Genomic DNA, 72089 nt, shown 5'->3' with positions numbered 1-72089 from the left:
TCTTGTTTGAAGAGCTTTCGCCTCAAACGTCTAAGAATCCTCGTCACCGTCTCCTTCAACCACCACGCCCTCCCACTCCTCACCCCTCAATCCCCCCCAACCCTCCCCCAATCGGATTCCCCTTGCCAACCTTGCTGTCAGGCCACCACCCCATCCTCCTTCTCCTCCTCCCACATTAAGATGACGTGTCGTAATTTAACTGCACAAGTCCAGTTTCCAATCTTGTCAATTAGGCTGGAATTTCAGTGCCTATTACGAGTTATGTCCCTTCTATGTTACACCTATTGACGAATCCATCTCTCATATCCATGGCATTTGCTTCAAACAAAATGTTGACTTCTAGTCAAGACGATCTAAATGATAATCAAGATCTATATTGTAATAAAACTGGCGTTACTTCATGGAGTGCATCAAAACACGTGAGCACCTTGATAAAGAACATGAACATATTTGTTACAAAATATCTGTGGTATACGCCGGTGGTATACATGCTTTAATCGACAGAAATCTGAACGGCAGTTGACGAATCGGATGTCGATTTGGTTACGCGATTTGAATTAAACTATGCATAGACTCTTTAGTCCAGCCAAAATATAACTCCATAATTCCAGCGTAGTTCGGCAAGGGTGGATACTGGACTTTTACAGTCAGTTAACTCCCTTGGGTGGGGAAGATGAGTTGCACCTAACACTTCTCAACATGTAATGACATGCATTGACTGAGCTCTATCGCCATTAGAGTGTCTCCACAGTATGGTCAGCTGTCTGACTATGACAAACAAACTACTCTGACGCAAACCTTGCCCTCTTCCATGACATTCGTCAGCATAGCGATGATTGGCACTTTAAGCTCCCACAGCATTCGGAGGAAGTCCGCCATAGTTTTCTTTGTTGGACCTGGAAAAAATAGCTTTCATTATAATGGTGGGATCAGCTCGCTCGCTCGCTCACTCGCTCACTCACTCATTCAATCGCTCGCTCGCTCGCCAGACCGCCCGCCCACCCACACAACATACTCGTTCACATATATAGTCACTCACTCATATTGTTAATTTCTTGTGGTACCTTATGTTCAGGTACGGCTTAATACGGCATGGGGCTATTATAAAAAGTCATACTTACCCTGAGATGCAATAAAGTTTTCATCTTTGGAATAACCCTGTTAATAGAGGATGAAAGAACACGTTTGTTATCTTATATCATACATCAAATAATAATAATAATCATAATAATCATAATCATAATAATACACCAACACCAACACCACCAACAACAACGATAACAACAACAATAACAAGTTGATCTACTATAGTAATGTATTGATTAGCAGATTTCTCATACAAGGTAACAATCAACTGTTTCCCCGTTGAACATGCTAAGAGTCGAACATGCTTAGAGTCGAAATGTCTTCTTTAGGGCGCATCATGAATATCCACAAAAGTTGTATAGATCTAACACCTGCTTCACTTCGGGCTTCTCCCACCTCAAGCTGACAGGTCGTGATATAAATGAAATACCATGATCATGAGAATGGCATGTGGTAACTGTTTCAGGAGACTATGGTCATGGCTGCCGTTGTACAAAGCAACCTGAGCACTACGACTGTCCTAAGTCTATGTCCATGTCCTAAGTCTATGTCCATGTCCTAAGTCTATGTCCATGTCCTAAGTCTATGTCCATGTCCTAAGTCTATGTCCATGTCCTAAGTCTATGTACATGTCCTACGTCTATGTACAACGGCACCCATGGTATTTAGGACAGCGTAAGATTGTGTTTACCTGGACATAGCAAGCATTGATGTAATCGCTGTCAGGGTCTCCGCCAATCAACGGTAGCTCTACCCGACTGTGGTCGTCTGAGAGGGAGAATGTTGCAGTTAGGTATAAATCTCCTACACAGTCTTCACATTAAATTGACACGACGGGATACGACTGAAATACCTTTCAAAGTCGCCAACTTACAAGCAAGAATCTTGGATCTGGATTCGAACCCATGATCATAGGTTTCTCGCCCGCCTAAAAGACGAATTTATACACAGCGACGGATGTACCTTTGACGACTGGGTTATTCGCGTACCCCGCCAAATGTGGTTACCACAAGACTGCGAAGTACGGGAATATTTGTTGCGACGTAACCTTACGTCATTTAAATTGTCATTCCTAAACTGTTTTCAGGTTTTCTTTATATTACCCGTCTTTAAAAAAATATATAATCAAATTTCAGTTTTATAAGTACTTTGACCACGTGCACCGACTCTACGGCTTTGAAACAAAATTGTATTAAAAACAAGTATATTTGTCTTCTACCGTTAATATACACACTAAATATCGCTGAATATTAAATGTAGTGTGATCTGAGTGCTAGTGTCAACTGTTATACAGAAGGGCCTACATCGCAACAGTTTGCTGGACGATAACATGCCATTAAGTGGTGTTTTATGAAACAGGAATATATTGTCGGAAAGCATATCCCTGTTTCATTAGAATATTTGACAGTTACTGACATGCGCAGATGTTCTTGTATCTGTTCTTCTTCCGGTTTTCTTCCTTCATGCCTATAGCGTGGGGAATGTCGGTCCGAAGGTCGCGAGGCAGAGACTGGAACACATTCAGATAGAATTCAGTTACACCACAGATCAACAAATCGTTATTGTGGTAAGTTCTAATGGGTATGTAATATAATATGTTCGTGATATCCCATCAACATTACGTCACGTCCGGTAGAACATGTAGCAATAAGCTAAACCTTCTGATATGGAGGTGAGGTGAGGTGAGGTGAGGTGAGGTGAGGTGAAATTGGGTTTAACGTCGCGTCCAAGATTATTGCACTTATATAGCGACCTGCACGCACGTGTGTGTGTATGGCTGCTTGTACTAGTCCGGACTGATGCCGATTTAAAGTGCTAGCTCACTGAGATAACATGCCGCAGTTTAACATGAATACCCCACTCAGAAACAGTATACCGACTCCGGGCCGACCAGTCCTTGTTTTAGCCCCTTTATCACCTAATGCCGAGCGCGAGACAGGGTAACAATAAGTACCATCTTTTAACGTCATTTGGTATGACGCGGCTAGGGATCGAACCCCGGACCTTTCGCTCTCCGGGTGGACGCTCTACCACTAGACCATGGAGGCGGTCTCTGATATGGAGGCGTATTTAATTTGAGTATACATATCGCCAGTGGGTTCCGGGTAGGAGTGAGTGAGTGAGTTGGGTTTAACGCCGCTTTTAACAGTATTCCAGTCATATCACGGCTCGTCAGCTTAATGTGGGAGGAAAGCCCGAAGTGATGCAGGTCTTAGACGTTTACCACTTCGATGAAACCCACGAGCACGGGTTTGGTGCTGACAAACCTAGAAACATAATCGGGGAGAACCGGGATTCGAACCAACAATCATAGGTTTCTGGCGTGCCCAAGGGACGCAACTCTGCACAGCGAATCGCAGCGCCATAGACTGGGCCACCCGTGCCCCCTGTTCCGGGTAGGAATAAAGGTCCTCAGCAACCAGCGCTGGTCTTACGAGACGACTACTTGGATCGAGTTGTCACTGACTTGGTTGACCGTTTCCCAATTGCGTGGATGCATGCTCATGATATCATTCACTGGATTGTCAATCACTCGATTATTTACAGACCGCCGTCATATAGCTGGAATATTGCTGAGTAAGGCGTTTAACAACAAACAAGCAAAAACCTACATAAAACATTGTTTTCGTTTGGAGAATAAAAACTGATCGTCTGCTTGTAACCCACAATCAGCGTATCCCGGCGCGGATAAGGGATGTTACTCTTCTCATATACCTTGTATTCTTCCAGGAAGAACTTGCTGTCTCCTCGCCAAGCGGTCATGTGATCAGGGAGATCTGTGACGTCAAGCACGTGACTGGCGTCAGTGACGCTCTTATTTGAATACACCAGGCTGTCGTCTGCCTCCACAGTCACGTGATCTTCTGCACGCGGAGTGACGTCAATGATCAGTTTTGCTTTGTCTATGATGACGTGGGTCTCCACATCTAGAAGTTGGATATTTCGCCGAAAGAGTAAATATAACGTATTGCAATTTGAGGATTATCATTATATAAGAAGGGCTGCCCAGTTGAACCCACACAGAACGTTTCGAAGATTGTGAAGACTCCCCATCACTGCAGCCTTCTGCATTGCCCAATTGCAAATTGTTAGAAGGGCTGTATTCCTGAGAACTCTTCCAATATATACATACATACATACATACATACATACATACATACATACATACATACATTATTATTATTATTATTATTATTATTATTATTATTATTATTATTATTATTCCGGCAATAACACTTAATTACCAGTTTCCATGGTGACGTTGTTATCTTCATGAGTTTCTTCCGAGGTGTCCAAATCTTTGTCAACGTTGACCGGTGATATCACAGCATTCTCGTAAACGATCTTCTCTTCTTGAGGAAGAAACAACATCGTATCGTTTGAAGGCACTACATCAGGATGCTTCTGGCGTCGCCTGCAGCGTATAAACAACATCACTTCAATGGCTACCATGACATTGGCAATGGGTATCAGGACTTGGGACAGTGATTAAAAGGTCTGCATATACATATTTTCAAAAATTGGAATTTAATATGTATATAAAAGCAACAACAAATTGGGCTTTTGCAGTGGAAATATGTTGAAAAGGGGGATATAGTCAAGGATTGTGCCCAAATCCAGGTTCAGTCCATATTTTCGAGACGATGTCAGCACTATGACCATCTTCAGGGTTAATGTACGGAAGATACTGTAACAGCAGCCCTAAGATCGTTCCCAAATGTTGACCCTGAATGTTTACTTGATGCCTTGTGTTAACGTGTACACTGTCTCTGTGTACTTAGGTAACTTTCTAAATGCTAGATTGATAATATACTACTCAAAAGAAGTTAAAGAACACCCGATTCTTTCATGTGGCTATGGTTAATCTGTCAGGGCAGATTAACTGTAGTGCATGACAGATGACCTTTTGTAATATGAAATAATCAGGTGTTCTTTAACTTCTTTTGAGTAGTATATATCATAAATATAAGTTGGCAGACAAAAAAGAGGATTAGGAGTGACTTGAACCAAATTTACTTAGACACGGAGTTATTCCGTGCTATTAATTTATATACAGTCAAGTCTCGTTAATCCGATTTTCGATCACGAACGTTGATACTACTTAATTTCGTTAATCCGACATACTCGTTAATCCGACATAATCATATGCAACCATCGATGTCGGATTAACGGGACTTGACTGTACTGTAATTTACTGTTGTAGTAGTCGCCTGATTTTCAGTGTTTGCTGATGTTGTGCTTTCTTGACTTTGAATTGTTATGCATCCCTTACTATGCAATGGCTTAGTTTAATGGAACACCCGTTAACCAAGCAACTGTAATATTCATAACTGTTAAGTTTGTGTTATTCATGTGTGTCTGAGCTGGATCTCCTCTCACCTCATGTATGTCTGAGCCGGATGTCCTCTCACCTCATGTATGTCTGAGCCGGATGTCCTCTCACCTCATGTATGTCTGAGCCGGATCTCCTCTCACCTCATGTATGTCTGAGCCGGATCTCCTCTCACCTCATGTATGTCTGAGCTGGATCTCCTCTCTCCTCATGTATGTCTGAGCCGGATCTCCTCTCTCCTCATGTATGTCTGAGCCGGATCTCCTCTCACCTCATGTATGTCTGAGTCGGATCTCCTCTCACCTCATGTATGTCTGAGCCGGATCTCCTCTCACCTCATGTATCTCTGAGCCGGATCGCCTCTCTCCTCATGTATGTCTGAGCTGGATCTCCTCTCACATCATGTATGTCTGAGCCGGATCTCCTCTCACCTCATGTATGTCTGAGCCGGATCTAATCTCACTTCATGTATGTCTGAGCCGGATCTCCTCTCACTTCAAGTATGTCTGAGCCGGATCTCCTCTCACTTCAAGTATGTCTGAGTCGGATCTCCTCTCACCTCATGTATGTCTGAGCTGTTTTTTCCTCTCACCTCATGTATGTCTGAGCCGGATCTCCTCTCACCTCATGTATCTCTGAGTCGGATCTCCTCTCACCTCATGTATGTCTGAGCCGGATTTCCTCTCACGTCATGTATCTCTGAGCCGGATCGCCTCTCTCCTCATGTATGTCTGAGCTGGATCTCCTCTCACCTAATGTATGTCTGAGCCGGATCTCCTCTCACCTCATGTGTGTCTGAGCCGGATCTCCTCTCACCTCATGTATGTCTGAGCCGGATCTCCTCTCACCTCATGTATCTCTGAGCCAGATCGCCTCTCTCCTCATGTATGTCTGAGCTGGATCTCCTCTCACCTCATGTATGTCTGAACCGGATCTCCTCTCACCTCATGTATGTCTGAGCTGGTTTTCCTCTCACCTCATGTATCTCTGAGCCGGATCTCTTCTCACCTCATGTATCTCTGAGTCGGATCTCCTCTCACCTCATGTATGTCTGAGCCGGATCTCCTCTCACTTCAAGTATGTCTGAGCCGGATCGCCTCTCACCTCATGTATGTCTGAGCTGGATCTCCTCTCACCTCATGTATGTCTGAGCCGGATCTCCTCTCACCTCATGTATGTCTGAGCCGGATCGCCTCTCACCTCATGTGTGTCTGAGCCGGATCTCCTCTCACCTCATGTGTGTCTCAGCCGGATCTCCTCTCACCTCATGTATGTCTGAGCCAGATCTCCTCTCACCTCATGTATGTCTGAGCCGGATCCTCTCTCACCTCATGTATGTCTGAGCTGTATCTGGATCAGGGACCAATGACTGGTCGAGTCCCGGTTCGCCCCGATCATGTTTCTGGGATTGTCAGCACCATACCTGTGCTCGTGGGGTTTCACCAAAGGAAAACGTCTCAGACCTGCTTCACTTCAGGCTTTCCTCCCACATTAAGCTAACACGCCGTTATATAACTGGAATGCTGTTTAAACAGCGTTATACCCAACTCACTCACTCACTCATGATGGTAACAAGATACTCGTTATAAAGGACGCCCATCTACGCTATACTCACTTCCTTCGATACACAACAACGGCGACGACGGCAACAGCAATCAACAGCAGCAGAACGACGACAACAACTACGGCCACTGTCGTCATATTTGTCTCTGAAATAGATAGGGGTTCACGATGGCTACTGTGTTACCTCAACACTCAATGACCAGCACGCTCAGACTTGAACTGTTATGATTATTACATTATAACTACTTGTACTACTACTACTACTACTACTACTACTGCTACGAATGATGACGACGATGATTAAGGCGAAGACGACACTGATAATAACGACGACGACCACGACGACGACGACGACGATGATGATGATGATGATGATGATGATGATGATGATGATGGTGGTGGTGGTGGTGGTGGTGATGTCTCCGTCACTATCGACATGCCATCTACTGCATCAGCACCATTATTGAGATGCTACTACTGCTCTATGACCACTACACTGTAACTACTACCAATATCAACTGCATTAAACATTTACGTTTCGTAGTAGTGCAGACTATTAATAAGTGACTTAGTACAGATAACATTACAAATAACTATATATCAATACAAACTCATATTACGTTTGACTCTGTCGCACATCGTTCCCTCCCATCCGTCAATACAGCTGGCACAATCGCCCGTGTCTCCATGGCAACGTTGTTCGGCACAATTCACTGCGCATGTCTCGTTACAGCCCCAGCCAAAAGTACCGGTGTCACATTCTAGATAACATTCATTGTTGAAATTGTTGACATGCATATTCATGCCTACTTATATTATCGTTTTTGTAAATCACTTAAGGCCCGATAAAGGCTAATGAGATAATAAGATAATGATGTACTTCCCGCTTAGACTTCATATCTTGAAAGAACACCACATAACATTTTGTCCTATATTTACATCATATATAATGTAATTATTATCATAGCTAAAGTATGTGTTTTGCTAATTAATTCAATTTTAGCAGAATATACATTAACTTAGTAAATCCAACCAAAACTGTATCGATAGATTGTCTAAAACAATACAATAAATAATATTAATGTTTCTTGGCCTAACACAGAGGCTCCGGATGACGATGTATCAGCCGATCCTTCGATTATATATGGTATATTAAACTTGTTATATGATAGTGTTTCAATTCTAGGTCTATTAACGACAGATGAAATTTCAACCTTTTGTACACTGAGTTCCAGTCCGTCCCCGCTGACATCCCATAATGCACGTGCCGTTGCCAGGGTGACACATGATGTCTCTGCACGTTGAGCATCTGTTGCTGCATTCATGTCCATATGTCCCAAGCTCACAGCCTGACAGAAGTAGACACAGAAAGAGACATTATTTCGCCATTTAATAGACTATTAAGTTCATTTATGTTACCCCGGAACCAACCCAGTGGAAACATTTAATTTGGGAGGAAAGCCCGTCGGCAAGGGCGGATCAAGCATGTTTTAAAGGGAGGGGTCCAAAATATCAATATACTCTCTCAGATAAATTTGCTTGCTCCTCATCCCGTCTTAGGCCTACCTTTCCAAGACGCACCGTCAATCAGCAGTTCACGTAACTCTGTACGTAAATATGATACTACATCCAAATGTTTTTACATCGGAAGCCTTATCCGGTCGGTCTTAGAAGGGTATACTTCTTGTAAAAAAATATTGGTGTTAAAACTCACCGATTGTGCATCTATCTCCCATCCATCCGGGCACACACTTGCACGTGCCATCCACGTGAAGACAGTCACCATCGACACAGTTGCTGCTACAGTTGTTGCTGCAGTACCTTCCGTACCTTCCTACTGGGCATTCTGCAACACAGAGGACTGAAGGCTTATCATACCGTACAAACCATCAGCAGCATTAGGATGAGGGACTACTTATTTTATCAGCTGTGATATAATTGTGTTAGAAATAATAATATTAATAATAATAATAATGATAATAATAACGTGCATATTGATAATATGCCAAATCCACACCCTAAAGCATGCTCCAAGCGTTACATTTTACCCCTGTCAATTAATCTGCGTGCACGAAATTATCTGTAGAGTATACAACCTAGGGTGTCTTATGGGGCGCTAAAAGGTTAACAGTCACATTACCATCTCACCCTACAGGGTACCATACACTGCTTGCATATTTTGAAGAGTGAGACACATATTGTAACATGTGTTTCAGCGTGGGGCAGGACCGAAGCCCCAGAAACTCTCAGGAGTCAAGTTTGCCAAACACGGTCACCAATCCATTTACTCTCCGCCACTAACTTTGGCCTGTGTTCACACGGACCCGCATATTCTACGATACTATGTTGTATACCTTCGTCAAGTCCGTTATAGTAATTTTCTTATTATTTCATTATTATTTCCTATTATTTTATTTGAATAGTCATACAAGTGTTGTGGTTCCATCGTATGGCGTCATCTGATCGTGTTTAGTCAAACAAAACCCATCTGTAATGAATTGATGTTGGTTGGGTTGGTTTGTTGTTTAACGCCGCACTCAGCAATAGTCAAGCTATATGATGGCGGTCTGTAAATAATCGAGCCTGGACCATGACAATCCAGTGAATAATATCATGAGCATCGACCCACGCAATTTGGATCGATGACAGGACATCAAACAAGTCAACGAGCCTGACCATCCGATCCCGTTAGTCGCCCTTTAAGGCAAGCATGGGTTGCTGAAGACCTATCCTACCCCGCATCCTCACTGGTCAATTTGAGTCGGTACACATAATAATACTGCGCCAAACTCACACCCTAAAACATGGCCACAGCGCAATATCATTACCCCGGTCAACAGATCAGTGTGCAGTGGGATATAATTCTCAGCTCCCTGGAGAATAGACAACTAAAGTTGCATTATGAGGGGCGTCACATCAGCATTAAATCCTACTGGGTACCCATTCACTGCTGAGTGATTCAACAGAATTGAAGTTAGTACAGACCTTGTTTACAGTCAACTCCAGTAAAACCATCTACGCAGCCTGACAAGCAACTTCCGTCGACCTTGTTGCACACTTCCGCCCGATCACGACAACTGCAGGCGAAGTTGCATGCTAAGCCATATATGTAGTCAAGGCAATCTGAAATAGACCATTTCATTAATTGATCGCCGCTGAGATTAGCAGAAATATTCTGGGCCCAATCTATTCTGGCCAAATACTACGTTTTTTTTATATCGCGACCTACGGCATAATTGGAAGCCAATATGTAGTTATGTATCATGAATTAATCTTTTTCTACTTCTCCAATACGGCAACCTGGAAGATGTTTTTCATCTTCTTAACTTCATTCGAACCTGAACCTCGACGTCACGTATTCCTAACGTGGGGCGATTCTAATAAGTCTATGTCATTAGAAATACCCTGTATCCCAGCCCGGGAGTTAAACGTGGTAAAATATAGGAAAATCAATGCCCTTTTCTACTTTCATCTGATGGACATATTGTGTACTAATTTGAGATCTGGGAAAATGATCAAACTCTCACCTCCGAACACCTGCACCTCGCATAGCGTCAATATCTTGCAGTCTCCGCTCAAGGTCACCTCAAGTCTGTTGGCCGTTCGACTGGCTGGCATCTGCACTGACGTCACTTCCGCCGCTGTGCCTGCCGTGTCTTGGTACACCCGTTTTAATCCACTTATGCCAGCTTTCCCCAAACGGATGCGAAAGTTATTGAGGCGCTCTCCAGCTTCAGAAACGCATAATTTACATACATATTCATGTGTGAATCAGGAGAAAAACATGATGCGTTTTCAGTTTATCAGATAAATGATCAGAAATATTGAAATGCTAATAAGTAGTCTTTTTCCTTTGTGACACTTGCAAGGTTTGGCTTCTGGCATGTGCAAGTACATGTATAAGAATGACTAAACTTGACAAGAAAATCTAACCATGAGCAAGTCAGTGACCCAAGAATGTTTTTACACTGTCTGAAGTGTACTGTGTTTATCTTCGTCTTCTAAAAGAAATAAATTTGGATCTAAGGCTTTTCAAGTACCTAAAATAATTACTTCCTAAAAATCTCCAAACCTTCAGTCCACTCACTTCAGTCCAAGTCACTTACTTGTTCCCCTATTGTACACGTCTACTCTGTACATCTGGTAGTCCTGTCCAAGCCGCACCAGCCAGTTAGGGTCTGTTGTCCCAGTCCCTGTACACGATGTAACGGCCGTGTGGGTACACGATCTATCTAAGAATCTGGTAGATATGCCGCCGTCCACCGCAAGAGACGAATTATAAATATCATATACTGAAGATTGTGACGTGTCTCCCCGTAGTGCGATGTTTCTGCCTGAAAAGATTATATAGCAAGTGTTTTAGTGATAACAACAAACTTGGGATTCGCCCTGATTGTGATTCATGTTTAGACTACTACTACTACTACTACTACTACTACTACTACTACTACTACTACTACTACTAGTACTACTACTACTACTACTACTACTACTGCTGCTACTACTACTACTACTACTACTACTACTACTGCCTCTACTACCACTACCACCAGCACTAATACTACTAGTATTGAGGGTTGGAATACTAGTACATGTACTGCTACTGCTGCTACCACTTACACTACCACTACCACCACCCTCAATACTACTTCTACCACTCCCAGCTCCTCCACCTCCTGCTGCTGCTACTACAGCTACTGCTGCTACTGCAACTGCTACTGACCGGTGAAGATCCGGGTTAGAATAGGTCTTCAGCAACCCATACTTGCCGCAAAAGACGCCTATGCGTGTCGTAATAGGCGACTAACAGGATCGGGTGGTCAGGCTCGGTGACTTGGTTGATGTATGTCATCGATCCCACTTGCGTGGATCGATGCTCATGACATCAATCACTGGATTTACTGGATTATTTACAGACCTATATATAGCCGTCATATAGCTGGAATATTGCTGAGTGTTAAACAACCATCCAACGAACTATTGTTACTACTACTACTGCTGCTGCTGCTGCTGCTGCTGCTGCTACTACTTCTACTACGAACGAAGTTCAAAGGAAATTAAATCATGTGTTTACCAAAACTACATGTATTCAGATTGTTTTATCTGGTGTGCGCCAAGGGTGTGTATTAAGCCCTTTTTAGTTCTGTTTTTTGCTTTTTTTTATGAATGAGCTTGCAGCCCAAATCAAAAGAAATTATGATTATGGTATATAAATACATCCTGAACTTATGGATATTGATGTTACTATTTGCAAATGATATAATCACGTTCTCAAGTACTGTAAAATGTTTACAAACTTTGATAAATCAGCGAGAATTGTACAGTGATGCGTGGAAACTTAATGTTAACTTGGATAAGACAAACAATGTTGTATTTAGCAAAGGAAATACGCTTTCAAAAAAATGAAAAGTGGTACATTTGGTGAATTACTTCCAAACATAAACCTCATATAAATATCTTGCAGAGGCTAAAGCAATTGAATCCGTATATTTATATGCTTGAAAAAGATGTCTTGGTGTTAAACGTAATACTTCTATCGCAATGGTTTATGGTGAGTGTCGTCGCATGCCCTTGTATACATATCACTATATAAAAATCATAACATTTTGTTTAAAAGTATTAAAAATGCATGAAAGAAGATTCCCTAAAAAATGTTATAATATGATGTTATTGTATGAAAAAAGTGGAGATAAGAATTCGGCATACAGTGCTAAATGTCTACTCCATAAATGTGGGTATGGTTACATTTGGGACAACCAATGTTTCTTAGCGAATCATTCCATATTCATATCGAAAATAGGACATGCTTTTTGACATGTACTTTCAAACATGGAGATCTATTGTAGATGTTTCTAGCAAAAGCCAATATAATAGATATATTAAAAGGCAAATATCCGCAGAAAATTATTCAACTGATGTAACTATACTCTTTAAAACAAGAAACGCAATACGGATATTTTTGGATATAAAAGCAAAATTATCGGACCAAGAGGTGCGAAATGAAGAGTAAATGTAGTGTCAGTGACAAATTTCCCGGATCAAAATGATCACAACAAGGACATACAAACCATTAGTCGGGAAACACGTTCGATCCGGAAAAACGCACCCAGTATATTAACAAAAGGGCCATGGAGCTGCTCGTACTGCACGTGCAACAAGCACTATGAACGGTATTAATGTGGAGGGCGTTTGATTGCCTGGCATCTGCGTCAATCGAACAGTGACAGTTCAACAACATGCCAAGATTAACAGAAGTGCAAAGAAACAACGTCATAGGCCGCTTGCAGGCAGGGTAATCCCGATCAGCTGTAGCCAGGGTTTTCAATGTAGCGCCCAGCATCATCACAAGGCTATGGGATCGGTTTCAACAGCATGGGTCAACACGTGATCGGGTCAACAGACGTCGGGGAGAACGTTACGCCGGAAACTGCGTACAGGAAGTGGACAGGTTTGGTGGTGGTAGCGTTATGATGTGGGCGCCTATCTCATCATGGCAGGACACGTTTAGTCAATATCCAGGGCAATCTTACGGCTCAACGACACATCAACGAAATTCTCCTACCACACGCCCTCTCAATTGCAGCCAGCAGCTGTGTATTCCAACAGGACAACGCTCGACCGCATACAGCACGGATCACAAGAGCCTGTCTACACAACAACAGATCCCCGGATTTAAACCCTATACAACACCTGTGGGATGAATTGGATAGACGGCTACGCAGACGTCAACCACAACCCCAGGCGTCGTCAGCAGTTGGCTTTTGCGTTGCAGGCCGAGTGGGCTACCATTCCCCAGGATGTGATTCTCATACTCGTCTCTACCATGGGCAAGAGATGTCAGGCCGCTATCGATTCCAACGGTGGACATACGTGTTGTTGATGGTAGCTGACCTTAACCTTGGACTTTTCCTATGTACCGATTACTGAGATGACTACAATCACCAAGTGTTCTTTCAACGACATTTTTGCCCAATACCTTGTACGGTTGCTCGTCAAAATGTATTTCCCTACCTCACACAAATCTGGCTTTGCGTTTCTTTTTTTGAAGAGTATAAAAGAAGGTTTACCACAATGTAGATGCAGCTCACACAGGTTAACGGTTGGGGTTGGCAGGCACAAAAAAAAATAATATCAAAATCTTTATGTAGACAATGTTCCTTAAATGACGTCGAAGATGATTTTCACTTTTTACTTGTATGTGGAAATATGATAATTTATGGAAAAAATGTCTTGAACAAAAATCTTTGTACATCCAAATAAATACAAGTTCATCCCTTTAATATCTATCGCTATTTATGTTTTATGTCATGTTAATAACTACTACTAATGTTTCTGTATGACTACTAGTATATGTGTTTAGAAAGCCATCAGAGCAGGATAGTAAACATCTCAGCCCCCGAAGGTCACTGACAAGAAAGCAAACTATACCAAAGGTTGCCTTAGATAAAAAGGTTGCACATATACATGTATTGACTTAGGGACGTGAAATATTAGGTGGACATCCTCCATCTGTTATGAAGTATCGGTCACGTGTCGCTTCATTACCAATATGCAGATATCCACATCCGTGTTATTACGTTGAGGGGGCACGGGTGGCCCAGTCGTCTTAAGCGCCGCGATTCGCTGTGTAGAGTTGCGTCCCTTGGGCACGCCAGAAACCTATGATTTTGGGTTCGAATCCCGGTTCGCCCAAATTTTGTTTCTAGGTTTGTCAGCACCATACCCGTGCTCGTTGGTTTCACCGAAGTGGTAAACGTCTAAGACCTGCATCACTTCGGGCTTTCCTCCCACATTAAGCTGACACGCCGCGATATAACTGGAATATTGTTAAAAGCGGCGTTAAACCCAACTCACTCACTCACTCACTCACTCACTCACATTTACGTTGAAAGAAACGTGTGAAAGATAATACCCCAACTGGGATTTGGAGTAGTATAGTTTTCGCATGAGGTGAGGGTGTACAGTTATTTCTGAAGGCATAACAGACAAGACTTGGTAAACGCATGGCGGCATCTCATCAATATCTTTGTCCCATATTACTTAGTTCAACAGGTTTAACAAACATACATAATCACTAAACTTTTAGATTTCATCCTGTGGACCAATAAACTTTGAGAGCTCACTTTGAAGTTATATCTCTTATAGTCAAACGTCGTTATTTTCTAAATGTATCGAAGTTAAAAATCCCATGACCTTACCTCCGTAAACGTACACTTCTGTCAACCCCAGTTGGGACTCCGTCGTGTTTGTGCCGACAAGTGTGATGGTGGTGGCGTTGACGACGTTCATACACGTCATCCTCAACGTCGTAGTCGTGATCCAAGCGTTCGTAGCGTCACACGGCATGGTCGTGTCTCTGTTTGTTGTTGTCATTGCTATTGCCCGCGTTCCTGTAACCATGGAGATGTGCTCTCTTATTACAGGAATGGCGGACAAAACCATGGTAGCTGACTTTACTGTTAAAGGTAATAGTTTTGGTATTGTCATGATAAGAAAACACATTGACGAGTAAAATACATACATGTAGGTTTATTTTAGATACTAAGCGGAATGTTTATTACAACACGGGCGGGATTTGTATTCAATTTACATATGGGCCACGTCCTCTAATGATAAGATATTGTAAGCTTACTCCGCAAATGAGTGTACCTGAACAAGTTCTTAACATTATCATGGCAACATCATATTTGGTTTTCTATTTGCGGTATTCGCGGTATATTGACATAGAAATGAGATACACTACCGTGATTCGCTGGCACAAGGACATCAACCCAGACTATCCAGGCCGGATGTTGTAACTCCACGCTCCATGTGGGGTTCAGGGTAGTTCGTGTCAAAGAGTAGGTCGACATATAACCGTCGACAGCAGAAGACGAACTCGAACTACCGGAATGTGTTGTTTGTTGTTGGTAGGCAATGGAGACTGCAACACGTGAATCAAATCTGAAGGGTTGTTGAGGATATTGTACAATAAATGTGTACATATACACTATAGCTTCATTGGAACAAGCATCATACAATCCTAAATACGGACACAATGCGTTGAATGCGTCTGAATCAGTGATTTGTAAGGCCTTCCGAACATATAATGCCGCATCGGTCATTGTTAAGACCTTCTGTACATGACGTAGCGCCTAAATGGCTCTTAGTAAGGCTTAACGAACATGGCATAGCACTGAATCAGTCATTTGCCAGGCATTCTGACTGTGGTAAAATATTGAATCAGTTATTTGTTAGGCCTTATTTGTTAGGTCTTCTGAACATGGTAAAGCATTGAATCAATTGTTTGTAAGGCCTTCTGAGTATGGTAAAATGCTGAATCAGTTAATTGTCAGGCCTATTTGATCAAATCTATATTGTTTAATCAGTCTATGTATCACCAAACAAGCCACAATTTATGCTTGACCATAAGACCTTTTTCCTGTTTGCGAATCCGCCGACGTTAAAAATCGAAAGTTGGCAACAAAGTAATATCAGCATTACTTGATAATTTTCTGATAGTAAAAATAATTCTGATAAAAAAACAAATCCCCCATACATGTCATCGACTGAGGAAAAAGCGCTGTCTAGAGTGCATTTTGAACTCTTGAAAAACGAAACAAATACTGAAATTTAACACTGGTGTCAATTAGCATTTACGTGAGACCGCACGTTTTCTTATATCCACCTACCGACGCCATTAAATCTCAAAAGCCCCTGAAAAATCTCGTTAGAGGGAACTTTTATGGTTATTTCGTTGTACACCCAAAAACAATCTGGCCTCAGTTTCTCGTGAATAATGCATAATGTAGATTGAGGATCAAATCAGTGACGTGAAACATCATCATTTAGTTTGGATCAGGTGATTACTATCCGGGTAGGCTTCGGCAGTCAGGTGTCTTTATTCAGCAGCGTTTGCAGCCTACGTTCTTTACAAGAGCGAACTGAAAGAAACGTGCAGTTGTATATAAAGCGCTGGTAACCAGGTGCACTACTAAATATAACCGCTCGCAGTTACTGCCGATTCTTACCCCAATTGTAACCACGTGAGCAAAACTCAATGACGATGTTTATCGCATGCAAAATGGATATTTCTTGAAAAGCCCACTTTTCAACATTTGTCATTACCGTTAATATTCCTTATCGGCGGAATGGCTTGTTTTCCCATAAGCTTCCTTTGTTTATTAAAACATTTCAAGTGGCAAGGATAACAAATCGTGCTCAAATAAACAAAGCGGTATAAATGTATACTAGCCACATAAAGAAACTGTGCACGGAGAAAATATATTCTGGATTGAAATACAACACAGCAAGAACAAAATGATGCAGACGCTGTAGCAGCTGAATGATCGGACCATTAGAAAATGTTAATGGGACCTGAACAACATCTGTTACGATGACGTCAGAAGATCAAAATGGAGTAGGGGGTCAAACGACAAAGTCACAAAGTCAATAACGGGTATGACCACCCGGTGCGTGAATCACAGCAGTGCATCGGCGACGCATGGAGTCCACCAAATGGGCATGGAAGGCCTGGGGAATGACCTGCCATATCCTCCTCAAATCCTGTGCAAAGTCACGGACGTTATCTAGGGGATGTGGAAGACGACGCAAACGGCGCTCCATTTCATCCCAAAAATGCTCTATTGGGGAAGAGAGATCTGGAGAATTTGCAGGCCATGGCAGTAACATGACACTGTTATGGTGAAGGAAATCCATTGCGACCCTCGCCGTGTGAGGACGAGCGTTGTCCTGTTGAAATGTCAATCCGGGGCCATGACGTTGCAGGAAAGGAATAACCACAGGCCTCAGAATCTGATCTCTGTAGCCAACACCGGTGAGATTGCCCTGAACAACCACCAAAGGGGTTCGGTGCCGTGCTGTTATCCCACCCCAAATCATCACAGAGCCACCTCCAAAACGATTCCTCTCCACAATACAGTTGCGTGCATAACGTTCAGCCAAACGCCGGTAGACACGTTGGCGCCCGTCACTGTGGGAAATGTTGAACCTTGATTCATCTGTAAAGACAACATTTCTCCACCATATTCGAGGTTGGCAAACATGATTTCGACACTATCTTAGACGGTTGACGCGATGACGGTGTGTCAGGATGGGACGTATGGCAGGGCGTCGTGGTCGAATCCCGTACTGACGTAAACGATTCCTGACAGTGTTGGGATGGATACGGCGCAGTCCAGGAATTGTCTGGGACGTCGTTACTGCCGTTTGGAACCTGTGTCGGAGATCTGTAACTCGAATCCATCTGTCATGTCTTGGCGTCGTTACTCGGGGACGTCCTGAACGTGGGTGGTCGGCAACGTCATTTGTGTTCTGATAACGTCTCACCAATGCCGATATCGTGTTACGATGGCATTGGAAATGTGTTGCCACCTGTTGTTGCCTCATTCCCGCTCGGATCATTCCAATGGCTTCATGACGCTGTGCAGCTGTCAATCTTGGCATGATTTGCTTGTGATATGCTTGTGTCTGCGCCTGAGAAGTTTTGAATTTTTGAATGACCACAGATCATGCTTTCCAAAGTGACAGCGAATTTTGAGTTGCACATGATGTGTACAGCTGCACAGCATGCACGTGCAGTAACACATTGCACGTCCATAGGCCCACATCAATGACGTCATATCGCATGGCACGTGTATGAGCGTTTGAATGTCTCCAATAATTGCTGTGTTCAAACCTATATTTCATATGTGGACGGTGTGCCCTTATATCTATATTTTCTCCGCGCACAGTTTCTTTATGTGGCTAGTATATTATATCTGCGATTCTTATGAAGTTCAGTATGCATCATATATTGCTATCACACTCAAATGATGTAAAGTGTGATTTCCTTTGCAATTTCGTTACAACTATATACCTATAATGATAGCAAATCTGAGGTAATTAAGAAACATTCAATTCCTAACAAATGAAGACCCCGGATCGTTTCTGGGCGAGGACACCACTGGTACATATCTCAAAGTCCTATCTATGAGATCAGCATGTTTGGTAAACTGTCAAAATAAACTAGGTAAACTTTCAGTAAATGTTAATGGTAGAGGTATTTCATGTTTACGGCTAGCAGACAACGTTTCTAGGCGCATTGTGTGCTCTAAATTCATTTTAGGTGGTTTGCCCGGCTGTATTTTCAAAAGTTAACTCCCACATTTGATAAATTCAACAATGGCCGCCCCCTAAACATGAAAAATCCAGTTTTGTCACATCTTTGGTTCTAACCATAGTGGGACCAGAAATAAAACATGTCTCTGTATGTTTTAAGGTACACGGAATCTATTGAAACCATACATTACCATTAATATGTCAAGAAATCAAGATGGCCACCATTTTGGGTAACTAGATCACCAACTGCGTCCAATGCAAAGGGAGACTTATTTACATGCCTGACAAAACTTTATCATACTATTATGGTTGTAATGTACTATGAAATGCCTCTATTACTTTTAATATGTTCACTTTTCAAGATTCTGCCCAGTCTAACATATGAAACACACGAAACAAACTAAGCGCCACCGGTTTCGTAGCTCAGATGAGCTATTCTGTAATATTAGCAGCCAGGATCCTATAGAGTATACATGATTATTTACCTTTTCAGATCGTAATGTGATAAAGGTGATTAAATATACCGTACGTTGCTACATTAATATTCTACTGTTTAATTGATTCAACTGTCAACATGCTCAATATGGCCCTGAGAGGGGAACGTGACTGCTGCAGGTCAAATGTCAACAGTAGTCATTTAAAAATAGTCATAAAGTTACACACTACCTTATAGCGCTTCAACTTTCTTTCCAGATCTTCAATTTCGGAATGGTACATACCACAATGGGCGTTGGCAGGGGAGATATAAGGAAATGTGTCACGAATATATGGAAATTTGGTGCATAGTGGCGTTTGAAACGTAAAGCTTAAGAGTTATATTTTATAATTGCTTTTACTACTTACTGCATACACACTGTCTAATTTATACAGGATGTAGTAAATGGGTAGTCGGCAATGGTTGAAGTGAGGAACTGTAACCGTACATGATGTATGGACGACGGACGACGCGCCAGGGCAAATACTTCTCATTCCGAGTGCCAAGTCACTTCACTGTCGAGTGTTATTCAAAGTAGTCATGAAAAACTAGAACAAACTCTAGTAATCAACTTACAGTACTGGCATCCGGGACCAAAGTATCCCCTTTCACATCCGAACGAAGAACATCTCCCTGTTGTGATGTCACACTGTCTTCTGTCGAAGCAGTGACACAAGAATCTACAGGACGGTCCGAACCAGTAGTTGCCCAGGCTGTCCCTGGCACACGAGGTGTCTGCAATACCACCAGAAGAACATATATACAGTTGCCTAGTCTGTCTCGGGCACACGAGGTGTCCACAATACCATCATTAGATCAAATATACAGTTGCCCAGTCTGTCTCGGGCACTTGTGGTGTCTAGAATACCACCAGAAGAACATATATACAGTTGCCCAGTCTGTCTCGGGCACACGGGGTGTCTACAATACCACCAGAAGAACATATATACAGTTGCAGTCTGGCTTGGGCACACGAGGTGTCCACAATACCATCAGAAGAACGTATAAACAGTTGCAGTCTGGCTGGGGCACACGGGATGTCTAGTCTACAATACCACCAGAAGAACATATATACAGTTGCCCGATATGGCTGGGTCACAGATGATGTCGATATTACCATCAGAAGAACATATAAACAGTTGCAGTCTGGCTGGGGCACAGGGGATGTCTACAATACCACCAGAAGAACATATAAACAGTTGCAGTCTGGCTGGGGCACACGGGATGTCTACAATACCATCAGAAGAACATATAAACAGTTGCAGTCTGGCTGGGTCACAGGGGATGTCTACAATACCACCAGAAGAACATATATAAGGTTGCCCAGTCTGGCTGGGTCACAGGGGATGTCGATATTACCATCAGAAGAACAATGTCATATAAACAGTTGCAGTCTGGCTGGGGCACACGGGATGTCAATACTACCATGAGAAAACATGAATACAGTCGCTGTAAGCAGGCCCCCATTACCAGTGTCTGCATAAAAAGTTTGCTTTCCAGACAAACAAATTACTTTGCCTGTGAAATAAGTTTAAATAGGAATGCACGTACCCTTTTCCGGTTTCACATGACCATAAATATAGCAGTCTGTCGGAACCAAACGAAAGTGTCTCCTTTTCCGTTTTGTAAGTTATCTGTTCCTACTTAACAGCTGATCCGATAATCAGGGGCATTGCCGTTCAATCGGACTATCCTAAACACAATAGAGGGGCTGGACGGGTGTGATTAACATAGCACTCACCAATGCCCAAGTCATATCACGACAACTGGTAAATACTGGAAACTGGACCAGACAACCAGTGGCTGATATTATGAACACCGTCCCTCACCGTCGGGGTACGATGACCAGCAACCAAGTCACCAAGCCTGTACATCCCAGTCACTTTATCCACTGGCCTGTAATGTGGGGGATGTATTCTAACCCGGGTCGCCCACTTCTGAATATCGTTTCAACGTTTCAATTGCATACCCTATTCCCGGGAGTCACGTCGTCATCTTCGTGTAAATTGTCTCAAACCAGATATCTCCGTCAGATACTTTAACGGTACTACAATACTGATGAAATGAATAAGGAACACAATACGCATGATAAATACTAGTGTTATGTTCAAAACATATACTTCGTTTCTAATAAGACTGTCACTCATTGTCTGTTGCTCTTTAAGTACAACCGCCTGCGTGATCTGGTGGTAGAGCGTCCGCCCCGAGAGCGGAAGGCCCGGAGTTCCATCCCCGACCGCGTCATACCAAAAGACGTTAAAAGATGGTACTTGTTGTTACCTTGTCTAGCGCTCGGCATTAAGGGGATGAAACAAGGAGTGGTCGGCTCGGAGTCAGTATACTGTGTCTGAGTGGGGTATTCATGTTTAACTGCGGCATGGTATCTCAGTGGGCTAGTACTATAAAATCGGCATCAGTCCGGACTAGTACAAGCAGACACACACACACACACACACACACACACACACACACACACACACACACACACACACACACACACACACACGTACATGCACGACGCTATATAGTGCAATAATCTTGGACGCAACGTTGAACTTCATTTCACTGTAGGGGCGGTCGGGTAGCCTGGTGGTTAAAGCGTTTGCTAGTCACGCCGAAAACCCGGGTTCGAATCCCGATATGGGTACAATGTGTGAAGCCCATTTCTGGTGTCCACCGCCGTGATTTTGCTGGAATATTGCTAGAAAACCATACTCACGCACTCACTCATTTCACTGTAAGTACATCGGGTGAATGTTCATGACAATGCCTCAACCATCATAGTCTGTTAACCAGTGATTGATACTATGAGCAACGTCACCGAGTCTGACCACTCTATTTAGTCGCCTCCAAAGATAGGCATAAGTTGCTGGGAACTGGGTCCAACCCGGAATCCCCATGAGGTTATGTGATAATACAAGGATGTAATGCTGTGGATGCGTGTTTACGTCTTTAAAAAACAATCTCGCCACGTCATCTGGTGATATACATTGTGAGTGAGTGAGTGAGTTGGGTTTTACGCCGCTTTTAAAATTATTCCAGTCATATCACGGCGTGTCAGCTTAATGTGGGAGGAATCCCGAAGTGATGGAGGTCTCAGACGTTTACCACTTCGATGAAACCCACGAGCACGGGTATGGTGCTGACAAACCTAGAAACATAATCGGGGCGAACCGGGATTCGAACCCACAACCATAGGTTTCTGGCGTGCCCAAGGGACGCAACTCTGCACAGCGAATCGCGGCACCTTAGACGACTGGGCCACCCGTGTCCCCGATATACATTGTGACTAATCAAGCACATAAGACAGTATAGTGGCGTTCTCTCATTTCATTCCCTTGTTTATTATATATACGACATAGGAATAGGATAGCGAGTGAAAAGTGTCCTGGCCAATTGGTTTTATGCAAGTAGGTTTCGAATCAAAAGGGTTAAGTGTTAAACAATAGTATTCTATGGGGGGATATTTTCCCATCCTCGCGCTCTTGGGCTTTCGTAGTTTTGTCTTTCACATGAGAGGAAGTTATTATTTTTAATGACTGCAATGTAGCAATCTTGGTTTGATGTGTCACTTGTTTATTTCATTTTAATTCTAAAGTGGACAATCGGTAAACGTGAGAAGAGAAACCTTTATTTTACAGTCGCATTACATCATAGTATACCCTGTTGTGTCAGTGACTGGTGAAATATTGTGTTGAGAGTGATTATTGTATCTGGGTCATCTTAGGAACCGTTTGTGTTAGTGTCCCCGAATAAAGTCCTGTGTTTGATTAATCTTTGCTAAGGTCGTGTTAGGTCTCCTTGTAAAGTAAGTCGTAAAGTAATACAAAAGTATATTTTTTCTCACAAAACCATTATATACAATATCTTCAACTCTTAAATTCCTACTTAAACAAATCTTATTGAAAGTGACATATCTCCTTAGTTACACAGGCAAAACAACACTACATTATCACGAAAAAATACTTGGTAACTCTACACAGGAAAACATGACATGCTTGTAAAACCAGTTGACCTCATCTTGTGTTATCGGTAATAGGAAGAAATTCACATTTACCAACATGTATTACTGCTGTTCGTGTACCGACATTAGCGGCGTAAGGAAGCAACCATTCAATATTCTAGGGGTTTGGGGAATTGGGGTATGGTTTATATCCTGTCTCTAACAAATGCCAAGGCCCTAAGCCCCAAACCTCAACCCCAACTCACACCCCCAACCTTCACCCCCAACGTCACCCCAACCCTCACCCAAAACCCTCACCTCCAACCTACATCTCCCAACCTCACCCCCAACCCTCACCCCATACCCACACCCACAATCCTCACCCCTAAAGCTCACCCTCATACGACTCATGATCAGCCCATCACCCCTATCTCTCCCCCCCCTCCCCCCCCCCCCTTCCCACCCACACACACATCCATCACTTGTCCGCTTTCAGATCCATGCTGCATGACACATTAAACTTCCTCTCTGTCAATAACTTAACACCCTTCGCTCCATGGACTCGTACCACCATTCCAAAAGTTACTGATGGAACTCTTTCATTCCGAGTAAGTCATGCACCATGAATAAAAGACTTGGACAAAAAAAGACGTTACACATACACTTATGGATCTATCCCGAGCCTCCTTTGGGAAACAAACAATGGGAAAGCAACGAGAATCTGGAGAAGCGTGCATATCACTTACATTCATATATAGAGAAACAAAACATTCAAAGTAATCACCTGCCACTGCCTCGGAGACAATCCCAAGTAGCACGATAATAAACAGCATGGCCACCACCACACATCTATATAATGTCCTGATGGAGGATTGAGGCAGACCTACAGCCTCGATATGGAACGGAAATTGACTTCCGTCGACTATCATCACTTCCGTCCAAGATCATGACATAGTTGATATGACAGTGTGTCCCAGTAGTGATAAACTCCATTGAACTCCATTGGCAAGTTATAACCAACTCTAAGTGACAAAGCATGGAAGTGAACCTTCAATTACAGTCAACTTACGAAGAATACAATGTAAAAATACGACAGCAATTGATGCAACATTTTAGCAGAACCTCTGTTACGACACAAGACATGGTTTAAAATCAATGGTTTGCTTGATACTCTTTAATGAGGAAGTACAATGTTAATTGTATGTCCCAAATAAGCCAACTCTACCGTCAGAGTCAGTGAGTAAGTGAGTGTGGTTTTACGCCAGCAATATCACAGCGGGGGACACCAGAAATTGGCTTCACACATTACCCATGTCGGAATCGTACCCGGGACGATCGAACGCTTAAACCACTAGGCTACCCGACCGCCCCATACCGTCAGAAACCCACGGTAATACAAGTTCTTCTAACTGTAGACAACGAGTCATCATCGTGTAGGGAAATGACGCCGCGTTTTGTGCACATCCTGTATACTAGTATTGGACTTTAAAGGATTATAGTCCTTCTTGTTAACTTCAACAGATCTTAACGTGAAAGTGATTCATTAAAGCCATGCATTACTTTTAACAATAACTGTACACGGGAATGCCACGTATTTGTAACGGTACCCTGCATGACAACATCAGTGACCTTCCTTCCTTGTCCATGAATAGGAGAAGTGGACTATGAATTCTTGTCTGACTGAATGACGTTTTGATACAGCTGAAAAATATATAACAACGCAACAGTATCGTGTAATGAATATTAACACTGACTTTAGATGCAGAGAGTCTATATATAAACAATTTGTTCCCCGGAGTTCAACCTCCATGTTGCCAAACAAACGCTTCGCATCCATTTGTTTGTGAAAATGATCAACATGTCCGTTAGATTAATTCTTTGTAGGCTATCCTTCGGGGAATAGGGTTCCATGTACCTCTGTGTGATTGTGTACCACTCGCCTGTCGGCTCCAAACCGTATTACACTCATAATAAACATAGTCTTGCAGCCTACAAAAGGCTACGCTACCTGGAATAATTTATAATTGTTTGTTTGTTTTATTGTTTGTTGTTGAACGCCGCACTCAGCATTATTCCAGATATATGACAGCGGTCTGTCAATAATCGAGTCTGGACCAGACAATCCAGTGATTAATATCATGAGCATCGACCCACACAATTGGGATCGATTTCATGCATCAACCAAATCAGCCAGCCTGACCACCCTATCCCGTTAGTCGCCTCTTACAATTAGCATAGTCGCCTTTTTAGGCAAGTATGGGTTGCTGAAGACCTATTTTACCCCGTATCATCACGGGTTCACACAGGAGGGACAGGGCTTGTTTCGGGGTGGTATATTATTATGCTTCTCCGATACACTTTGTACAAAATGTAGACCTGACCTAGAAGTTATTGATTTGGAAAACATGCAGTTTCAAATAAATCTCCAATGAGATATTTCCCTTTAGGTGTCACCTACCGCCAACCTTACCGCCACTGTATAGTGGACTGTTCATGAACACATGCTAGAAAGGGCACTTGATGTTTCTCGTGATATCGTTCTTGTTGGTGACCTTAATTAGGACCCGTTGAGTAACGCCGTCCACCACTTGCGTGATATCATCACCAGCAAACATTTACGAATTATGATCACGGACCCTATACGGATTACATCCAACACGATCCTGTCTTAATTACCAGTGATTGTAATTGTACATTTACAGGTGTTATTAATTTTTCAAAACACAAAACATTAATATAAAAGATATGATTTTAATAAAATTAACTATCTCATTTAAAATCAACTAGCCTATCCGCAATTAATATACACCACAGCTGGGGTACCCCGGGGTTCTGTACTGGGTCCCTTTCTATTCCTTGTATACTTAAACGATTTAGCTGATAATCTTAACAATTTAACTCGTTTATTTGCTGTTGATACGTCAGTTGGTGCATCGTCTGTTAGAATTAACCATTTGGGAAACAACCACGATCTGTCTGGGCGTATAAAAGGCTTTAAAATTTGATCCCGACAAAACAACATACATATTATTCAGTGACACAGACAATATTACCAAAATTAATTGAAATGGTCTGCCCATACTGACAGTAAACGCCACTCTGCATAAAAAATAAATGATCTTTTCTTTACGAAAACTTAAATATGTACTCGATAGAACCAAATTATGTAAACTCTACATTGTTATTATACGGCCTATTCTCGAATGCGTATCTGAAGTCGGAGATAAATTTAACTATGTCAACTCTGATAAACATGAAAAGATGAAACTGGAAGCAGCTAGAACTGTTACTGGCCCTCGTAAATACGCATCTCGGATTAGTTCTTATAATGAAACAGGGAGGGAGACACTATCAAGCAGACGTCAAACTAAAAACAAATATATGCTGTATACAAGATTGTTAAAAAATTATTCCCACCTTACTATAATGACCTTTTTTCCACCAAGAGACCACCATACGTCATCAAAATAGAAACAGTATTAGTATTCCACACGCCCGGATTGTTACTTTCCAGCACCCTTTTATACCAGACACACTTAACTTCTCAGGAATTTGGACCTTCGGCTACACTTTCATGTTTTAAATGCAGTGTTAAACCAGAAACTATTTTACCCTCTTGTTACATCTTATCTGGGGATAGAAGAGAAAATATACTTCTCACTCGTTTAAGTCTTTCCTGTTGTCCCGCTAGTGCAGATTTATTTAAAGCCAATTTGTCAGGAACCTTAACGTGCCTGTGTAGAAATTCACGTGAAAACGTCTTTCACATTAGATGTTCTAATGTTCTAATCATGATGCCATTAGACCTTCATTATAAAACACTATTTTATCAGTTGGAGGTCATTTTCTCGATCCTGACAGTTCTCTATGTTCATAAATTATTTCATGTTCATTTTTACATAACATATGTATATTCAAAAATGTACAAAAACATATTAAATTGATTTGATTAACATTTTTACTTACTACAACTTATACCGTACACCTTCTCTTACTTTACGTTTGTTGTTTTACCATAACATCCTCTCAACCAGATGACTGGTATACATCGTTCTTCACAGCAATAGTTTTTACTACTAGTGTTACTATTTCCATCGACATATCACGCTTTGTATGCACGATGTTTATTTTAATTATTAATATGTGCGATGTGTGTCACTGACACATTTTGGCCGTTAAATGTAAAAGAAATATGTTTTAAAAACATATGAAGCAAACCATTCGTAGATCACTGTCAAATAACAGCCATGTCATGTGTGAAGTCACATGTGTCAATTCTTGAGAAATGTTTGTTACAGAAGCTCTGAAATGCAAATCTGATCTTGGTAATTAGTATATAAATTGTGTCGTCTATCGCCAAATTGCACACACATACTTGACATGCATTAATAGTACATTCATTAATTATACCATACATGATATGCATTATTATACCTTAAACTGTATAAATGAATTATACCATACATGATATGCATTATTATACCTTAAACGGTATGAATTAATTATAACATACATGATATGCATTATTATACCTTAAACGGTATAAATTAATTATACCATACATGATATGCATTATTATACCTTAAACGGTATAAATTAATTATAACATACATGATATGCATTATTATACCTTAAACGGTATAAATTAATTATAACATACATGATATGCATTATTATACCTTAAACGGTATAAATTAATTATACCATACATGATATGCATTATTATACCTTAAACGGTATAAATTAATTATACCATACATGATATGCATTATTATACCTTAAACGGTATACATTAATTATACCATACATGATATGCATTGGGGGCACGGATGGCCCAGTCGTCTAAGGAGCCGCGATTCGATGTGCAGTTTTGCGTCCCTTGGCCACGGCAGAGACCTATGATTGTCGGTTCGAATCCCGGTTCGACCCGATTATGTTTCTAGGTTTGTCAGCACCATACCCGTGCTCGTGGGTTTCACCGAAGTGGTAAACGTCTGAGACCTGCATCACTTCGGGCTTTCCTCCCACATTAAGCTGACACGCAGTGATATAACTGCAATGCTGTTAAAAGCGGCGTTAAACCCAACTCACTTATTCATTCACTCACTAGTACTGATATGCATTATTATACCGTAAACGGTATTAATTAATTATACCATACATGATATGCATTATTATACCGTAAACGGTATTAATAAATTATACCATACATGATATGCATTATTATACCGTAAACGGTATTCATTAATTATACTATACATGATATGCACTATTATACCTTAAACGGTATACATTAATTATACCATACATTATATGCATTATTATACCTTAAACGGTATTCATTAATTATACCACACATGATATGCACTATTATATACTCCGGAAAGGGTGATGTACGAACAGCCCATGACGAAATGTATTTCCTCTATTGTCTCTGAACCGGAAGAACACTCTCATGTGATGCATGTGCTTCATTGCCTCACTGGGAGGCCGGCACGGTGATACAATGGCCGGTATAATTTTCATCTCTGTAACGGCAGGGATATTGGCTTGGAGTTCTGCAGGTAATTCCTTTGTTTTTACCGTTCTATATGTTTGATTGGTGAATATATGTACATACATGCATGGTCTGTTTCGTTCCGCTACAAGCTGGGGCCAAGAAAATTATATATTTAAGTTTTAGTATACAGAAGTAATGGGTACGAGCTGATCAATATTAAGTCTTAGTTAATGATTATAAAATACGAAACTTGTGACAATACAAGGCTGAACTAGTGAGAATACAGAAAGCTTCATTGAATAACTTATCAAGATGTACCGCCGGTTCCCCGGATTAGATGACCAGACTTGCAGGAAAGTGTGGTAACCTTTAATAGTAAGATATTGTAATAATTTAACTGAATATGATAGAAAGACAAAGCAGATTTATGTCATTGAACTCTTTTACACTAACTCTTGTATACGTAAGACGGACGATCGGGGTTCATCTTGATTGTCACAATGAGACCTGATATCTCCCACCAATACGTTACGAAGAATAACCTGATATCTCCCACCAATTCGTTACTAAGTATAACCTGATATCTCCCAACAATACATTACTAAGTATAACCTGATATCTCCCACTAATTCGTTATTAAGTATAACCTGATATCTCCCACCAATTCGTTACTAAGTATAACCTGATATCTCCCACCAATTCGTTACTAAGTATAACCTGATATCTCCCAACAATACATTACTAAGTATAACCTGATATCTGCCACCAATTCGTTATTAAGTATAACCTGATATCTCCCAACAATTCGTTATTAAGTGTTACCTGATATCTCCCACCAATTCGTTACTAAGTATAACCTGATATCTCCCAACAATACATTACTAAGTATAACCTGATATCTCCCACTAATTCGTTATTAAGTATAACCTGATATCTCCCACCAATTCGTTACTAAGTATAACCTGATATCTCCCACCAATTCGTTACTAAGTATAACCTGATATCTCCCAACAATACATTACTAAGTATAACCTGATATCTGCCACCAATTCGTTATTAAGTATAACCTGATATCTCCCAACAATTCGTTATTAAGTGTTACCTGATATCTCCCACCAATACGTTACTAAGTACAACCTGATATCTCCCACCAATTCGTTATTAAGTATAACCTGATATCTCCCAACAATACGTTATTAAGTATAACTTGATATTTCCCACCAATACGTTATTAAGTACAACCTGATATCTCCCAACAATACGTTACTAAGTATAACCTGATATCTCCAAACAATTCGTTACTAAGTATAACCTGATATCTCCTAACAATTCGTTATTAAGTATAACCTGATATCTCCCACTAATTCGTTACTAAGTATAACCTGATATCTCCCACCAATTCGTTACTAAGTACAACCTGATATCTCCCAACAATACGTTACTAAGTATAACCTGATATCTCCCAACAATACGTTACTAAGTATAACCTGATATCTCCCAACAATACGTTACTAAGTACAACCTGATATCTCCCACCAATTCGTTACTAAGTATAACCTGATATCTCCCAACAATACGTTATTAAGTATAACCTGATATCTCCCAACAATTCGTTACTAAGTACAACCTGATATCTCCCAACAATTCGTTACTAAGTACAACCTGATATCTCCCAACAATTCGTTACTAAGTACAACCTGATATCTCCCAACAATACGTTACTAAGTATAACCTGATATCTCCCAACAATATGTTACTAAGTACAACCTGATATCTCCCACCAATTCGTTACTAAGTACAACCTGATATCTTCCACCAATTCGTTACTAAGTATAACCTGATATCTCCCACCAATTCGTTACTAAGTACAACCTGATATCTCCCAACAATTCGTTACTAAGTACAACCTGATATCTCCCAACAATTCGTTACTAAGTACAACCTGATATCTCCCAACAATTCGTTACTAAGTACAACCTGATATCTCCCAACAATTCATTACTAAGTATAACCTGATATCTCCCAACAATTCGTTACTAAGTACAACCTGATATCTCCCAACAATTCGTTACTAAGTATAACCTGATATCTCCCAACAATTCGTTACTAAGTACAACCTGATATCTCTGAATAGCTGTGGTATCTATCCAGAGCTACTCACGAGTGTCAGCAAATTGGTATTGTACAGAAGCGAGTATTTTATATATTACTTGCCGTTTATTTAAGAATATCAGAATTGATTGTCGTACAATAAAACACTGCAGGGAGAATAAACCATGAGGGGGGCGCGGCCACAAGTTGTTTATTCTCCATGGAGTGTTTTATTGTATGATGTATGAGATATCAACATTCATTTACGATATATGATATATCAACATTTTGTACAGCCCCTTTAAGGTTGTTAATAAAATGTACAAGCTTTAGATATATTTACCCATAATTTAATAATGATGACTCTCTGAATAGATGCCGACCTCGGCTATGCCAGACAAGTCCACTATAAATTTGGTATTCCCCACATATTCTCACAATCCTCACGTCGACTACCTGTACCTTTTCTCCCAATACCGATTATCATATCTCCCCCACTCTTGGATGCGATCGTTCGGCACGTATCTATTTAATACCATACAACAACCTACCTTTAGAATTCAGAGGTCCTTTCCTAAAAGCTATTGAACCGCTGAGGTGATCGAACTCCCATACTTTACATCGACTTACCACTGTCGTCGCGCTACGATCGATTTGTAGAAGTGCAAAATGTACAAACACGTCACAATACCCTAGAACGTAATTTGTGAAATTTTGTTGCAAGATACACTGGCGAATTAATACCATGTGACGTCAGCCTAGTAACAGCTTGTAGACTAACGCTTAGTCTCTGAACATATGTAACAAATTACTCCATTTAAATTGAAAAGGAACCCCAGTGAGATGGGAGGTTCTAAGGAAAATGTAGTCTTGCTTCATTTCGGGCTGTTGCATTGCAGAAAGTGTCTAAGGTGGAAGGAAAAATAATATAGTTCAGGTCTGTGAGACAGGCTAGGTTGCCGGGGGTCATCAAATGTTCCTAAGCTCCTCTCAATGATCTATTGCAAAGTCATGGAATAAGCCAAAATAAGTTTCAATATTTGTTAGTGACACTAGTTCCCGCCGTATAAAAATACGCGATGTCGTATTAAACACTGTATCATACCAACTGATTGTTATTAAACACTGTGTCATACCAACTGATTGTTATTAAACACTGTGTCATACCAACTGATTGTTATTAAACAGTGCGAGTGATAAAATGGATTGTCTTTGTTTACTCTTGGATAAGACTCCATGCTCATATGATTCATGGCATCATTCTGAGATAAGGCGGTCGGGTGGCCTAGTGGCTAAAGCGTTCGCTCGTCAAGCCGAAGACCCGTGTTCGATTCCCGACATGGGTACATATGTGTGAAGCCAATTTCTGGTGTCCCCGCCGTAATATTGCTGGAATATAGCTAAAAGCGGTGTAAAACCACACCCATTTACTCATTCCGAGGTTACACAACTACCAGACCAGTAAGGGTATTCCTAAACAAGATTTCAGTGACGTTAAAGTGACACAAGTCAAATAGGCGTCGCAAAATACCATAAATTCAGATATAAACAACATAAACACCCCCTTGCAACTAAGACTCGTATCATCTCTACCCCCACTAAACGAGACATCAACCTTTCTTCTGCTCACCCAAAACCTGAGATCGAACACCTCAACCAAGTCTTAACTAACCTGAACAATTATCCACCCAAACTCGTCGACAAAGTCATATCCTCAATACTACCTCCCACACTTTATCAGTGTACACTGAATCATGTTCCTGTCTCATTGGCTTCCTCGTCACGTGTTCTGTCTGTTGTCATTATTTAACGTGTATCATGTATGAAAGTATTGTTCCTGATAATCCTCCACCTACTATATATATTCTCTACCATGTTAAATATTCAGTCTTGCTTGATAACGGTTTAAGGATCTCCGTCGACACGCCGCCTTTACAGTAAATAAAGATGTTGTAATTTTTAAATTGTGTCTACTTTGTCAACCGTATATATGTTCTTCTGATGGTATTGTAGACACCTCGTGTGCCCGAGACAGACTGGGCAACTGTATATATGTTCTTCTGATGGTATTGTAGACACCTCGTGTGCCCGAGACAGACTAGGCAACTGTATATATGTTCTTCTGATGGTATTGTAGACACCTCGTGTGCCCGAGACAGACTGGGCAACTGTATATATGTTCTTCTGATGGTATTGTAGACACTTCGTGTGCCCGAGACAGACTAGGCAACTGTATATATGTTCTTCTGATGGTATTGTAGACACCCCGTGTGCCCGAGACAGACTGGGCAACTGTATATTTGATCTAATGATGGTATTGTGGACACCTCGTGTGCCCGAGACAGACTGGGCCACTGTATATATGTTCTTCTGATGGTATTGTAGACACCTCGTGTGCCCCAGACAGACTGGGCCACTGTATATATGTTCTTCTGATGGTATTGTAGACACTTCGTGTGCCCCAGACAGACTGGGCAACTGTATATATGTTCTTCTGATGGTATTGTAGACACCTCGTGTGCCCCAGACAGACTGGGCCACTGTATATATGTTCTTCTGATGGTATTGTAGACACCTCGTGTGCCCCAGACAGACTGGGCCACTGTATATATGTTCTTCTGATGGTATTGTAGACACCTCGTGTGCCCCAGACAGACTGGGCAACTGTATATATGTTCTTCTGATGGTATTGTAGACACCTCGTGTGCCCCAGACAGACTGGGCAACTGTATATACTAGTATGTTCTTCTGATGGTATTGCAGACACCTCGTGTGCCCGAGACAGACTGGGCAAATGTATACAATTATGTTCTTCTGATGGTATTGCAGACACCTCGTGTACCCGAGACAGACTGGGCAACTGTATATTTGTTCTTCTGATGGTATTGCAGACACCTCGTGTGCCAGGGACAGACTGGGCAACTGTATATTTGTTCTTCTGATGGTATTGCAGACACCTCGTGTGCCCGAGACAGACTGGGCAACTGTATATTTGTTCTTCTGGTGGTATTGCAGACACCTCGTGTGCCCGAGACAGACTGGGCAACTGTATATTTGTTCTTCTGGTGGTATTGCAGACACCTCGTGTGCGAGGGACAGACTGGGCAACTGTATATTTGTTCTTCTGATGGTATTGTAGACACCTCGTGTACCCGAGACAGACTAGGCAACTGTATATTTGTTCTTCTGGTGGTATTGCAGACACCTCGTGTGCCCGAGACAGACTGGGCAACTGTATATTTGTTCTTCTGGTGGTATTGCAGACACCTCGTGTGCGAGGGACAGACTGGGCAACTGTATATTTGTTCTTCTGATGGTATTGCAGACACCTCGTGTACCCGAGACAGACTAGGCAACTGTATATTTGTTCTTCTGGTGGTATTGCAGACACCTCGTGTGCCCAAGACAGACTGGGCAACTGTATATTTGTTCTTCTGGTGGTATTGCAGACACCTCGTGTGCCAGGGACAGACTCGGCAACTGTATATTTGTTCTTCTGATGGTATTGCAGACACCTCGTGTGCCAGGGACAGACTGGGCAACTGTATATTTGTTCTTCTGATGGTATTGCAGACACCTCGTGTGCCAGGGACAGACTGGGCAACTGTATATTTGTTCTTCTGATGGTATTGCAGACACCTCGTGTGTCAGGGACAGACTGGGCAACTGTATATTTGTTCTTCTGATGGTATTGCAGACACCTCGTGTGCCCGAGACAGACTAGGCAACTGTATATATGTTCTTCTGATGGTATTGTAGACACCTCGTGTGCCCGAGACAGACTGGGCAACTGTATATATGTTCTTCTGATGGTATTGTAGACACTTCGTGTGCCCGAGACAGACTAGGCAACTGTATATATGTTCTTCTGGTGGTATTGTAGACACCCCGTGTGCCCGAGACAGACTGGGCAACTGTATATTTGATCTAATGATGGTATTGTGGACACCTCGTGTGCCCGAGACAGACTGGGCAACTGTATATTTGTTCTTCTGATGGTATTGCAGACACCTCGTGTGCCCGAGACAGACTAGGCAACTGTATATATGTTCTTCTGGTGGTATTGCAGACACCTCGTGTGCCAGGGACAGACTGGGCAACTGTATATTTGTTCTTCTGATGGTATTGCAGACACCTCGTGTGCCCCAGACAGACTGGGCAACTGTATATATGTTCTTCTGGTGGTATTGCAGACACCTCGTGTGCCCTAGACAGACTGGGCAACTGTATATTTGTTCTTCTGATGGTATTGCAGACACCTCGTGTGCCCCAGACAGACTAGGCAACTGTATATATGTTCTTCTGATGGTATTGCAGACACCTCGTGTGTCAGGGACAGACTAGGCAACTGTATATTTGTTCTTCTGATGGTATTGCAGACACCTCGTGTGCCCGAGACAGACTAGGCAACTGTATATATGTTGTTCTGATGGTATTGTAGACACCTCGTGTGCCAGGGACAGACTAGGCAACTGTATATTTGTTCTTCTGATGGTATTGCAGACACCTCGTGTGCCCGAGACAGACTGGGCAACTACTGGTTCGGACCGTCCTGTAGATTCCAGTGTCACTGCGTGGACAGAAGACAGTGTGACTTCACAACAGGGAGATGTTCCTCGTTCGGATGTGAAAGGGGATACTTTGGTCCCGGCTGCCAGTACTGTAAGTTGATTACTAGAGTTGTTCTTGTTTTTCATGACTACTTTGAATAACACTCGACAGTGAAGTGACTTGGCACTCGGAATGAGAAGTATTTGCCCTGGCGCGTCGTCCGTCGTCCGTACATCATGTACGGTTACAGTTCCTCGCTTCAACCATGGCCAACTATTCACTTAGCACAGCCTGTATAAATTAGACAGTGTGTATGCAGTAAGTTTATAGAGCAATTATAATATACAACTGTTAAGCTTTACGTTTCAAACCCCACTATGTCATCTGACTCTCACAAAGTTTCCATAAATTCATAACATATTTCCTTACATCTCTGCTGCCAACGCCCATTGTGGGATGTACCATTCCGAAATTTAATATATAAAAATAAATTTGAAGCCAAACATTGAACTTTTACCTGAAACATTTGTGATCCGCTTTGACGGCCATTTAAAGGCATGTTGATAGTTTATTTGTGATCAACTAAACATCAGAGTTTAAATGAAATAATGTACCCTTAAATATATTGAATTTGTCTCAGTAACATTTAATATTTAATCAACTTATCACATTACGGTCTGAAAGGCTGAAAATTCTTATGTGTTACAGTAAATGTGTAAAATGACTGAAATTCTCACTTTGGCAATTTACAAAAGGCTAAAATATTTTTCCAATTACTTATGCGTCAGAATGCGTCAATTACTTTTTTAGAAGTTCAAAGGGTCTTAAAAACATCACGTTAGACTTATTATGCTAGGAGTGGAAGCCAATTTATTGTTCCTTGATTGTAACCGCATGATAAAAGATCAATGATGATGTTTATCGCAAGCAAAATGGATATTTCTTGAAAAGTACGAGAATCTGTATTTTACTAAGAAAGTGTTATCCCAAACATAACACTTGATACACACTTTGTCAATACTGTAAGTAATATATCTTATCGGCGGAATGGCTTTATAAGTATTAACACACATGCAGCAGCCTTCGTTAATTAATCATTGGGGGGCACGGGTGGCCCAGTCGTCTAAGGCGCCGCGATTCGCTGTGCAGAGTTGCGTCCCTTAGGCACGCGAGAAACCTATGATTGTGGGTTCGAATCCCGGTTCTCCCCGATTATGTTTCTAGGTTTGTCAGCACCATACCCGTGCTCGTGGGTTTCAACGAAGTGGTAAACGTCTAAGACCTGCATCACTTCGGGCTTTCCTCCCACATTAAGCTGACACGCCGCGATATAACTGGAATACTGTTAAAAGCGGCGTTAAACCCAACTCACTCACTCACTCACTAATCAGTCATCGCTAAGAAACATTCAATTCTTACCTTGATACCTAATGAAGGCCCCGGAGAGTTTATTTATAATAATTATTATAATAATCCATTTGTATGGCACTTTTTCCATGCTTATTATCATGCTCAAATCACAGTATAACCCCGGTCCTGCTCATCTCCTTGGGGAGTATATGTACGACTCGAGCTGTAATGTGCAGGAAGGTTAACAGCCACGTCATATGATCTTACCGGGTACCCATTCACTGCTGGGTGAACAGTGGCATATTTCGAACAAAGTTACTTGTCCAAAGAGACACCACATGCGTTACGTGTGCTTGAGTGTGGGGACAGGACCGAGGCCTTTGAAACTCTCAGGAGCCAAGCAGTCGAACGCGGTCACCCATCCCAGGACTACCCGTGACTAACGTGACCTGTGGTTTAACACCGCTTTGAATAAAAATTCAGGTATTTCTCAGCGTGTCAGCTTGTTGTGGGAGGGAATCCCTAAATGATGTATGTGTATGGTGCTGGGATTCGAACACTCGATCCGAGTTTTCTGGTACGTCAAGGAGACGCATAGCCAACTGCGCCATCTAACCGTGTGAAAGAGCCAACTGTGTGTCATTTGAAAAAAGGTGTCGGAGACCTGAATTAAATATAATAGAATTCAAAGTGTTTGTTTCTTCCTGTGAAAAAACGTTTAGTTTATGAAAACCGACACAGACAATAACGATATATGAACTAGTTTCTAAAGCAACGATGAAAGATTTGTTTTCATTTTGAGAAAAGCAAACCACATTGCCACTGCTACTTTGGTTTTAGAACCATTGGAACAAACAAAGAACACTGAAATTTGAAAAGAAGTATAACCATTTCGGCGCATGCGTAGATTAATTCACTTAGTACGCATGCGCACCATTAATCGAAGGGCGACAACGCGTCAATGTTACATTATCGAATGTCGTACTTTAACGCCTTTTTTTACACATTTTTGATAGGGCGACATTGCGACAATGCGACATATTTTGACCTTAAAAAGAGTTGTTGTCGCATGGTGGCTCTTTGGTAAAACAAGGATGATTCAAAGCGCGACAATGCCACAAATGGCAAAAATGTCGCGTTGTAGCATTGTTGCAAAGCCCGACAACGCGTCCCTTCTAGTATTTCATACATATCCCAACGTGTATATCCATTTCGAGATTCTAATTCAAGTGGCACTGACTGAAGCATATTTTGATATCTGACATTCCGATCTGAATGCCGCGGTAACAAAGAAACTACTTTTAATGAAAATGATTTGATTTTTGATTTTTTTTAATGCAAAAAAGTGCAGTCTCACGTAAATGCTAATCAGTATTGTTTCGCTTTTCAAGTTTTCAAAATGGCATCAAGAGAGCGTTTTTCCTAAGTCACTGGCAGCTATGGTGGATTATTTTTATTTGCAGAGATATTTTTACTGTCATGGGCATAAAATAACGAGGTAATGATGATATTACTTTGTTCCCAACTTTCCAGTTTTAAGGTCGGCGGATTCGCAAACCAAGAAAAGGGTCTCAGTAAATATATAAAGGTCAAACATAAGCTGTGGCGTCTTTGGTGATAAATAGATTGATGAAACAATATCGATTTGTTGAATGTTTCCTACGTTCGTCGGAGTTTTGTTCGTCGCAAGTTTATACCAGTGTCGAGTTCACAGATCATACAACGCTGACATGTTCCGTCAAACAAATGAGACACCGATGTAGTCAGTTAAAGTTGTATTGGCAGAAGAAAAAGCGCCAGTTAAAGTGTAAGAGGGTTGTAGCTGATTCAACACTTCACCATTTTCAGAAGACCTTACAAATAATCAGTTAGTTGCCATGTTCAGATGACCTGATGAATAACTGATTAAGCACTTTATCATTTTCAGAAGGCCAAACTCATCCCGTGTTCAATTTGCTATGCCAGGGAAGTCTCATGTTACACTAATTCAAGACAACTCTTGGGTTCGAGACTACGTCATGGTCAGAAGACAGGGAGTGCTATGGTGTAACTGTACACATGTATATATATATATTTATATATATATATGTTCTTATGTTTCAGTTTCCATTGCCTACCAACAACAAACAACACAGTCCAGTACTCCATCGGCTTCGTATTATGCTGTCGACGGTTTTACGTCGACCTCCTCGTTAACACGATCTACCCTGAACCCCACATGGAGCGTGGAGTTCCAACATCCGGCCTGGATAGTCTGGGTTGATGTCCTTGTGCTAGCGAATTACGGTAGTGTATCTCATTTTTATATCAATATACCGTAAGTACCTCCAATAGAAAACCAAATATAATGTAACCATGATAATATAAAAATCTTGTTCCTCCGCAAGTAAGTTGCATTAGAGGACATGACCCATGTGACGTACGTTGAACACACCACGCCACGTGTATTGCACATATCCCAAATAAATCTTCATCGTTACAATGCCAACAATATTCCTCTTAACAGTGAAGTCAGCGACCATGTATTTGTCCGCCATTCCTGTAAGTGAATATCTCCATGGTTACAGGAACGCGTGCAATAGCAATGACAACAACAAACAGAGACACGACCATGCCGTGTGACGCTACGAATGCTTGGGTCACGACTACGATGTTGAGGATGACGTGTAGGAAAGCCGTTAACGCCACGTCCATCACACTTGTCGGCACAAACACGACGGAGTCCCAACTGGGGTTGACTGAAGTGTACGTTTACGGAGGTAAGGCTTGGGTTAGGATCGAACCATTTAAATAATAACAACGTTTGACTAAATGAAAGAACATTTGAGAGACATTATTACTTCATAAAATGTTTATGGTCCACAGAATGAAATCTAAAAATGTATTGATCATGCTTCTTAAACCTGTTGAACAAAGTAACTTGGGACAAAGATATTAAAGCGATGTCGTGATGTGATTACCATATCTTGTCTGTTCTAATTCTTATATTGGCTTCTATTTAATTTATATGTTTATATATGTCTAAGGTTTGAGAGCTCAAGCTGGAGACATTATTCTCGTCCCAAATTCACATACAACTGACATTTAAGCTGTTCCATGTGTGTGTATTCGCAGTAACAGCAGCAGCAGCAGTAGTGGTAGTAGTAGTAGTAGTAGTAGTAGGTGTGGTAGTAGTAGTAGTAGTAGCAGTAGCAGTAGGCAGTAGCAGTAGTAGCAGTAGGTGTGGTAGTAGTAGTAGTAGTAGTAGTAGTAGCAGCAGGCAGCAGTAGTAGCAGTAGTAGTAGTAGCAGTAGTAGTAGTAGTAGTAGTAGTAGTGTTAGTAGTACTCAGCAATATTCCAACTATACGACGGCGGTCTGTAAATAATCGAATCTGGACCAGACAATCCATTGATTGGCATCACGAGCACCGATCCCCGCAGTTTATCTCACACTCCAACAAGGAATTAAAGCAAGCACAGAATTCTAGGTTTTTAGATGAATTTACTAACGCTTGCCAATCTGGAACAAAGCAATCCTTTGTTATATTTAAAAAAATAACTGAACACCTCCAACTCTTGCGAAAACTATACTATTCCAAATACAAAACGGAAACAAAATCAATATGTGTTGTCCAGTTGAACTGACATCTTTCACACGTTTCCTTCACCGTAATAACACGGATGTGGACATGTTGGTACTGAAGTGACACATGACCAGTACTTCATACTTATCCACATTCATATCCCTAAGTCAATAGAGGTACAACCTTTTTATCTAAGGCAACCTTAGACTGTATAGTTTGCTTTCTCATCAGTGACCTTCGTATCATGTTTTTTGTTTTATTAGAAGTGGTAGGAGGAGGATGAAGTCGTAGTAAAAGTAGAAGTATAAGTAGTAGTAGGAGTAGTCGGAGTAGTCGTAGTTGTCGTAGTAGAAGGAAAAGTAGAAGTAGAAGTGAAATGAGGTGAAAGTGGGTTTAACGTCGCGTTCAATATAATTGCACTTATATAGCGACGTGCGTGCGTGCGTGCATGCGTGTGTGTGTGTGTGTGTGTGTGACTGCTTGTTTTGTCTTTGAGGAAGTATTATTATTAGTAGTATGAGTAGTAATGAGTGAGTGAGTTGGGTTTAACGCCGCTTTTAACAGTATTCCAGTCATATCACGGCGTGTCAGCTTAATGTGGGAGGAGAGCCCGAAGTGATGCAGGTCTCAGACGTTTACCACTTTGGTGAAACCCACGAGCACGGGTATGGTGCTGACAAACCTAGAGACATAATCGGGTCGAACCGGGATTCGAACCCACAATCATAGCTATAGGTTTCTCGCGTGCCTAAGGGACGCAACTCTGCACAGCGAATCGCGGCGCCTTAGACGACTGGGCCTCCCGTGCCCCCAGTAGTAGAAGTAGTAGTAGAAGTAGTAGAAGAAGTAGTAGTAGCAGTAGAAGTAGTAGTAGTAGAAGAAGTAGTAGAAGTAGTAGTAGAAGTAGTAGTAGAAGAAGTAGCAGCAGAAGTAGTAGCAGAAGTAGTAGCAGTAGAAGTAGCAGTAGATGTAGCAGAAGTAGCAGTAGTAGCAGCAGCAGCAGCACAAGTAGTAGTAGTAGTAGTAGTAGTAGTAGTAGTAGTAGTAGTAGTAGTAGTCTAAACATGAATCATAATCAGGGCGAATCCCAAGTTTGTTGTTATCACTAAAACACTTGCTATATAATCTTTTCAGGCAGAAACATCGCACTACGGGGAGACACGTCACAATCTTCAGTATATGATATTAATAATTCATCTCTTGCGGTGGACGGCGGCATATCTACCAGATTCTTAGATAGATCGTGTACCCACACGGCCCCTACATCGTGCTCAGGGACTGCGACAGCAGACCCTAACTGGCTGGTGCGGCTTGGACAGGACTACCAGATGTACAGAGTAGACGTGTACAATAGGGGAACAGGTAAGTGACACATAGATATGTGTATGTATTACTGTAGACTGTCGGCTAAATACAGCAGTAAATAGGGATGGGCAAATCAAGTGGGATATACAAACGGAGTACTGGAGGTTACCAGATATACATTACTAGTGTGTGTGATAGGGGAAGGGGTAAGTGGGATATACATATACAAACGGAGTACTGGAGGTTACCAGCTATACATTACTAGTGTGTGTGATAGGGGAAGGAGCAAGTGGGATATAAATCGAGATATGCGTTCTACTGATAACCACCAAAAAGACGGGATAGACGTGTATAATAGGGAACGGGTATGTGGGATATGGATACAGTTATATGTATTACTGTAGGGTACCAACACGAGTGGATAGATATGGAATATAAGTAGTACTTTAGGTTACCAGCTGCATAGAGTAGATTTGTACAATGGGGAACACGTTAGTGCTTATGGACTCGACACCAAGAACAGGGTTCGCACATTGTAACCATCTAAAGGGTTTTTCAGAGCGACTAGCCAACATATTAACCATCGGCCTAGCCCATCGCCGGTTGTCAGTAGCTCAACACACAAGATGATTACTTTCTTTCGGTTATTCATGAATTATCTTATGCATACTTATGATCAGAGATATGTATTAGGTCGGTAGAAACCCGAAAAGCCAATGTATGTGATTGATGGATTTTGTTCCAGGGCACAATATGAACAGTAACAGCTTGAACATTAACCACGAATTTAACGAAAAAAATAAATTGTCAAAGAAAATGCTCGAAACATTAATTATCCTTCAGACACTTGATAAAGAATTGAGGACATTGACTCTGCCACAAAAGTGTTTGAGACGGACCATTGGTTTTTCGGGGTTGGGGCGAGTGGGGGTGTGGGGATTTTGTATCGGGATTAGATAATAGACTGAAAACGCACCATGTTTATCTCCTGATTCACACATAGATATATATGTAATTTATGCGTTTCTGAAGCTGGACAGCGCCTCAATGACTTTCGCATCCGTTTGGGGAAAGCTGGCATCAGTGGATTAAAACAGGTGTACCAAGACACGGCAGGCACAGCGGCGGAAGTGACGTCAGTGCAGATGCCAGCCAGTCGAACGGCCGACAGACTTGAGGTGACCTTGAGAGGAGACTGCAAGATATTGACGCTATGCGAGGTGCAGGTGTTCGGGGGTGAGAGTTTGATCAGCTGCCAAAACGTTTTTCATTCGTAGAAAAAAAATGTCAGTCGATCTGATGAAGTAGAAAGTTTTTTTTTATTGTTACTTCTTTCCAGTCTGGTGTTGGGGTACAGGCTGTTCTTGTGTATAAAATAGTCGAAGTTCGCTGTTCCAACGTGCTTTATTTACGCCTGCCTTTATTTGGAGGTTGAATTATATCAATTCATGGTATACCATCACAGATTTGCCTTAAATTTTAATTGCGAGAATTGATGTTTAATGCCGCACTCAGCAATATTCCAGTTGTGTGACGACGGTCTGTAAGTAATCAGGTCTGGACCAGACTATCCAGAGAGGAACATAATGAACATCGATCTACGACTGGAATCCAACGAGCCTGACCACCCGATCCCGTCAGTCGCCTCTTACGACAAGCATGGGCTGTTGAAGGCCAATTCTAACCCGGATCGTCACGGGTCATGGTTGCAAGAATGCGTCAGTGTCCGTTAATGCAACCATGTATCATTTTGAAGAAGTAACATTTGGTCAAGAGAAATGCAAATGTCTGCTTGTACCGGTAGAGTTCTCATTAGTGCTGTCTGTCTACTTTAGACTGCCTCGACTACATATATGGCTTAGCATGCAACTTCACCTGTAGTTGTCGTGATCGGGCGGAAGTGTGCAACAAGGTCGACGGAAGTTGCGTGTCAGGCTGCGCAGATGGTTTTACTGGAGTGGACTGTAAACAAGGTTTGTACAAACTTCAATTCTGCCCCACACTGATACACATGTTACAATATGTGTCTCGCTCTTCGAAATATGCCAGCAGTGAATGAATATCATGTAGGATGGGACTGTTAACCTTTGTGCGACCCATAAGACATCCTAGGTTGTATACTCTACAGATAATTAGGAATTTCGTGCACGCAGATTAATTGACGGGGGCAAAATGTAAAGCTTGGAGCATGCTTTAGGTTGTGGATTTGGCATATTACAGATATGCACGTTATTATTATCATCATCATCATCATCATCATCATCATCATCATCATCATCATCATTATTATTATTATTATTATTGTTTCTCACATAATTATATCACAGCTGATAAAATAAGTAGTCCCTCATCCTAATGCTGCTGATGGTTTGTACGGTATGATAAGCCTGCAGTCCTCTGTGTTGCAGAATGCCCAGTAGGAAGGTACGGCTTGAACTGCAGCAACAACTGCAGCAGCAACTGTGTCGATGGTCACTGTCTTCACTTGGATGGCACGTGCAAGTGTGTGCCCGGATGGATGGGAGATAGATGCACAAGGGGTAAGTTTTATCACTCTACCACAAGAATCAAACCTTTCTAAGAAACGTTAAAACGACCGGATTTGGTTTCCAATGTTAAAACATTTGGATGAAAGCGTATCATGTGTGTAGGGATCAAGTGACGTCGAGGTTCAGGTTCGAAGGAAGTTAAGAAGATGAAACATTCTTCCAGGTTGCCGTATTGGAGAAGCAGGCATAGATTCATTCATGATACATAACTACATATTGGCGTCCAATTATGATGTCGGACGCGTTGATGCCAATGTCCGCTCACATGAAAAGAACCTCATAAAAAACGTAGTATTTGACCCAGAATATTTCTGTTTATCTCATTTGAGATCCAATCAGTGAAATGGTCTCTTCCTATTTCAGATTGCCCCGACTACAAATATGGCTTAGCATGCAACTTCACCTGCAGTTGTCGTGATAGGGCGGAAGTATGCAACAAGGTCGACGGAAGTTGCGTGTCAGGCTGCGCAGATGGTTTTTCTGGAGTTGACTGTAAACACGGTTTGTACTAACTTCAGTTCATGACAGATGGGTTTCGTTAAACTAAACACTATCAGAAGGTGAATATGATTGCACTATAGCTCTAGAGTAAACAAAAGAAAGTATACACTTGTATTTGATGATTGCTAAAAAAAATGAAACAAGCAAGCAATGGTTATTCGATGGTAATGTATTTTAATAGGGGGTCACAGCTGTGTTTTGAACCTTCAGCTTGCAATGTTTCGGCAACTGTTCTCAGCCCAGTAACGTTTTAATAACGTGTGTATATTTTGACCCAATCCAATCCAAGTGCATTATACATTATGTTCATTGTGGACTCTCGTTGACCATTTGTTACACATATCACAGCTGATATTACAGGTGGTTCGTGGTCTCAGTGGTCCTGTTCGTATGTATGGTAAGACCAGTTTTGAGTCCTCGTGTTGTAGAATGTCCAGTAGGAAGCTACGGCATGAACTGCAGCAACAGCTGCAGCAGCAACTGTGTCAACGGTAGATGCTTTCACGTTGACGGCACGTGTACGTGTGTACCCGGATGGATGGGAGATAAATGTACTAAACGTGAGTTTCATCAATATATTTTCCAAACTATGCAATGTTTGCCTGATTGATCATGTAATAATCATAAACAACAGAATCAACATCCTTATCGCGAGTGCTATAAGCTTGGAAAGGCCTCGTCTTTCCCTTGTTCAACGAAGTGATCGCAACTCTAGCACTGTCATAGGTCTGTAAATATGGGGTTGGGATAGGCTAGAGCTATGAACGGGGTCCTGAAGCCTAATCTGTGAGAACTTATATTTGTTCGAGCTCAAGCCAAATTATCAGCCATTATTTAGTGGTACCGGAACTGACGTCACGGACGTTGATGACACCTGACATCCATCATGATGAATCAATAATTAAATTCCCATATGATGTAACCAATCTCCTCTCTTCTTCACCGGGGCGGTGGGGTAGCCTAGTGGTTAAAGCGTTCGCTCGTGACGCCAAAGCCCCGGTTCGATTCCCCACATGGGTACAATGTGTGAAGCCCATTTCTTGTGTCCCCCGACGTGATATTGCTGGAATATTGCTAAAAACTACGTAAAACCTTACTCACTCACTCTCTCTTCTTCACCACCCCCAGGCTGCCAGCTGGGGACGTATGGACGTGAATGCAGTAACACATGTCCCACGTGCAGAGACAACATCTGTCACCCTGGCAACGGCACGTGCATTATGGGATGTCAGCAGGGTTGGACTGGAACTCAGTGCACTACAGGTTGAAACTTCATCTGAGCTTTAAAAGGGCAAACTCATGATGCATCACCTTCATTTACAATGAATTATAGGAGTATAATACGTAACGTATTTTAAATAAACATATCAACAATGGGCACATGTATGACGATTACAACAAAATGATACTATTGATATTGTTGTTGAAGTGCACAAAGTAGAATCGTTTGCAATATTTGTGAGGCAATAGCTTTAAAATGTTATCTTTTAATCTGATATCAAACATCCCCACGTGAATGTCTGACGGCATATTGCGAGCCTCGACGGGCGAATCTAAATGAAGGATGCCGGGGTCTTGAGCCAATCAGATGTCAGCTTATAAAACGTTTCGGCTTATAAATTATTTCCTTACAAAAAAAAGGGTGGGGATTGGGGGTGGGGGCTCTCTCACTCTCTATTTCAGTGAAACATGCCATTTCTTTGGTTTGTTATTGGTGTTGTGTTCCTAACGTGTCGGGTCAGCAGTTTTATACAGTAGATCTGCACGTGCATTTCGTGATACGGCACCTTACATCGTTTTTGCAACGTGCACGTTTTTTACACAAATACTAAATTCTCCACCTTTTTCACACCAACTACATTTGGCTTGGTACGTGTGATATTTTTAAATATGTTTTCATGTAAAATAAATCTTCTATAACAAAAATAGGTTTTGTAAAAATAGTTGGTATTGTTTCTTTAGGACATTAGTTTATCTCGGCAAAAGAAAACCGCCACAGAACACAGATGGTACACCCATATGACTGTAGATGGCATGGTGCTCAGAAACGACAGTGTGTGTAAAGGGCCCCAAACCATATGTATTTGTGCATTCGGAACTCCCCGATCATATTATTTTCGAATTACAGGTGTCACATACATGTATGAGTGTCTGAATGTTTTGCACACTCCATATGGAGGTGATCTTAGATCTTCACCCAGAGAGGTGTCGTATTGGAGTAAGAGATATTAAAGAGTCTGGGTATTGGAGAGGCCTCATAATTACAAAGAAATCTCATCGTATAATTTAAAAGTCATTTGTCACTATAAACCGTTCATAAATTATTTTTTGTATTTTTTCAATTTGTATAGTTAAAAAGTCTGAAATATTAAACATGGTTTCACATATGTGGTAAACGTCTAAGACCTCAGCTACTTTTCTGATGATGTCCAACTGTATGCATTGGGACGTTAAAACCCAACTGACAAGCTCACCCAGTAATACCTAAGGTTAAAGTTGTTTTATAAATTGTTTTAGACATCTGTGAAAAAGACTCGTTACAGCCCAGTATAAACCTCGTCTTGGCTGGACTTGTTGGATCGGGAATAACCGCTGTGATAGCAGTGCTTGTTGTAGTAGCGGTCCTTCTCGCCCGGAGACATCGGTAAGCCGATAGATGTGTTGCTCTAAACTGTTACTGGATTCCCGTGGCCATTTCTTGTTTAAATATCTAATTGCATTCGTTTGTTTATAGTGAGTATTGTTTTACGCCGCTTTTAGCAATATTCCAGCAACATCACGGCGGGGGACACCAGAAATGGGCTTCACACATTGTACCCATGTCGGGAATCGAACCCGGGTCTTCGGCGTGACGAGCGAACGCTTTAACCACTAGGCTACCCGACCGCCCCTCTTTTGTTTTGGGGCGGTGGGGTAGCCTAGTGGTTAAAACGTTTGCTCGTCACGCCGAAGACCCTGTTTCGATTTCCCACATGGGTACAATGTGTGAAACCCATTTCTGGTGTCCCCCGCCGTGATGTTGCGTTAAACCATACTCACTCACTCATTTGTTTATATGTTTTTTTAAAGTCGCACTCAGCAATATGCAGCTACATTAGGCGGTCTGTAAATAATCGAGTCGGGACCTGATATCATGAGCATCATGATTTTATCTACGCAATTGGGATAGGATGACATGCATCAACCAAGTCAGCGAGCCTGACCACCCGATCCCGTTAGTCGCCTCTTACGACAAACATAGTCGCCTTGTACGACAAGCATGGGTTTCAAAATTCTACCCCGGATCTTCATTCCCATGTAAAGGATGTGACACGAGTCGCACAAATTGCATCTCTCTCGAATAAAATTACAAGTATGTACCTTACAACAGCTTTAAATTAAGGAAAAGAAAACGAAGTAGGGACACGTACTTACATTAATAAGCCAAACGTCTATGTCTTCTTCATGCTGTTTGCCTCGCCTTTGTACATGCATGTACACACATTGTACCACTGGCATGCTTAGCGAAAGCCTCTTTAACAATGAGCATCAAGTTAATATTAAAATATTATTATCTGTAAAATTAACAAGAGAGTTTCCATCAACGTCTTTCAGACTTATTTTGAAGAATGCCTTTCAAAGTAAAACATAACAACACCTGCGCATGGGCTATGCTTGTCGTACAGCAAATATTATATGGTCTTTAAACTAATTTTATTTTCAGATAACAAACCCAAAGAACACAGGAGCGGGTTTTATATGATGACATCTTTAATGATATTAATTCGGGTGTGAATGAGCAAAACACCGGAAGTCAAGAGAATCAGGCGAGTCTTTTTTCTTTATTATTCCAATAATCGTATCAATGTTTAGTCTATTTATATTTTCAGACGGCAAACACAAAGAACCACGGAGCAGGTTATATATCTGGATATCGTTGATAATGCGAATGCGCAAAACACCGGAAGACTAGAGAGTCAGAGCGAGCCACGTGGAGTGTATGACGTTCTTGACGTCACAACACGTGATCAAGACGAGGGACTTGACAAACCCTACACGGAACTAACTGCCACACGGCCACCACGTGAAGGCGAGTCACGTGGGCATTATGACGTTCTTGACGTCACAACACGTGATCAAGACGAGAGTCTTGATAAGACCTACACGGAACTAACTACCAAAATGTTACATCAAAACATTCCGAGAACTGGAAGAGAAGACCCACTTTAATATAATATGGTAAAATATCTCAAAACAGGACATGAGTCATGTTATTTCAAAGTTCAGTTGCGTGTATTTTGATAATAGTCCGCTAGTGTACATGTTCTGGAAAATATTATCAAACTATGGAAAACTGTAAGGACCAACGTCGCGACCTCTTCTACCAACTTCCTTACTTCTTGGGCTACACACGTGCCTCAGGCAGTATTTGGTTGGTCCATTTCGAGTATAAGCGCTCCATGGATGACCAAAGTACCAGCCAGTTTTTGTTGAAGTTGGGGAAGAAATATGGCAAAGAAAATGTTAAAGTTAATTAACACACTATGTATAAAATTTAATTCAATGACCTCCGATAGACCATCTAAGTATACTTACGTATTCATGCGTACGAAGCACAGTATATACCACGGTCATGTGATGTTTGCCAAATGTACGGATTACTAGCGTTGTTGTTACCCTGCCTGGCGCTCGGCATTGAAGGGCTAAAACAAGAATTGGTCGGCTCGGAGTCAGTGTACTGAGTGGGGTATCAATGTTAAACTGTGGCATGGCATCTCAGTGGGCTGACGCTATAAATCGTCATCAGAACGGACTGGTACAAGCAGCCACACATACACACTCTCTCTCTCTGTATGTCTCTCTCGCTGTCTGTCTCTCTGTCTGTCTCTCTCTCTCTCTCTCTCTTTCTCTCTCTCTCTGTCCCCTCTCTCTCTCTCTCTCTCTCTCTCTCTCTGTGTCCCCTCTCTCTCTCTCTCTCGGATGTGCATTAAATCGTCATCAGTACGGACTGGTACAAGCAGCCACACACACACTCTCTCTCTCTCTCTCTCTCTCTCTCTCTCTCTCTCTCTCTCTCTCTCTCTCTCTCTCTCTCTCTCTCTCTCTCGGATGTGCATTGTATACGTGCAGTGATCTTGAACACGATATTAAACAACCCCATTGGGTTATATTTTTTATTCTATTGTCAACAATAAATTCTTTTTCGCGTCCTCTGAACACTTGCATTGAATATTTCTATGTAAGACCTTGTTGAACGATTATGATTCTGTTTTATACATATACATATATATATATATATATATATATATATATATATATATATATATATATATATATATATATATATATATATATATATATTGCTTAACTAGTCCCAGTTAACCCAGTTTGTTGTGTTAAGTTGTCAGTTTCATCTCATAAGTGGTTGCAGATTTATATGTTAATAAAGGCGACTAAACCCTGTCCATATTTATAAGAAATCTCGTCTAAAAACGTCAGTGTTGAATGAGTTATAAACTTATGTATACTAAACTTCATAGCAACATATTGGAAATCATGTATAATAAGTTTTGTCGTCCGAAGTATTCCAATAGTCTTGTATATAGTGTAATTGTGGTTTTAGTCTTTGCTTTACTAGACACACAGTTATCCCCCTTGTTATGCTAAGCTGTTAGCTTTGATCTGATACATCGGACAGGTAACAAAATGACCAACTCACATTTTCAGTGGTGTACTTTGATATGGGTAGCGTGTTATGCATGTCATATAAGTTGAAATAAGCAAGGAATTTGTATATATTTCATTTATGTTTTGTAATTGTACATGTATGGGACGAAATTCCGGATTGAAATTGATTCTTTTGTATGCAAATGACAATGATGTTGCTATATATATGTATCAGTAAATTGCTTTGATTTCCTAACAGTCCTTTGTCTGAAAAGAATGTGTGACGTTAATGTATTTTACGTTTTCTTGGAGTTTCTGTAACATGTGAGAAAAAATCCTTTCAAACTGTTTTTTCTGGAATATAAAGCTTCAAATCCAAGTGAATCCGTATAAGTAAGTGAGTTTGTTGGGTTTTGACGCCTCTTTTAACAATATTCCAGTTATATCGCGGCGAGTCAGCTTAATGTGGTAGGAAAGCCCGAAGTGATGCAGGTCTTAGACGTTTACCACTTCGGTGAAACCCACGAGCACGGGTATGGTGCTGACAAACCTGGAAACATAATTGGGGCGTACCGTGATTTGAACCCACAATCATAGGTTTCTGGCGTGCCAAAGGGACACAACTCTGCACAGCGAATCGCGGCGCCTATAACGCCTGGGCCACCCGTGGCCCGTAAATCCGTTTAAGACAAATATATTTCAGGGACCAGCAAATGTAGCAAAGGGAATGATTAAAACACTACGTCGCTTGTCAACATGATACGCTATGCTATAATATGCTATGACCCTCACGACCGCCTCCGTGACGTAGTGGTAGAGCGTCCGCAATGAAAGGTCCGGTGGTCGATCCCCAGAATGATAGCAAAAGATGTTAAAAGATGGTACTTGTTGTTACCCTACCTGGCGCTCTGCATTAAAGGGCTAAAACAAGAATTGGTTGGCTCGGAGTCAGTGTACTGTGTCTGAGTGGGGTATCAATGTTAAACTGTGGCATGGTATCTCAATGGGCTAGCACTATAAATCTCTCTCTCTCTCTCTCTCTCTCTCTCTCTCTCTCTCTCTCTCTCTCTCTCTCTCTCTCCCTCGGATGTGCATTGTATACGTGCAATGATCTTGAACACGATATTAAACAACCCCATTGGGTTATATATTATATTCTATGGTCGACAATAAATTCTTTTTCGCGTCCTCTGAACACTTGCATTGAATATTTCTATGTAAGACCTTGTTGAACGATTATGATTCTGTTTTATACATATACATATATATATATTTATATATATATTGCTTAACTAGTCCCAGTTAACCCAGTTTGTTGTGTTAAGTTGTCAGTTTCATCTCATAAGTGGTTGCAGATTTATATGTTAATAAAGGCGACTAAACCCTGTCCATATTTATAAGAAATCTCGTCTAAAAACGCCAGTGTTGAATGAGTTATAAACTTATGTATACTAAACTTCATAGCAACATATTGGAAATCATGTATAATAAGTTTTGTCGTCCGAAGTATTCCAATAGTCTTGTATATAGCGTAATTGTGGTTTTAGTCTTTGCTTTACTAGACACACAGTTATCCCCCTTGTTATGCTAAGCTGTTAGCTTTGATCTGATACATCGGACAGGTAACAAAATAACCAACTCACATTTTCAGTGGTGTACTTTGATATGGGTAGCGTGTTATGCATGTCATATAAGTTGAAATAAGCAAGGAATTTGTATATATTTCATTTATGTTTTGTAATTGTACATGTATGGGACGAAATTCCGGATTGAAATTGATTCTTTTGTATGCAAATGACAATGATGTTGCTATATATATGTATCAGTAAATTGCTTTGATTTCCTAACAGTCCTTTGTCTGAAAAGAATGTGTGACGTTAATGTATTTTACGTTTTCTTGGAGTTTCTGTAACATGTGAGAAAAAATCCTTTCAAACTGTTTTTTCTGGAATATCAAGCTTCAAATCCAAGTGAATCCGTATAAGTAAGTGAGTTTGTTGGGTTTTGACGCCGCTTTTAACAATATTCCAGTTATATCGCGGCGAGTCAGCTTAATGTGGTAGGAAAGCCCGAAGTGATGCAGGTCTTAGACGTTTACCACTTCGGTGAAACCCACGAGCACGGGTATGGTGCTGACAAACCTGGAAACATAATTGGGGCGTACCGTGATTCGAACCCACAATCATAGGTTTCTGGCGTGCCAAAGGGACGCAACTCTGCACAGCGAATCGCGGCGCCTTAGACGCCTGGGTCACCCGTGCCCCCTAAATCAGTATAAGACAAATATAATTCAGGGACCAGCAAATGTAGCAAAGGAAATGATTAAAACACTACGTCGCTTGTCAACATGATACGCCGTGCTATAATATGCTATGACCCTCACAACCGCCTCCGTGACGTAGTGGTAGAGCGTCCGCCATGAAAGGTCCGGTGGTCGGTCCCAAGAAAGATAGCAAAAGATGTTAAAAGATGGTACTTGTTCTTAGCCTAACTGGCGCTCGGCATTAAAGGGCTAAAGCAAGAATTGGTCTGCTCGGAGTCAGTATACTGTGTTTGAGTAGGGTATTCATGTTAAACTGCGGCGTGATATCTCAGTTGGCTACCACTATTACATTGTCATCAGTACGGACTTGTACCTGTACAAGCAGACACACACACACACACACACACACACACACACACACACACACACACACACACACACACACACACACACACTCGAACGCACTCACGTGCACAATAATATTCAATCTTTACACGGCGTTTTCACACATCCTCACACGCTGTCATTAACGTTTTGATTGAAAATCGAGTGAACTGCGGGTACTGTTGCTGAAGCAGGACATGCTTACACTTGTCATTAATACCTGGTGTCATCCCATAATCCATTCAGGTAGTCTTCATCCCTTTTTGCCTATGGAATATGTTTCGGCAGATAATCGAGATGGCTTATTCGCTGGCATTGGACGTCTTGATTAATCGTACATTGAAATGTCATGTATATATATTGCAATATTTTTTGTTTGTTTGTTGTTTAACGCCGCACTGAGCAATATCCCAGCTCTATGACGGCGGTCTGTAAATAATCGAGTCTGGACCAGACAATCCAGTGATTGACATCATGGGCATCGATCTTCGCAATTGGGATACGATGACATGCATCAACCAGTTCAGTGTGGTCAGTTCAGCCTGACCACACGATCCCGTTAGTCGCCTGTTACGACAAACAAAGTCGCCTTTTACGGCAAGCATGGGTTGCTGAAGACCTATTCCACCCCGGATCTTCACGGCTCTATTCCAACATATATATTATATCATCGTCTTACTTGGCGCTGGGTTAGCCTTGTGGTGAAAGCCTCCGCTCGTCACCCCGAAGACCTGTGTTCGATTCCCCACATAGGTACAATGTGTGAATCCTTTTCCTGCTGCCCCTCCCCCTGATATTGCTGGATATTGCTAAAAGCGGCGTAAAACCATACTCACTCACTCACTTCTTACTTGAATACATTTCATTTCTAACGTAAGGATTTTGAGGTTTTTAATGTATACAGTGTTATATTATTGGTTGTTTGGGAAAGAAATAGTGTCACGAACAAAAAGCGACTAAATTGATTGGGTCGTCAGGCTCGATGATTGATATTGTGCGCAACTTTCCACGCTGTCGGTGTACGATGATATACTTAAGGTCACCAAGCCTTATACTCGATCCATGTTGTCGTCTAATCAGCAAAGGTTGCTGGGGACCATTTCGAGCTGGGAATCTGAAGGAGTCGGTGTGTTAAGAGCCCAAACGCGACAGACAAAGTATTTCAAACCGACTGGTTACGCGTTTTCTGAAAATACATAACTGCAGCAGAGCAATACACAAATAAGTTGAAACACACGTACAAGAGAAGGAATAAACCCTAAATAGGGTCTATGATTGTAATAATTGCTTAACCAGTAATCGTTCAGATATTTCTGAATAGGGTTTCGGTTAAAACCTTTTAAATCCTGTCTTGTTCAAAAGTCGTACAACAAAGAATCATGCACGCACACACACACGCACGCACACACACACGCGCATACACACACGCACGCACACACACATATACGCGCGCACGCGCACACACATACACGCACGCACACACACACAAGCATACACACGCACACACATGCACGCACGCACATACGCAAACATTCTGTCACTTTATGAATGAGAAAATCACTTGCATTACTTTTCACAGTTACACGATTTATACAGATCAAGGTCAGCAGTAATCCAAAAGAAAATGATTTGTCAAGAAATAACAGACAAATACTACACAAAGGGTTCCTATTCGAACATTTTTAGAAAGATAATTTTATTCAGTAAATACATCATCGGTCCCATAATACATTAAAAATTACATTATGCTCGCTTGAGTGAGATATTTATGATTTATGAAAACGTATTTCTCAGTTTATTGATATGAATACACCAGTAATATGAAAGATAAACGTGTCTTCAGATTTTTTTTACTGTACATTTTCTTTCACAGAGGGAACATTAGTATTTAACAAATGAAGGCGTGCTTCCTGGTTCATCCTTCTGTTTACTGATTAGCCACGGATGTCTTACAGTGTCAAGTCTGACAACGCCAGTGACCGTCCTTTCTAATCAATACCTAGGAGAAATTATTAATTCTTATTTGGACTTACATAAATGAACGAAATGATGAATCATGTTTTGATACAGCGCTGTGCAACTGAAAAAATACACCGCCGTCTTCAACCTCATTACAATGAAACGGCGTCGCTTAATGCAAATTACCATTGACTTTAGATGTACGTGATGCACAGAGTCCCTACATAAACAAATTGTCTTCCGGAGCTCACCCTACAATATGTTGACAAACAAGTTCTTAGTATCGATTATTTGTTTACAAAATTGTGATAATGATAAACATGGCGGTAAGAAAGTTATTTGCTTACATCTCGGGAAGAGGGGTTGAGGATACATGAAATACTATTCCCCTCGTCATAAACGGTTATAATATAGTATAATATAATAAAATATGCTTTACGTGGTATTTCTATGAATCCTAAAGTGAATGAAGAATTCTTTCTCAGACAAATGAACCGAGAAATAACACCTTTCATAGGTCATTGTCCAAATAATAGTGATGTGATGTTTGAACTCCGAAGTCACTATACAGTTGGCTCTTGAAAAGAGTTTTAGCCATAGAGCGTCAGAACTGTGTGTTAGAAATAATCAAGACTATCAGTGCATTGTCATCACTTGTACATAATACCATGTTGTTTCCGTGTTATGGGTCGCCTGGAACATGAACTGTTTCCCCATTGTACCATTCCGACCATTGTACAAGCCTCACGGTGAGTCAAAGTAACATCCGACCTCTTCAATGTGACATATACGCCTCTCTATCTCGAAAGGGCTACTTTCACTAACGGAGAGGCACAATGGTCGGTGTAATATTTATCACTGTGACAGCAGGAATACTGGCTGGGAGTTCTACAGGTAATCCCTTTAATGTTACCGTTTCATCTGTTTGTCTGGTGAATATAGGTACATACTTAATGGAGACGGGGTGACAAGATTTGAGGCTTAGTTGATATAATGAAATTCAAAGTTAATGTTCACGCTAAATTAATGATAATACAGTAGGAAACGTCATAAATACAATAATACAATGAAAATAACTATGTAGAATGTAAGTCTCCCGGGTTACATGTACATGTATCCAAACCACTAATCAGACTTGTGGGAAGTCTTCAGTCGTGAGATATTCAGGGCTTGTGTTTCATGTTTTGTGCGTTAAGGAAAATAACGGTCACAAATTGTATAAAATCGTGTTGCACAAATAGTTTTACTGAGCTTCCAAAACACTTAAAACAATCGAGAAGCACAGTTACTCAATGAAGGTTTTACAAGAAAAGCTTAAGCGGGTCAGACTGTTTAGTAGAGGCCGATCAGTTAAGGATAAACAAGTTACATTGTGTCATGTCAGAAAATAGAAATTCAACTCTTTTGTCATTTTCAGAAGGTCAAACAAATCCCCACTTCGATACTTTCCAGTGTCAAATATCACATATTTACAGCGTTGGCATTAGTGGTAGGCCTAATACGGCACTAAATATATACGTAGTGAGCAACGTATTGACTACCTTCAACGGTATGTCCATTTGGTGTGTTCTATCTAAACACACTTAGGGTCTTAAAACATGAAATGAGCTATCGCATCTTGGCCTCAAGACCACCTAAACGCAACATCCCCATAATCCAATCACGTTTTGAATTTAAACACCTTTAAACATGTTTAGAATTTAAACACCTTTAAACATGTTTAGAATTTAAACACCTTTAAACATGTCTAGAATTTAAACACCTTTAAAAATGTTTAGAATTTGAATTCCTTTGAACATGTTTAGAATTTAGACACCTTTAAACGTGCCTAGAATTTAAACACCTTTATACATGTTTAGAATTTAAACACCTTTAAACATGTTTAGAATTTAAATATCTTTCAAATTGTTTAGAATTTAAACATGTTTAATGAAGTGCATGATATAAGTCAAATATGGGTGTATATTATATATTGAAATAAGATTGTCAAATCAAATTCACAGGCATTTGCATATACCACTAAGACTAACAACGAACTTGGTACAAAACTAACACTAAACTAAGCTAATGGTGGCTAGGAAAATTGACATTTGTGACGATAGTCTCGGTAGCACTGGTGGTGACGGACTACAAATCGATAGTTTGCAAGTTCGATTCCCACCTAAACATCTTTGTGTTCTTAAATGTGTTGTTACTGTATGCCTAATATTATTCCTCTCATACAGGAATCTGACAATGAAAGTATATGTGATCAATACTCAACCCTTTTTAGTTAGTGACAATAGGCCACCTGGTAAAAACATACCAACTGATTAGTAAAGTCTACTAATATGCTAGTGTCTGATTGGACCGTGACATTCACTAACTTAGTAAACTTTACTAACTGTTTCCGTCAGTGTTGGTGGTTCAAAGCTTTGTCATGGACAGAAAACGCGATGTGTCCCGTTTTCCGAAACGTGCGATGTTTGTTTTTATTAAGCAATAATTAAAATATATTAAATCCTCAACTAAACCTTGCACTTTGATTCACATGACACAGACAACATTGCCTACGACGAATCAACAACAAAATCAAGTAGTTTCTTGGGTTCGTCTTCTGCTGTAGACGGTTCCCAGTCGACCGTCTCATCAACAGGATCTTCCCTGAACTCCACACGGAGAGTGGAATTACAACACCCTGCCTGGATAGTCTGGGTTGATGTCAACGTGCCATGGAATTACGGTAGTGTAACGCATTACTGATATCAATTTGCAATGCTTACCGCAAAACGAAAACCAAATATGATTTCCACGTGATGACATCAAGAAGTTGTTCAGGTACATTCTTGCGAAGTAAGCACCTAGTACCTAACTATTGAAGCACGTGACCCAGGTGATGTACCACAAACCAGTGAATCTTTGTAATGAACAATCAATGTGTTTTTAACGCCAAATGTATTTTTCATCATGACAATAACACAATTGTTACCTTTAGTAGTAAAATCAGCGACCTGTAAAGAGTGCACATCTCCATGGTTATAGGAACGCGTGCAATAGCGATGACAACAACAAACAGAGACACGGACATGCCGTGTGACGCTACGAACGCTTGGATCACGGCTACGACGCTGAGGATCACGTGCAGGAACGTCGTCAACTCCTCCTCCATCACACTTATCAGCACAGATTCGACCGAGGCCAAACTCGGGTTGGTTGAAGTGTACGTTTACGGAGGTAAGACCAACTTTTTTATTTCTTTGTATAACATTTGTTTTCAAAACCGTTTGACGAAACAACAAAAAGACAAGTTTAGTACTCATGTTTCATGTAGTAACATAGGTGAAAATACTGAAACGTCGGTGTCATGTGTTGACGATCAAATATGCTATAAATGTATAGGTTCTAATGCTGATCTTATTGTTAAAACTAGACGTACATGTTACTTTTCTGGTAGAAATGGTATATGTGTATCTGAGAGCTCAAGCACGAGACATTAATGTTAGACCCAAATTCAGCTAATACTGACATAGGAGTGATGGTAGTGAAGAAGGCTGACGGAGTAATGGTAGGAGTGAAGGTTGACGGAGTAATGGTAGGAGTGAAGGTTGACGGTGTGATGGTAGGAGTGAAGGGTGAGGGAGTGATGGTAGGAGTGAAGGGTGACGGAGTGATGGTAGGAGTGAAGGGTGACGGAGTGATGGGAGGAGTGAAGGGTGACGGAGTAATGGTAGGAGTGAAGGGTGACGGAGTGAAGGTTGACGGAGTGAAGGTTGACGGAGTGAAGGGTGACGGAGTGAAGGGTGACGGAGTGATGGTAGGAGTGAAGGGTGAGGGAGTGAAGGGTGACGGAGTGAAGGTTGACGGAGTGATGGGAGGAGTGAAGGGTGACGGAGTGATGGTAGGTGTGAAGGGTGACGGAGTGATGGTAGGTGTGAAGGGTGACAGAGTGATGGTAGGAGTGAAGGGTGACGGAGTGATGGGAGGAGTGAAGGGTGACGGAGTGATGGTAGGAGTGAAGGGTGACGGAGTGATGGTAGGAGTGAAGGGTGACGGAGTGAAGGGTGACGGAGTGATGGTAGGAGTGAAGGGTGACGGAGTGAAGGGTGACGGAGTGATGGTAGGAGTGAAGGGTGACGGAGTGATGGTAGGAGTGAAGGGTGACGGAGTGAAGGGTGACGGAGTGATGGTAGGAGTGAAGGGTGACGGAGTGAAGGGTGACAGAGTGAAGGGTGACGGAGTGAAGGGTGACGGAGTGATGGGAGGAGTGAAGGGTGACGGAGTGATGGTAGGAGTGAAGGGTGACAGAGTGATGGTAGGAGTGAAGGGTGACGGAGTGATGGTAGGAGTGAAGGGTGACAGAGTGATGGTAGGAGTGAAGGGTGACGGAGTGATGGGAGGAGTGAAGGGTGACGGAGTGAAGGGTGACGGAGTGAAGGGTGACGGAGTGAAGGGTGACGGAGTGATGGTAGGAGTGAAGGGTGACGGAGTGAAGGGTGACGGAGTGATGGTAGGAGTGAAGGGTGACGGAGTGAAGGGTGACGGAGTGATGGTAGGAGTGAAGGGTGACGGGGTGAAGGTTGACGGAGTGATGGTAGGAGTGAAGGGTGACGGAGTGAAGGGTGACGGAGTGATGGTAGGAGTGAAGGGTGACGGAGTGAAGGGTGACGGAGTGATGGTAGGAGTGAAGGGTGACGGAGTGAAGGGTGACGGAGTGATGGTAGGAGTGAAGGGTGACGGAGTGAAGGGTGACGGAGTGATGGTAGGAGTGAAGGGTGACGGAGTGATGGTAGGATTGAAGGGTGACGGAGTGAAGGGTGACGGAGTGATGGTAGGAGTGAAGGGTGACGGAGTGATGGGAGGAGTGAAAGGTGACGGAGTGAAGGGTGACGGAGTGATGGTAGGAGTGAAGGGTGACGGAGTGATGGTAGGAGTGAAGGGTGACGGAGTGATGGTAGGAGTGAAGGTTGACGGAGTGATGGTAGGAGTGAAGGGTGACGGAGTGATGGTAGGAGTGACGGGTGACGGAGTGATGGTAGGTGTGAAGGGTGACGGAGTGAAGGGTGACGGAGTGATGGTAGGTGTGAAGGGTGACGGAGTGAAGGGTGACGGAGTGATGGTAGGTGTGAAGGGTGACGGAGTGAAGGGTGACGGAGTGAAGGTTGACGGAGTGATGGGAGGAGTGAAGGGTGACGGAGTGAAGGGTGACGGAGTGATGGTAGGAGTGAAGGGTGACGGAGTGAAGGGGGACGGAGTGATGGTAGGAGTGAAGGGTGACGGAGTGATGGTAGGAGTGAAGGGTGACGGAGTGATGGTAGGAGTGACGGGTGACGGAGTGATGGTAGGTGTGAAGGGTGACGGAGTGAAGGGTGACGGAGTGAAGGGTGACGGAGTGAAGGGTGACGGAGTGAAGGGTGACGGAGTGAAGGTTGACGGAGTGATGGGAGGAGTGAAGGGTGACGGAGTGAAGGGTGACGGAGTGATGGTAGGAGTGAAGGGTGACGGAGTGAAGGGTGACGGAGTGAAGGGTGACGGAGTGATGGTAGGAGTGAAGGGTGACGGAGTGAAGGGTGACGGAGTGATGGTAGGAGTGAAGGGTGACGGAGTGAAGGGTGACGGAGTGATGGTAGGAGTGAAGGGTGACGGAGTGAAGGGTGACGGAGTGATGGTAGGAGTGAAGGGTGACGGAGTGAATGGTGACGGAGTGATGGTAGGAGTGAAGGGTGACGGAGTGAAGGGTGATGGAGTGAAGGGTGATGGAGTGATGGTAGGAGTGAAGGGTGACGGAGTGATGGGAGGAGTGAAGGGTGACGGAGTGAAGGGTGACGGAGTGATGGTAGGAGTGAAGGGTGACGGAGTGATGGTAGGAGTGAAGGGTGACGGAGTGATGGTAGGAGTGAAGGGTGACGGAGTGATGGTAGGAGTGAAGGTTGACGGAGTGATGGTAGGAGTGAAGGGTGACGGAGTGATGGTAGGAGTGACGGGTGACGGAGTGATGGTAGGTGTGAAGGGTGACGGAGTGAAGGGTGACGGAGTGATGGTAGGTGTGAAGGGTGACGGAGTGATGGTAGGAGTGACGGGTGACGGAGTGATGGTAGGTGTGAAGGGTGACGGAGTGATGGTAGGAGTGAAGGCTGAAGAGTTGGGTTTTACGCTGTTTTTAGTTATTATCCAGTTATGTAACTGCGTGTCAGCTTGATATGGGTGGAAAGCCCGAAGTGACGCGGTTTTCAGACGTTTATCACCTTGGAAAAACTCGCGAGCAGGGGTATTGTGCTGACTAACCTCGAAACATAATCGGGGCGAACTGGGATTCGAACCCATCACATGAATTGCGGCGCCTTAGATGACTGGGCCACCCGTGCCCTCGATAGGAATAAAGGTTGACCATGATGAGGCATTATTTTAGCATTCAAATAATGTATAAGTCATTTATGAATTATCAAACCTTCCTATGTTATTATATAGTTTTATAATTGTATGGTAAAATAAACCGTGCTCTATCACGTCCTCTGAACAATTGTACTGTAGCTTTTCTTTGATTGATGTCGTAAATACAATGTTAATGATGGCATACCAAGCTATGAGTGGTTAAGAAACGACAGTGTGTATACAAGTCCACAATCATATAATAGCACGCCATATAATATGCATTTGAAGTTACAGAAGTCAGATATGATTGTCTGAATGTTTTGCTCAATCCTACCTGTGAAGGTATCCAGGCGGCACGGGTGGCCCAGTCGTCTAAGGCGCCGAGATGCGCTGTGCAGAGTTGCGTCCCTTGGGCATGCGAGAAACGTATGATTCTGGGTTCGAATCTCGGTTCGCCCCGATTACGTTTCTAGGTTTGTCAGCACCATACCCGTGATCTTGGGTTTCACCGATGGGGTAAACGTCTTAGACCTGCATCACTTCGGGCTTTCCTCCCACATTAAGCTGACACGCCGCGATATAACTGGAATACTGTTAAAAGTGGCGTTAAACCCAACTCACTCACTAACTATGAAGGTATCCTTAGATCTTAAGGCAGAGCTGTGTCATATCGGATTTAAAGATATCAAGGTTTTTGGTGAGGCTTCACTTTTTTTATACACCTAAACGTCACATATTGAAAGTGCGTACTCCATTAAACTCACATAAATTAGAAGTCAATTCTTGTTTGAAAGTCATTGATCACTAATCCAATCAGTCAAAACTTATAGTTTGTAGTTTTCCATATATCTGTTGCATTTGTGATGCATATTTGTACACTTAAAAAGTCTGAAATACTAAGAATGACTTTTATTTCTCCGGTAGAATGTCCACTTGGCAAATATGGAGGGGACTGTGGGAATCTCTGCAGCAACTCCTGTGATGAGGGCGCTTGTGATCACGTGAACGACATGTGCACGTGCGTGCTGGGATGGAAGGGAGATAACTGCGATGGATACATGTACAACAGAAACAACACAACCCACGGTAGATATTCAGATATTCAGTGTCTTTAGTTCAGTTCCTTTATTTGTTGCCATAACACATTTCTATCACATCAACCTTTAAGGTAAGAAGAAAATTACATAAAATAACCAATTAATTATTATGTTTTTCTCTGAAGATTATTCAAACCTGTGCTAGTGGGTTTGACCATAGTGATAAAAGTCAGAGCTCTGAACCACTTTCAGGCTTTCCTCCAACATAAAGCAGTCAAACTCCTAATTTTTGTTTCAAAATTTGTTTTTACTTGGAAAAATGAGAGACGACAAATATACATTTTGTGTCTCCAGTTGATGCCGCGTTACAGCCCAGCATAAACCCCTTGTTGGCTGGTCTTGTTGGAACGGGAATAACTGCGGTGATAGCAGTGCTTGTCTCAGTAGGTGTCCTTCTCGCCCGGAGACATCGGTAAGTGGATAGATTTCGGGTTCAAAACTGTTACTGAGTTCTCATGTCCACCACGTTTCTTGTTCAAACAGATTGTATGTGTGTCTTTATTTGGTGTTTAACGCCGCACTCAGAAATATTCCCGGTCTGTGACGGCGGTTTATAAATTATCAGGTCTGGGCTAGACAATCCAGTGATTCACATTATGAGCATCAATATACGTAATTGGGATACGAGGATTTGCATCAACCAGTTCAGTTTGTCTGACCACCCGATCCCGTAAGTCATATCGTCCGACAAGCATGGGTTACTGAAAACCAATTCTAACCCGGATCTTCACGTATTGTATTCACATGCAGAGCATTAGACAAAAGCAGCACAAATAACATGGCCCTGTCCCGTAAAATTCCAAGTTTGAGCAAAATTACATTTAATACAGTAAATTACGGAGAAGGAAAAAAATGAAAAATAGACACGTATTTACATTGATTAACCAAACGTGTGTGTACATGTCTTCTTTATATATGTCTGTACACTCAGTGTATCACTGACATGGTTAGGGAATGCTGCATTACTAACTGGCATCAAGTCTATATTAGCATAGCTGTTTCTTTAAAACTCTCAAATACAGTTTGAAGCAATTCCTTTCAGTTAAAAAGGAGGACTTTTAAAATAAAACTGGTATTAATTTTCACATCGGCAGTTTTAGTCCTCGTTTTAACATTTTCTTAATAAATCTACGGCATGCGTCGTAAAACATTACACAACACCTGCGCAAAGGCTATACTAAGTCTTGTCCTCAATGCAAATATAATATGGTCTTTAATCAAAATTTATTTTCAGACAACAAACACAAAGAACACAGGAACGGGATATATATGATGACATCGTTAATGATATAAATCCGGACGTGAATGCGCAAAACACCGGAAGTCAAGAGAATCAGAGCGAGTCACGTGGAGATTATGACGTTATTGACGAGCCACCCCATATACTGCACACGTACCTAACGGCCACACCAACATCAGGTGACGGAGAGTCACGTGGTGATTATCAGGGTGTGACTGCGCAAAACACCGGAAGTCAACTAAATCAGAGCGAGTCAAGTGGGGATTATGACGTTACTGACGTCACATCACGTAACTTAGAAGAGCCGCCCGATAAACCTGACACGGAACATACTGCCGCACCGACATCAACTGAAGGCGAGTCACGTGGTGATAAACAAGGTGTGAATACGCAAAACACCGGAAGTCAAGAAAATCAGAGCGCGTCACGTGGGGTGTATGACGTCCTTGACGTCACATCACGCGACCCAGACGAGCCACCCGATAAACCGTATACGACCCTAACTGCCACACCGCCACCACCTGAAGGCGAGTCACGTGGTGATTATGACGTTCTTGACGTTGCATCACGTGACCCAGACGAGAAGCTTGACAAACCCTACACGAATCTAGCTGCCACACCGCCATCACCTGAAGTCAAGTCACGTGGTGATTATGACGTTCTTGACGTCGCATCACGTGACCAAGACGAGAAGCTTGACAAACCCTACACGGATCTAACTGCCAAATCATAAGACCCAAAACACTTTTCCCTTATAACAGACAGGGATCATGTTATGTAAATAGTTCAATTCCCTATGTTTAGATACATATTTCGGATAAAATAATCGAGCTATGGAAAACTGTTAGGAACAATGTCGTGACGAAAGTATCGTAACGGAAAGTGTTGAATGAGGAATGTTTGGTTGAAGCCGGTGAAAAAAAACAAACGTCAACCAGTTCATTGTTACCCAATGGCCTTCGACTGACCAACAGATTATGCGTATGGAACCGAACGAATAGTATGTCAACCTCCCGGCCTCGTCAAACCAAAGACGTTAAACGATGGTACTTGTTGTTACACTGCGTGAGGCTCTATAAGTACCATACTCTTGAACGAGATGTTAAACCCCATTTCACCTCAGCACATTCACTCTGAAGACCATGACAACAATGCTCACCTTTTTCGAGAACAGTGTTTTCACTGATTTTTAGTAAGCCATTCCTATACCTTGGATCAATATTGTGCCTTTTACTCCCTGTGTTCGTTTTTGGCATATATTTGAGACTGATTTATCTTTTGCGTTGATGTTTCAAATTTACCCTACATGTAATTGTCACGTATTAAACATATCAATCCTGCAACATATATGTGATGTCATTGTCTTACCCTTAATTTTTCTGTCATTTTAGGGACGTTTCTGTTTGACGCAATGTTGGATTGTTTGTAAAAGAAATGGTGCCACTTACAATGTATCTCACCAGATGAACTGGTGAGTGAATAAGTGAGTGAGTGAGTGAGTTAAATTTTTACATCGCATCGGCAATATTGCAGCCATATCGCGATCCAGATGAACTGGTTAGAGTGTCGGTACCAAAAAATCATATACGTGTCCTCAGAAATGACAGACTGGATTGGGTTGTCAGGCTCAGAAATTGATATTATTCGCAATCTTCCCATCACTCAGGGTCCAAGTGTATGAGTGATTAAAATTTAACGGCGCATTGGCATTATTCCCCCCATAAAGTCACGAGAACTGAGTGTTAATACCAAAAATGAACTGGTCATTTCTGCATGTATTGGGATGAGATTGATTTGTGTGGAAAGAATAAGGTACTGCAGAAATTTAGTGATAAAAATGGAAAAATCGCAAAAACACAAGCATGTGAGAGCCTGGCGCCGAAACACACCAACATGACATGCACGTGCAACATTACCTGTTGGGCTATAATAATGTTGTGTTTTCATTTCATGCCATCTCAATCTTGCAGCAAGTGAACAGGGAAAAGATGTTACGACTGACGGGAGCCCAACGCAACAACGCCATCGGCCGACTGTAAACAAAAGAATAATCTTCAGCTGCAGCCAGGTTTTCCCAATCCACACCAAGCCCCGTTGCAAAACTGTGAAGCCCTTATCAGACACACGGGACAACACGTGACCTTCCTAGATCATGCCGACCACGAAAAACTACCAGAGCACAGGACAGACTTAGAACCACCACGGTCACCTCTTCAACTACGGCAATACCAGCATTGCGTAGAATATCAGCCCAGACATTGAAGAACCGTTTACACGCTGAAGATATTCGTACTTGACGACCGGGGTCATGGTGTGAAGATCACAGAGTATGGTCACTACTGCGATGGTGACAAGTATTGTTCAGAGACGAGTCACGTTTTATTTTTAGCCGGTCAATGACCATGATGTGTGCCAATTTTGAACAATCGATTACCATCTGTTGATTATCTTTAGATATATTAGATGTACATCTAAAATCACTTTTGGGTTTTTATTAGATTTATTAGAGTATACATGGAAAGTCATATTTAAAAGCAAATTTGTAAAACATTACAAAAAAAATCACAAACCAGTGACAACAATTTATGTCGCATTAATAACACACAAGATTATACGTTCCAATCACTAATCGCCAGGAATACAGGATCTTCGGTTTAACGGGGTTTCACAGTTTACAAGTTTAAAAGGTACCCCTTTTAGCACAACAACTTTATTTAAAACTATTTAGAACATGAGTTAGGATGACGCGCAATAAAGATCGCGTCCTTGACAACCCAATCCATTTTGTCGCCTCGTTCACTGAGCATAGGTTGCTAGGGACCAATTCTAAACCAGAATCTCCGGTGGTCAGTGTGATAAGAACCTGTTCAATCGACTGGTTTCATGTTTTCTGACAAAGCAATACACAAGTTAAAACAAATAAACAAGAAAAAGACCCGAGACAGTTGACTTTGCGGATGAGATGGCCGTTGCTGTATACCACTATTTGCTAGTTGCTTGTTCAAGTCAAACCGGGGCGGTCGGGTAGCCTTGAGGTTAAATCGTTTGCTCGTCACGCCGAAGACCCGGGTTCGATTCCCGACATGGGTACAATGTGTGAAGCCCCTTTCTGGTGTCCCCCGCCGTGATATTGCTGAAATATTGCTACAAGCGGCGTAAAACCATTCTCACTCATTCAAACCACAGCCCCACTACACGTCACCGAACACTACAACAGGCGGAATTAGGCACGGAACGTAATTCCAGCGTGTGCAAGATATCGAAACGTGTCATACCACTCAATCATCATATCCGCATTCCTGAATGCAGCTACACTTCGTGGAACAGGGAGACGATAATTCCGGACTTTGAGAACATTTCACTGAATCCATCAACCACATGGCTGTTAAAGGAGCCAATGGCCGAAAAGCACGTCACGTGATCACATCGTGAATATTTACTTACATGTACGCGGCTTTCTCTCTGTCGCTCGCTCAGCGTTCAGTGCATAACCCTACTGATGGACTTGTAATCGTTCTTCTTGAAGGTAATACATTTTGTCTGAAGCATTGTATATCCTAGTCTGTATGCATAAACCTTTCGCAATGCAACTCTGGATAACCTTAGTATTGAAAGTGACCATGCTGTATGCATTTATCAAGACATGGAGTTAAATAGGGTTTAACGCCGTCTTGAAGATTACTGTACTTAATATATAGCAATGTGCATGAACGTGACAAAGAATACCTTGTCGACCATAGAAGAGAATATATAACCCAATGTGTTTAAGTTTATTGCACTTATACAATGCAGATCCGCGAATATGTGTGTGTGTGTGTGTGTGTGTGTGTGTGTGTTTACGTGCGTGCGTGCGTGCGTGCGTGCGTGCGTGCGTGTTAGTCCGGACCTACGCTGTTTTTATTGTGCTAGCTAGAGAATTATCAGTTGCGATTATCTGCCGAAACATAATCCATAGGGCGTAAAGGGAATAATAATAATAATAATAATAATAATAATAATAATATGAAAGGATCACTGATAATCAATTAATAACAATGTTCATTATCAAATCATTACAAAAGAAGGCACATAATCCTCATGCTCCCTCTTATCTTGCATCTGTATCTGCGCATAGATGTTCCTTGTTCACCCATAGCACGTAAAGACTCAGGTTCTATACTGCGTCAGAGAGCTAGCGGACACTGTCCTCAGGGCCCCATTTCCCATCATGCACCAAGAATGTTCACCGACTGTTTGGACACACATCTATTTTGCACGAATTAACACATTTTAAACATTGTCGTTGAGATCTGTTTCCTCCTAGCTGTTCAAAGCTGTAATAATTTCAGGAATAGACCAAAACTTCAAATGAATTGCTGCAAATCAGCCTTCAAATGACCTTTTTGAGATGACTTGAAGGTACGCCGACCCCACAACTTGAACAACACACAACAGATATCGTACATTGCACATGCCGGGGTGTTTTATATCCGAGTTACACTGGAAAAATAGATTTTTTCTAATCTATTAATTTCATAAAACAAACTGCCGAACCAAACAATGACATTGTAACAGTAAATACAGTAACAAAAGTGGTGGCCAATATAAGTTATCAGATAAAATTGCATGTTTACATTCAGTGACAAACTCGAGACATAACGCTTGGATATTCACAGCCGTGTTCCGGTTGATTTGACCTTCGTCGTTTCCTGCTCTTCACGAGATTACACTTGACAAGCAGTTAACCAGTTGATCATTCAAACAAAATATGACTTCTGAGTTTTCTGATTTTGAAGTCTTTGAGGCTGGTTGTAAGGGCTTTGATTTTGTTCCACTGGATGCTGTGGCTGAGATTGTCATGGATATGGTCTGGTAGAGTTGATTTGGATTCAACTTTTGAAACCGAGCTTTGATGTTCTTTAATTCGGGTTTTGAGGGTCCATGATCTTTCGTCAATTTAAGCTTGTCCAGAATTACACCGAAGGTGGTACACTGGTTCTGGTGGTTCCTGCTGCTCTACCCGTGGCTTTAATGGTGTTCTGAATGCTGTTACTTCTCTTGAGAACTACACCAATTTGAGTGATCATATGGGGATCATGAATTACCAGCTAATACCGTTGACAAAATGTTGTTAGAATAGTTTATAAAGAAAACAAATCGGTCTTTACTCTATACAACACTGCAAAATCTTGAATTCCTCGAAAAATGACCCCATCATATGTTTTTAGGGACAGCAATATTTATTCTTTCCACTAGAAAATGTCAACGCCAGGGAAAAAAAACTATTCTCGACAATCCATTAAACGAGCCCATTGTGTGTGAAAGGCAAAATAGCAGTACATCTTCTATTATATGAATGGATAACTGAAAATTAGTGATGACACCAGGATTTAGCGATAGGGTATGCTTGTCTTGTCCTGACCTGTAGTACCCGTCACTAAACACTGTGAAACCTGAATTGTTCTTGATCTTCTTGTCCAATTGATCTGTGAGTAGTTTCATCATCCTTGCAACTGCAAGGGAGGTTGATGAAGAAGATTCATGAGGCAGTGATCATATCCCAGTTTCCACAGAAATACAGCTATTCCATGTTGATCGGGTTGTTTAGACAAGGGCTGATTGTTTATTCGATTCCCCTTTATTCTTATCAAAGCTGGTGAATTAAAGCAGGCAACATCAGTAACAATGACACCTCTCCCGGGGGGAGTGTGTGTGTGTGTGAGAGGGGGGGGGGGGGGGCGGCGGGGGGTGATGACTTTTGCTACAAGTTCTTTTGCATGTGTTTATGACGGGTGCCACTGGTGTGGCAGGAAACGCTCACCTCTCTGCAAACGCTTCTGATTACTCGTGATTCGTTCTTTGATACAGGGGGGTTTCTGTCACTGAACGTGGTGACAATAGGCAGAGTTACATCTCTATCTTTAGAGGATCAGGTATTTTTTTCCAAAAGAAAAGCAAATGTCATCTGAATTTTCTAAGAAAACAATCTGTGAAATGCTTCATTGGTACAGTCTATGTGCGATTGGGGGGATAAGACATTTAGGCAAGAAGTAGGCATCCAAATGGGCACCAACTGTGCCCCCCTTCTTGCTGACTTCTTTGTTTATGCACATGATTCGGAATTTCTGCACGGATTGGAAACAAATGGCCAAGACGTTTAACTTATACTTCATGTTTATAGAAGATCTGATGTCGTTCATTCTATGATACTTCACTAAAACATCAAAGGCACCGACTGTACCTTATCTTGCCATCTTTCATATTTAGACATATGCATCAAGATTCAGAATGACAAAATAACTACAAGTATATGACAAGAGGGACTATCATAACTTTTCCACCAAGACTTCCAAGATTATCTTTCGAAAGATGCTAAAAGTTGCTCGATCGGGGTTAAAGCCTTCAAGGCCTCAGCAAGGCTTTCCAAAGGCTCTATGGTAGCTATGTGAAGGGCACTTCCCAATTGACATATAAAATGTTATCCGAGTCGAATGGTGATTTGAACCACAAAGAAAATGATAATTTTGGTAATGTGTGTTACTGCTTACACTAATGCCGATATTATAGTGCTAGCCCATTGATATACCATGCTGCAGTTTAACACGAATACCCCACGCAGACACAGTGTACTGACACCGAGAGGGCCAGCCTATGGTTTAGCCCCTTAATGCCGAGCGCCAGGCAGGTAACAACATGTACCGTAACGTCTTTTGGTATGACGTGGCCGGGGATCGAACCCCCGACCTTCCGTTCTCTGAGCAGACACTCTACCACTAGGACACGGCGGCGGCGTTTGTTTCGAGTACTTAGTTTGAGAACTAAACATGCGCAAAATATAAGATCTAACGTTGTTTGTTTTCTCTGCTTATTGAATGCACAGGATTAGCCCCTCCATATGAACATTTTAACAACGTATCTGTGAACAACAATCATGTATTTTCTATGCATTTTATTAACTGACAGATCAGCTTCGAAAGTATTAAAATGCACATTTCAAAACAATGTTATTTTTTCAAACTTGATCTTTCGCTCATTGATTATTTCTATGGATTTTTATCTCCACCTAGACATCAAAAGAGATTGCTTTCTCGACACCACATTGCGATATTTGGTACGAACATGTTTTATTTCTTTTGTATATTTCTCTCTTCTTGTTGGTATCGGCAAACAAAATGCTGCCAGCACACGCCTCAAATGTACCCCTTCTTTCCTCTAGGTTGCCCGTACCAACCACTGTTCTACCTCTGCAGGATGGGTGCTGGCACACTTACCATTGTCAGAGTAGGAATACTTGCAATGCTTGCACATGGTTAGTGCGATTTTGATCATTGATGCCTTCAATACATTTCAATTTAAAAACAGTAATATTATATATAATGATATTGACATTGCCACTGTAGAATTGATATCAAATTTCATATATCCTATTCAGTAAGGCTAATATAGGTAAAAAGTAACCACCCACCCACCTTACTAATATGAACTCTTCCTAAGATGGAGCCAGTGATATCAATTTGTATTCAACAATAGAAAAGAGTCGATGATCGCAGCTTGTACAGACTGTTTGTACAGGAGTTTCTATTTAAACTGTGGACATGAGTCGATATCAACAATAACTTTAACTTGTTACGCAAAAGAGCAGGTGATATCAATTTGTGAAACGGTCAATAATGTCAGCTTCTAAAAACAGTTGGAGGGTCGATGATTTAGGCCCATCATATCATGATAAGAGCTTGCAATAAAAACAGCAAAGTATGGGCCGCTGATAAGAGCTTGTATTAAAATCATTGAAGTATGGGCCGATGATAAGAGCTTGTATAAAAACAACAGCAAAGTATGGGCCGATGATAAGAGCTTGTATTACAAACAGCAAAGTATGGGCCGCAGATAAGAGCTTGTATTACAAACAGCAAAGTATGGGCCGCTGATAAGAGCTTGTATTACAAACAGCAAAGTATGGGCCGCTGATAAGAGCTTGTATTAAAAACAGCAAAGTATGGGCCGCTGATAAGAGCTTGTATAAAAAAAAACAGGAAAGTGTGGGCCGCAGATAAGAGCTTGTATTACAAACAGCAAAGTATGGGCCGCAGATAAGAGCTTGTATCAAAAACAGCAAAGTCTGGACGGCAGATAAGAGCTTGTATTACAAAAAGCAAAATATGGGGCAATGATAAGAGCTTGTATAAAAAAAAACAGGAAAGTGTGGGCCGCAGATAAGAGCTTGTATTACAAACAGCAAAGTATGGGCCGCTGATAAGAGCTT

General features: G+C 41.7%; 5 protein-coding genes across 8 annotated transcripts in view; 4 read left to right on the top strand and 1 right to left on the bottom strand.

Annotated features, from left to right (window-relative positions):
- LOC139478577 (receptor-type tyrosine-protein phosphatase mu-like) overlaps nucleotides 1-24364 on the bottom strand; it is a 37717-nt gene extending 13353 nt beyond the window's left edge. The window contains exons 1-17 of one of the 2 annotated variants that reach the window (XM_071261115.1): nucleotides 24284-24364; nucleotides 20133-20291; nucleotides 15726-15905; nucleotides 15181-15372; nucleotides 11089-11316; nucleotides 10510-10713; nucleotides 9968-10105; nucleotides 8697-8828; nucleotides 8197-8331; nucleotides 7603-7743; nucleotides 7035-7128; nucleotides 4332-4501; nucleotides 3802-4013; nucleotides 2503-2596; nucleotides 1778-1854; nucleotides 1122-1158; nucleotides 799-896 (exon numbers count right to left, since the gene is read on the bottom strand). In XM_071261115.1, the coding sequence (XP_071117216.1) occupies nucleotides 799-896; nucleotides 1122-1158; nucleotides 1778-1854; nucleotides 2503-2596; nucleotides 3802-4013; nucleotides 4332-4501; nucleotides 7035-7128; nucleotides 7603-7743; nucleotides 8197-8331; nucleotides 8697-8828; nucleotides 9968-10105; nucleotides 10510-10713; nucleotides 11089-11316; nucleotides 15181-15372; nucleotides 15726-15905; nucleotides 20133-20291; nucleotides 24284-24332 (2340 nt within the window). In that variant the 5' untranslated portion in view covers nucleotides 24333-24364. Of the gene's footprint in view, nucleotides 1-798; nucleotides 897-1121; nucleotides 1159-1777; nucleotides 1855-2502; nucleotides 2597-3801; nucleotides 4014-4331; nucleotides 4502-7034; nucleotides 7129-7602; nucleotides 7744-8196; nucleotides 8332-8696; nucleotides 8829-9967; nucleotides 10106-10509; nucleotides 10714-11088; nucleotides 11317-15180; nucleotides 15373-15725; nucleotides 15906-20132; nucleotides 20292-24245 lie in introns of both variants that reach the window. The other variant, XM_071261116.1, reaches the window with a different exon arrangement.
- A 4627-nt stretch (nucleotides 24365-28991) lies between these two features.
- On the top strand, nucleotides 28992-50176 carry LOC139479195 (uncharacterized). 3 transcript variants are annotated; one of them, XM_071262028.1, is made up of 13 exons: nucleotides 28992-29063; nucleotides 35594-35752; nucleotides 39095-39277; nucleotides 39559-39750; nucleotides 41690-41917; nucleotides 42893-43096; nucleotides 43696-43833; nucleotides 44269-44400; nucleotides 44773-44910; nucleotides 45339-45470; nucleotides 46039-46173; nucleotides 47428-47554; nucleotides 48780-50176. In XM_071262028.1, exons 1-13 carry the CDS (start codon nucleotides 29006-29008, stop codon nucleotides 49117-49119), a joined length of 2166 nt encoding a protein of 721 aa, XP_071118129.1. In that variant the 5' UTR covers nucleotides 28992-29005; the 3' UTR covers nucleotides 49120-50176. The 3 variants fall into 3 exon arrangements, with proteins under 3 accessions (XP_071118129.1, XP_071118130.1, XP_071118131.1); XM_071262029.1 differs by lacking the exon at nucleotides 48780-50176 and adding an exon at nucleotides 48614-48752; XM_071262030.1 differs by lacking the exon at nucleotides 47428-47554 and having other exon boundaries at nucleotides 48780-48961.
- A 5799-nt stretch (nucleotides 50177-55975) lies between these two features.
- LOC139479867 (uncharacterized) lies at nucleotides 55976-64777 on the top strand. The gene is made up of 6 exons (XM_071262768.1): nucleotides 55976-56056; nucleotides 57702-57884; nucleotides 58184-58375; nucleotides 62435-62596; nucleotides 62902-63019; nucleotides 63842-64777. Exons 1-6 carry the CDS (start codon nucleotides 55999-56001, stop codon nucleotides 64578-64580), a joined length of 1452 nt encoding a protein of 483 aa, XP_071118869.1. The 5' UTR covers nucleotides 55976-55998; the 3' UTR covers nucleotides 64581-64777.
- On the top strand, nucleotides 58677-61337 carry LOC139478265 (uncharacterized PE-PGRS family protein PE_PGRS46-like). Its single transcript, XM_071260679.1, has one exon. The coding sequence runs from the start codon at nucleotides 58677-58679 to the stop codon at nucleotides 61335-61337; it is 2661 nt and encodes an 886-aa protein (XP_071116780.1).
- A 6278-nt stretch (nucleotides 64778-71055) lies between the features above and the next one.
- LOC139478431 (very low-density lipoprotein receptor-like) overlaps nucleotides 71056-72089 on the top strand; it is a 17430-nt gene continuing 16396 nt past the window's right edge. Inside the window, exon 1 of the mRNA XM_071260889.1 lies at nucleotides 71056-71135. Coding sequence (XP_071116990.1) covers nucleotides 71078-71135 — 58 coding nt within the window. The 5' untranslated portion in view covers nucleotides 71056-71077. The remainder of the gene's footprint in view (nucleotides 71136-72089) is intronic.

Source organism: Haliotis cracherodii, unplaced genomic scaffold, assembly GCF_022045235.1.
Source record: "Haliotis cracherodii isolate W230 unplaced genomic scaffold, xgHalCrac1.p SCAF_4, whole genome shotgun sequence".
NCBI classification, from domain to species: Eukaryota; Metazoa; Mollusca; class Gastropoda; order Lepetellida; family Haliotidae; genus Haliotis; species Haliotis cracherodii.
The sequence above is the reverse complement of the archived record's forward strand: the minus strand, read 5'-3'. Positions and strand labels throughout refer to the sequence as shown.

Coding starts and splice junctions, on each gene's coding strand:
- LOC139478265 (XM_071260679.1), top strand. CDS start 58,677: ATGGTAGTGAAGAAGGCTGACGGAGTAATGGTAGGAGTGAAGGTTGAC.
- LOC139479195 (XM_071262028.1), top strand. CDS start 29,006: ATGGCCGGTATAATTTTCATCTCTGTAACGGCAGGGATATTGGCTTGG. Junction 35,753..39,094: donor TGGTCCCGGCTGCCAGTACT/GTAAGTTGATTA, acceptor CTTATGTTTCAG/TTTCCATTGCCTACCAACAA. Junction 41,918..42,892: donor CGTGTACAATAGGGGAACAG/GTAAGTGACACA, acceptor GCGTTTCTGAAG/CTGGACAGCGCCTCAATGAC.
- LOC139479867 (XM_071262768.1), top strand. CDS start 55,999: ATGGTCGGTGTAATATTTATCACTGTGACAGCAGGAATACTGGCTGGG. Junction 56,057..57,701: donor ACTGGCTGGGAGTTCTACAG/GTAATCCCTTTA, acceptor CACATGACACAG/ACAACATTGCCTACGACGAA. Junction 62,597..62,901: donor CAGAAACAACACAACCCACG/GTAGATATTCAG, acceptor TTGTGTCTCCAG/TTGATGCCGCGTTACAGCCC.